We start from the raw sequence: 57,179 nt of genomic DNA, 5'->3' as shown, positions 1-57,179 counted from the left end.
TGGGCCTATGTTGCACCAAACCTGAGTTCCACTAGGTACAGCCAGGGTTCAGCATCAGCTCTAACTTGGGTACTGCTCTCCCAAGTGCTCATCAAGATGTGACGGATGACCAAAGTAGCGTGGGCCTATGTTGCACCAAACCTGCGTAACGTAAAAATAGCCATGTCAGATAAACGTCAGTTATCTGACATGGCTATTTTTACGTTACGCATACATTTGACGTTCCCCTCCCCCGCAAAAATCGGCAGACTGTTTTGTACAGAAAATTACAGACATGGCGTCTCCGTTTGATTATATCCTCCTAGACTAAAAAGTAAAAAATAAAATAAATAAAAAAAGAATTAAAAAATTAAAAATAAACAAAAATAAAACCAAAATAAAATAACTTAATATAATATCTTTTTTAAAAAAAGGGAACCGCCTTCAAAAAACCAACCCACTGAAAAGCACAAAATAATTTTTATATGGCATCCCTATACGTCTCCAGTCCCTGTCCCGTCGTAAAGCAAATTTCTGCCAAAAAGTAATTAATACCTAATAATAAGAAAATTAATAATCATCCGGGTAATTACTTAGTTTTTGCAGTCGGTGCCAAACCAAAATTTTTGAGAACCGATATTTTAGACAACAAAGAACTGCACTTACTTGCATTTAGGGCTTGCAAATATTCGAAACTTTCAGATATTCGAATATTCGACTTTTTCTGACGACGTATTCGAATATTCGAATAATTATTCGAATATTATAAAAAATAAGAAAAGGAACGAGAAATCGGTTTATTATCGTTTTATTCAAAAGCTATTTTCACATATTGCTAGAACTAAGGATATTTGACAGAAATCCACTTAATTGACTAGATTTTATCATCCCACTATTTATAAGATGCCCACATTTATAAAAACAAGTAAAACGCCAAAATTGGACGTATTTAATATTTCTAGATAAAACTTATTATAAATGCGTCGTTGCGTGAAATAATATAACTTTAACCATCCAAACACCTAGGTATGTAAGATATTTTTTTTAGTAGGTACTAATTATTTTCCTATTTAAATTAACTTGTAACCACTCACGAGGCCTGTAAATTTCATTGTATTTTGAATATTTATTGACTTTATTTGTTTTGGCAAGTTATTATTCCTAATGGTCGGCTAATTATATAATATTGGAATATTTAAGGGAAAAAGTTAGTTGAGTACTGGGTGGATTATTCGTCAGCTAAAGGTGCATGGTTAGATTACCAAGTTGGGCAGGTTTGGTATGATAAAATTTGAGAATTGCGATAAGTGGAAAGGTTTAGACTTCAAAAATTCGCTTAACGTACGCTTGTACTGAATAAACAGAATGACCCTTTAAGGTGACGGTAGAGGTGGGTAAATTTTCAGATTCTGTCAATTTACCCCATTTCACACACAAGCGCACTTCACGCACACTACCTCACTTTACTGGGACAGGTCATTGACCCATCAAGTTTTTTTAAGATTGCGTTTTGAGTTTAGTGTTAACCACTGACCTCTTTTGAGGAACAGAAACTGTAAAAACGTTCCATTGAAAGAAGAAAGAGAAACAATACATTAAATCTTGCTCTCCTTGTCTGTTCATGTCACACGTGACGTATTTAAATTCTAATTTAATTCATTTGATTGTTAACTATTTTCTGCATATTATGGCTTTGTCGAGATACGCGTTTTGTAAAGTTAAACCGAATAAACCCAGATGTCATTAAGTCAGATGTAAAATGTTATTTACTACTCTATACGGTTATTCATAAGGCGAAAAATCAATTCAATTAAAAATTTAAATAAATAAAGTTTCGGCAGGGTGGAAATTTAATTAAGGCCGACAAAATAAAATTTAATAATATATGTCGGCTGATGTACCCCTAAGATCTTTACAGATTTACTTGTACGAGTATCCTATATTCGCTATTTATTTTGCTATTAAATTTATAAAATTAAAATAAATAATTAAATATTATACTGGCATTCCACCGCTATTATTTCAGTGCTGAACTGATTATCTTCGATCGTAGCCTTGATGATGTAGTTGTACTTACACTTACGGCGGTAGGAGCGGCAATGAACCCCGCGCAGCGTAGAACGAGAGGTGCGTTGGGATAAGTGCATATACATATAATTCTTCGTGCGTCTGTCTGTCTGTCCGTCCGTCTGTCACAGTCTATTTTCTCCGAAACTACTGGACCAATTCAGTTGAAATTTGGCACACATATGTAAATTTGGCACACAAATGTAAATTTGTGACCCAAAGATGGACGTGTAACGTAAATAAAATGTATTTTAGAGAATTTGAAATACGGTAGCCATTTTTGGGGGGGGGGGGGGGGGGGGGTAAATGAAAAAATTAAAAAATGTTTTTTAAACTATATAGTGTTACATATCAAATAAAAGAGCTCATTGTAAGAATCTCAAACATAACTTTTTTTATAATTTTAGGATTAATAGTTCAGCAGTTATTCATGAAAATAGGCAAAAAATGATCATTCTCCGCCCACTTTCTCCGAAACAACTGGATCTAAAATTTTGAAAAAAATACACAAAGTAGTTCTTTACCTATATATGTCAGGAAAATCTATAAGAAATGTGCAGTCAAGCGTGAGACGGACTTAATATACGGAACCCTTAGAATGCGAGTCCGACTCGCACTTGTTTTTGTTTAGCTCTTATTAGGTTTAAGGAGTTTTATGAGTGAAAAAAGAAGTTTTTTGTTTTATGTGCCCGCGTTATTGCCGATCGATTGTGTTTTAAACGATAATTAGACAAAAAAACTTGTTTTTCACCCAACGAATATAGATCCCCATGACACATCTTCCAAGTCGCCTTTGGATAGGCTTAATTTTAAAAATAATTGAAATAATGTTCTATATCATTCATACTTGCAAAAAAAGACTAAAAATAATTTACGTGACCAATGCTTATTATTAGTAAATATCTTACAATTTAATATCTGATATATCACACGATACAAAAAAATGGCCGCAAAGTTAAAAGTTTATTTATTTACGTTACTAGTCCATCTTTGGATCACCGACTCTTTGTCATATGTGAAAAATGTGTACCAAATTTCAATTGAATTAGTCTATTAGGGGCAGACACACGAGTGATCTTAAAAGGGATTTTTTTCTTGAATGATTTGTATGTACTTACCCCAACGCACCTCACGTTCCACGCGGCGCAGCGTAATCAGTAAGTACCTAATAATTAGTGTCCGACCGAAACACAAATTTCTGTATATATAAATATTGTTGTCCTACTTGCTCGCCAACTTTTGGTCTTTGTCACATAGTTTAGTTTCATAATACGAAGTACTATTTCGTATGTTTCGGCCAGGCCGAAAGATTCGGCCGTTTTTTGGCCGAAACCGAAACTACGGCCGAAACATGATTTTATGGCCGAAACCGAAACCGAAACCGAATCTTCGGTCGGACACTACGAATAATCACAATGGTCTAAGTACCACAGACCCTACTGTCGCTTAAGTCCTTTATGCCAATCTCTGCCTATTAGAACTTATAAAAAAAAAAGAAACCGAGTAATTATATCCAACTACCGAACCTGCTTACAAATTTTCTCGAGATATTTGAGAAATGTGATATGCAAAGGAGAACATTCGAACAAACGAAAGTATTTTTGCCCAAGCTGAAACGGAGACCTTCGCCTACGCTCGGTCAGTGATGGTTTAGGTACAGTCAGCTGCAGGTCACCCCTGCATAGAAGATTGTATGCAGGGGTGGTACCTTTTCTCTGCAGCTGACTGTACACCTATAAAAAATTGTTGTACCTGCTGCAATTTTATACCGGTACCGTACTTTATATTTCAACAGGTATAGTACCTTCAAAACGAAGCGGTATTGATAAATAATAACGGTACCGTACCGCCTATAAATAATAATAATAATTCAGCCTATATACAGGGTGGTCCAAACCTTGACGTCCAAAAATTTTTTTTTAGATTCCTCACGTCGTGGGCTATCAGAATATACCCCATGTATGTTAGCCGATTTTTCGTAGTTATCGAGTTATGATTTTTTTTTACTTTTAACTTTTCATATGAAATTCCGGGGTTCCCATACAGAGTGGCTAAAAAATAACTGCATTTCCGTTGCCAGGGAGGTTGTAAAAGTTGCTCAGTATAATCCCAACACCTCCCTGGCAACGGAATGCAGTTATTTTTCAGCCACTCTGTATGGGAACCCCGGAATTTCATAGGAATAAGAATAAGAATAAGAATTGTTTATTGCCACATACATGAACATAAAATAGAGTTAGAATTACTTACATAATAAAATAAAACAGTTGTTATCATATACAAAACAAAAGTGAGAAGATCTTTGTATTAGGCACAGGGTTCCAGTCTCAGCGTGTGCCGGGCCTAGGTGCCCGGCGCTGGTTTTCAGACCGGTCCCAGACTATGGACGGTCGGAGAATATTACCTACATAGGAAAAGTTAAAAGCTTAAAAAATCATAACTTGAAAACTACGAAAAATCGGCTAACATACATATGGGGTACATTATGATAGCCCACGATTTTTGGACGTCACGGTTTGGACCACCCTGTATAGACAATAATCTCAACGCTAGCCCAATGCGGATTGGGGACTTCACACACAGCTTTGAATTTCTTCGCAAATGTATGCACTACGAGTATGCAGGTTTCCTCACGATGTTTCCTCCTTCACCGAAAAGCTAGTGGTAAATATCAAATGATATTTCGTACATAAGTTCCGAAAAACTCATTGGTACGAGCCAGGATACCAATGAGTTTTTCCTTACCGCTTATACCGTAAAGAAATAATGCAGTCTCTGCTTTGCACGATTATTGTGTGGACATAATTCTTATAATCACCGAAACATACATACCTCTACGCACAGAATGTCATTTAAATAAAACATTGTTTTTTATAGTAAATTAATATAACATTCGATTTATACACATAACAATAAGCAGGCCAGGCCGCAGCGATATTGGCCTGTAAGCTTCATCTCGGTCTCCAAATCCGCAAAACTCGCTGGTACTAAATGCTGGTCTTGCCGTTATTAATTATCTTGATTCTTGAAGATTATCAGAACAGCACGTTACGTAATCGCATACATAGACGGAACGAACGTAGGTGTAGACACTGCAAGTCTTTAGGTATTAAACGAATTACGCTTCGTATTAATAGATGAGTAATATTTAAATGAACATATAATATTCTCTAACATAAATACAAGATTACAATTAATTGACATCAAAAGTCATTGACGTACAGAAGTCATATACATTTTTATAATGACGCAAAATTGATACCAGCATAATGAAAATCAATCCCAATCAGTAAAACGAGTTTTTAAACTTTTTTCATTTTAAGCGGGTTTTGAAGGAACAAGTTACTTAAATTCGATTGTAATCGTATTGTTTTAGGATAATTTACTGCTGTTTTCGACCGTTACGACCCGTAAATAACAACAACTCACATTTAAAATTTGACTGGAGCTCGACGTGATTATATTTATTTACCCTATTTTATGAAATACAATTTATCTACTGGTATACATTTTCGTATGCGTATATGATGAAATGTCTTTATTAATGTCAAAAACGAGCTATGACGATGTACACGTCTGCTTCGATGCAAGGCCAACGGCCATCTGACTCGAAGAAGAGTTTTGAGTGATGTCGTCAATGTATGGAAATTATACGAAAGTTTACATTTGGGATTGAATTTCTGTGTTGTATTTGTGAGTAAAAATATAAGTAGATAATAATCTGGTAGTTTAGTTATCTAGCCTTCAAAATCCCACAACAACTCAATTACTGTCAAAGACAAAACTGTAATGCGTCTTGCTCAAACGGAACTCCATATTTTGATTTTTGGACACTTTTAGTGTCGATTTGTAGAGAATTACAGGAAATAAAAAAAAATATGGCGTGAAGAGCCGGTACACGGCTTCTTCGTGAACAGATTTGCGTATAATTTAATGCAGTTATTAATCATTCATTGAACAAATTGATTGCACAAAGTGAGGTCTAAATCGAAAACGTCATATACCGTCCCCTTAACTTAAAACTTACCTACGCACCGTAAAAATAACATACTTTTTGATTTCGTTTTCTTTTAAATTGAGTTAGGTTTCACTGTATTTACGAAGTCTATCGAGAGGAATACTTACTTACTGCTGTGGCGCAACGACCCGAAGTGGATCTTGGCCTCCGACACCGAGATCGAGAGGAATACAGTAAAAATATTATTTCCTTCGTATTTGGGTACCTACCGTTCCTCATTCACTGTAAATACCCGGAAAACACACAGAAACTGTAACTACAGCGGATGACATAGATTTTTTATAGTAATAAAAAATATTCGAATATTCGAAACCTGAGCGGCCGAATATTCGAATATCAAAACAGGTCGAATATTCGACAAATTCGAATATTCGAATATTCGAATTGCAAGCCCTACTTGCATTATAAAGACATAGGTACTTAGTTTACTCATTATATAATTTATTTAGTTCTTGTAGGTACTAGGTACTTACTCGTATTTTTTTGCTGATTGGTAGTAAAGAATGTTTTTGTTGGTTTGGCACCGCCTTCAAAAACTAAGTAATTACCCGGATGATTATTAATTTTCTTATTATTAGGTATTAATTACTTTTTGGCAGAAATTTGCTTTACGACGGGACAGGGACTGGAGACGTATAGGGATGCCATATAAAAATTATTTTGTGCTTTTCAGTGGGTTGGTTTTTTGAAGGCGGTTCCCTTTTTTAAAAAAGATATTATATTAAGTTATTTTATTTTGGTTTTATATTTGTTTATTTTTAATTTTTTAATTCTTTTTTTATTTATTTTATTTTTTACTTTTTAGTGATAGGTAGGTACTTCATTTATTTTAGGTTTTGGGCTAAAATATACTAGTTTGTTAGGTTCTCTATTTAGTTTTAGTGTAATTTAGTATTAAGTTAATTTGGTTTGGTTTTCTAGATGTGACGGATGACCTATATAGCGTGGGCCTATGTTGCACCAAACCTGAGTTCCACTAGGTACAGCCAGGGTTCAGCATCAGCTCTAACTTGGGTACTGCTCTCCCAAGTGCTCATCAAGATGTGACGGATGACCAAAGTAGCGTGGGCCTATGTTGCACCAAACCTGAGTTCCACTAGGTACAGCCAGGGTTCAGCATCAGCTCTATCTTGGGTACTGCTCTCCCAAGTGCTGATTAAGATGTGACGGATGACCAAAATAGCGTGGGAATATGTTGCACCAAACCTGAGTTCCACTAGGTACAGCCAGGGTTCAGCATCAGCTCTATCTTGGGCACTGCTCTCCCAAGTGCTCATCAAGATGTGACGGATGACCAAAATAGCGTGGGAATATGTTGCACCAAACCTGAGTTCCACTAGGTACAGCCAGGGTTCAGCATCAGCTCTATCTTGGGCACTGCTCTCCCAAGTGCTCATCAAGATGTGACGGATGACCAAAATAGCGTGGGCCTATGTTGCACCAAACCTGAGTTCCACTAGGTGCAGCCAGGGTTCAGCATCAGCTCTATCTTGGGTACTGCTCTCCCAAGTGCTCATCAAGATGTGACGGATGACCAAAATAGCGTGGAGCTATGTTGCACCAAACCTGAGTTCCACTAGGTACAGCCAGGGTTCAGCATCAGCTCTATCTTGGGCACTGCTCTCCCAAGTGCTCATCAAGATGTGAAGGCTGACCAAAATAGCGTGGGCCTATGTTGCACCAAACCTGAGTTCCACTAGGCACATCCTGAGTTCCACTAGGTACGTCCAGGGTACAGCATCAGCTCTATCTTGGGTACTGCTCTCCCAAGTGCTCATCAAGGCGTGTCGGACGACCAAAACAGCGTCTACCTATGTTGCACCAAACCTGAGTTCCACTAGGTACATCCAGGGTTCAGCATCAGCTCAGATCTATGTATACTAAAACCTTCTCCAGAATGTAACAAACACTTTTCTGAAAACCGCATCAAAATCGGTTCAGCCAAACGCGAGATAATCGCGAACAAATATACATACATACATACATACATACATATATACATACATACATACGGGTCAAACTGAGAACCTCCTTTTTTTTTTGAAGGCGGTTAAAAATAGGCGGCCAACGGTCATACACAATGTATGGACTGACGTTTATCTGACATGGCTATTTTTACGTTACGCATACATTTGACGTTCCCCTCCCCCGCAAAAATCGGCAGACTGTTTTGTACAGAAAATTACAGACATGGCGTCTCCATTTGATTATATCCTCCAAGAATGAGCGCACTTGTCCCAATCTCATATATATATTATACTACTCTTTGCCCAATCTGTCCCAATCCCAACCCCACTGACATCCTATTAGAGTCAGACCAAGAAAAGTCTGCAGCGGATTTGATAGCCCACGCAGTGCAAGTGTTATTTTAAACGTCAAACTTCTATGAAATTATGACGTATACATAACACTTGCACTGCGTGGGCTATCAAATCCGCTGTAGACTTTTATTGGTCCGACTCTAGCAACCTAGGGCTCTTATTGCTCTTAATTATAAATTGTGTAACTATGTAGGTATAGGTAATTTATGAAATTGTTTATGAAAAAGTGTGTAGATATCTGAAGAGTAAAATCCTCTTGTCAAGACCCTTACTTTCTTCAAAGGTACCTACTCACGTAGTAAAACCAGAAAAGAGGAATCCCATTAAAATCAGGTAACTCGCATTATTTTTTTATACTTTATTTTATATCATTTTAAATAGGTACAGAAAGCAACATTTTCTTTCAAGGAATAAAGCAGTAGGTCCTGGCATTGTTTGATCGGCCTTTTGTTTCCTCGCATACCTAATGCAATTCTAAAAAGCATATATTATATTATTATGGTATGTGTGTAGGTATACATACTACGAAGTATGCATTTTGTTCAAAAAGCACTCAGTACCATTACAAAACCAGTTCGTAGTTTACAGAGTGGTTAGTTGGACAGTTATCTTCTTCATAACAAAAGCTGGTATCTGTGTCTAAGATTGTAGGGTCAGGGCAATCACAACGAGAAAATCCACATACAGTCCCAACGAGTCTCGGCTCAGGATGATCACATGTCCGTTGTGCTAACCAGTATGTTTGTGAGCAGTTACTTTTGACTTCTACCAGCCAATCGGGACAAGCAGCAACGCCTGTTGGTTAAAAATAGTTATTGCAACTGTAGTCCTAAGAAACGCTGGGGGTCAGTGAACAAAGTTTTTAGGTATGCATTAAAGGTTTTTAGGTATATTTATTATAGGGACTAATTACAAATACAACATGCCTAAATTATAATTTGATGTTATTACATTTCCTCAATAATCGAGCGAAGGACATGCCGTAAAAAAACAACGGGTTGCACTCTGGGATTGCCGGCTGAAGTGAAAACTCAATGACTAGTGCAAAATGCTCTATGTATAATTGAGGTTAACGCCATCTAGCGTTAGCGTTAATTACTTGAAACCCCTAAGCACATCACTGTTAGTACTCGAGTTATATTAATACCAGTTAGAGCGAAACTAACTAGATGGCATTTAAATCAATAAAGAAAAACTCAATGACATTACATGTAACAGTTTTTCATGTAATGTCATTGAGTTTTTCTTTATTGATTTAAATGCCAAAATGAGTGGCCATCTAAATCTTACGGTCACGTGATCGTCTTACGCTGTCTCGAGTTAAATCTTTTTTCCCCACCTCAAAAAGTGCACAGCGCCGCTAAAGAAGTTTTCACTTCAAAAACGCATCATTTTCGCGCCACCTCGCCTCGGTTGGCGCTAATTTTTACACTTTACAATTAAAAAAAACTGTACTGAAAATGTATATGTGAACCCCTTAGTTCTAAAACCTAAAACTATAATACACATTTTATATGTCTTGGAAAATGGTGTTACAAAACGGTTAAGCTTCTTACGCTGTATTTTGAATATTTTGATCTGATTTTGATACACTAGCGTTTTCATCCAAAAGTAACACTTCTTTGCAATAATATTATAGGGGGTTTAGATTGGACAGGAGAATCGAATTCGACAACAACATCAAAGACTCTTACATTCATTATTGTACCACAAGCAACTAAATTCCAAGCCCCATTTATATCCTGACTGCTTTGTGTCGGACTTATAACACATTGTTAGAGCGAAGAAAACTACTAAAAACCACCTCAGCATCTTGTTCAGACTAAAGTTTATTATACAAGAAAATCGGCTTTTATATCTGCAAATAATATGATAAGTAATTGTTTTTTTACGATGTTTAAGAGTTATGCATAAAACAATGGAGCAGTGTGCCTAGGTATTGTTTTTTAAGAACAATGCAAATAAGTCAGACAATCGAACCAGTTAATCACCCTGGAATGGTAATTGTTGAAAGCAAAGTGAATACCTACCAATCGATTGCTTTACTTTTGTTTATTGAAATGCTTCTGCATATTCAACGTACGAGTAGGTAGAGTTAGACCAAGACGAGTCTGGAACGATTTTGATAGCACACGCAGTGCAAGTTTTATTTTAAACGTCAAACTGTTATAAAATTATGATGTATAAATAACACTCGCAATACGTATGCTATCAAAATCGTTGCAGACTTAAGGCTCATTTCGACGGTGCGAGAACTCGCATGCGAGTTTGATTACATCGCGTCGTTTGATCGGTCGGCTGAATTGATGTAACCTCAATGGTCCGCAATGTAACTATAATCGTATACGAGTTCGCGCGCCGTCTAAGTGAGGCCTTATGGTCTAACTCTTTCTAATGAATTTCGAGGCACTTGGGGCTAAGAAAAAAACATGTTCCAAATGTTCCAATGAACAAATATATACCTAGTCGATTTATAAATATGCTTACCAATATCGATATAGAGCTTTAAAAGCAATTCATAAAATCCCTTGAATTGTAAAATTGGGAAGCATTTTTTCTCGTCTAAGGTATCAACTGATGAATACTAATTCTTTGCTAGTTTGAATTTGAATACCTACTGACACTGACAATGACTAGTTCGTCCAACCAGGCTCCAGTTATTTGATTCTTATTTGAGAAGAGATAAAGAGGCGAATCATGGGCCTAAACAAGCACGAGACAAGCGCTTGCGACAAAGCTATCGAGACCAAACACACTATTGACTCAGTTTATCTTCGTGCAAACATCGTCAACGGCCAAGCATGTGACAACACAATACGAGTAAGAGCTAGAGCACATTCACATATCGTGAATATTAAATGGCTTTCAATAGCTTTTGACTATGACGTGAACTTTTATTACGGGGTGTAACCGGGACCCTATGGAAGTAAGGTTCAATATCTTCACGACCCGAAATTTAAATGGAATTCAACATATTCTAATTTACTGTTGGACGAGCATTTACACAAAGTGATTGCTCACATTTCAGCATGATTTTCATACGAAACATACGAAAAAGAGGCAGAACAGACCTCTCGGGGTGTATGTAACGTCCGTGAGTGTTTTACTCGAGGGGCATTTTTACATACTTAATTTATACTCATGTCTATTTTTTGGCACGTTCTTTCGGCTTGAATTAACCAAACCCAAAAGCATTATATAATTAATTTATGCATTTTTAATAATTAATAATTTTATGGATCACTTGCGCTGCTTGCTTTGGTTACTTGCGGCCATTCTTATGCACATAAAATGCTCTAGGCCCATAACCTGCAACGACTTAGTTTAGTGAGTGTCATCAGATATCAAATAATTAGCTTAAGATAATATTTATGTTAACGATTCATAAGTGCTTGTTGCTAGGCCTACATGAATAAAGTATATTTTGAGTTGAGAGTTGAGTTGAAAATGAATTAAAAAATTATGATTTTCGTTTGGTTTACTGACTGTCCTAAGTTGCTAACAGTAATAAAAGTTATAAATATAACAGTAATAAATATATGTTACACAAAAGCTTAATAACGTTTTACAATAAAATTGCTAATATTGGTATGTTAGGCATGTAGAAGAACCCAACTTTCTCTTAATGCTTTTAACCTTTCCGTCAATACAATACATAATATGGTATAACAGAGCTGCTTTTATCAGTGGCCTAATACAATTTGTCTATTTAATGATATGTATTAGAAAATCTTGGTTACTTTGTAGAGAAGCGGTCGTTAAAGTCAATCAAATTACCAAACATTAAATGGTCAAAACTACAACCTTAAAAAAAGTAAAAGGACGCCATCATTCATCCCTAATTATTGGAATTAGAGAAAATGAAAGCTTTATCCCAAAAGCTCATAAGCTTCATAGTGAACTTAATATCGGTCCTTAAAAAAAAGGGACGTGCCAAGTCATGGTGTTAAAAAAATTGCTGGGGTTTTCGGCCGCTACCTAAGAGTTCCGTGATGATTATTGTGATAAGTTCCAGCAAAAACTACGTTATTGCATATTGCCTTAACAGTTTATAATTTTCAATCATGTTTATATAATATCATTGTTTTCAATACCTACTTTTAAAATTGCTCTGCAGTAGTAGAGAGGCAAATAACGTTTCTCGATTTTTCGATGTTGACGGTAAACCCTTTGTATGTCGCGCTGCAACCATAATTAACGCCATGACTACAACTAATTACTAGGTACATAAGACGGGCGATGTTTGCACCCCCATCGCGGATCATTAAAAATACACATTAGCAAGAGAAAAAAATACCTAACATACGACTATCTGTAGTGTAGTAGATACCTCTAATGGCTCTAATGTTATTCGGCGGTCGTTTTGTTTCTTGCTCTCCTTCACAGTTTTGGTATAATATTAGATACCTAAACTAATTTATACTACTAATCTAAAATTTGCTCAAATCTGGTTTCATTATAGGTACTTTTGTGCGCAATATTAAAGATCGGAAGAGATGCAGCGCGAATTTTTTGGCAAATACGACCACGTACTTAACGTGTGTTTAGCATTTGAGTTTTGAGACTTTTGAGTTTGCATGGGAATGATTATTTTCGTGTATTTATAACGTTTTTTGTAAATTGTTACCAAACTTAGAAACCAAAAATAGGTGTGGTCCAAATGTGCTTAGAAATATTAAAATACATTTTGTTTTTGCAGTGGGCCCAGCACCTAAAACCTAAAACCCACGGGGTATGGTCATTATAGTCATATATCATTATATGTGGACGTAGAAACAACAAGCACTGAAAGCTTACTTAATTAGGTACTAAAAGAAATAAAGACTATTGACACTTGGCAGAAAAAAAAATCAGGCCATGTCGATGTCGCTATAATTCGATTAAGCAATCAAGTTATAAAACAACCATTATCTTCATACGCAGTGTACATTCAATGCGGACGAAGGAAGTCAATTTATTTAATTACTTAATACTCGCCGACAAACAAACCGAGCTTGCGCAATCTTATATCACCATTAAAAAACACGTAAAAACACCCTTGCTAAAATAAAGTTATACAAAAGTTTTCCCGCCAATAGTGAATATAGGAGTCCATATGAATATAAACTGTAGCACCTATAAAATAAAGTTTCGAATTGATCATCCTTATTTTTCTATGGCTGGAAGGGGATAGCAATATCGCTATTACATTCTACACCGCTCTAACAATGACCACAAACACAGGTTTTGTAGCTATCTCTTTCGCTCTCAGTACGATAATCATTAATGTCTCTTTCTCACTTCGCTGTTAAGCGCGGGTTACTTTATTTATTTTTTCTTTAGTATGGTAGTATTCGAGCGGGTGTACACTCGTCGAGCCGCTTCGCGCGTAAATCGAGTCTTGTTTATTTAGTGACGGTTTCTTTCGAACTTTTATGAACTATGGAATTAACCTAATGGATTATTTTCAAGTGATGTGACAATTGTTAGGTTAATTTCGAAGAGAGGATTGATTTGTCTCCTCAAGATGGGATTGAGGTCCGTGTTTTGGACAGTTGTCTTGGGCCTGATTTTTGGTGCGGAGGCGGGGATGATGGGTGATCAGTGCGACTGGAATGGCAGGTATGTTGGAAATGATATAACTATGACAATTATTCATAATTAAAGCTAACGTTGTCAACGTTTTATGACTCTTAAAAACTTTTTGTGACTAGGATTAATTAGAAAAACGTTTGCGTTGAATGAGTAGGTATTGTAGTATTATGTAGATAGGTATTGTAGTCTTATGTAGGTAGGTATCTTATATTATAATGTACCTATTCATTGGCTCTTAGAATTGCATGGTCTTTTGTACTAGGTATATGCGCTAGCAACTGGTACATTTGAAGTTGGTGCCAAGCCAAATCTTAAAAGCGTCAACACGCCGTCAGCCAGAAAGCCAACTCTGATGTAGTTCGATGAGAAAGAAAGAATCAGTATTGTAACTATTTGGCTTGGCACCGACTTCAACAGTATCAGTTGCTACGTTGCTAGCGCATATAAAACGGGATGATACTTACTTTTTTATCCTTTTTGAAGTCGGTTTTACTTTTTTTTCCATTTTTACTCCCTTTTTTTGTGTTATAGACTGGATGCATCATTCTGCAAGACTCGTTTCAAACAGTCGTTCATTAAACATTTTTTGCGCTTTGGGTAGTTTTAAGATCTGAATCTGAAGCTATCACATTTGCGGAGTTGAACATCATGGATGGGTTCCATCATCAGAACTAGACCTTAACACAAAAATGTTCCTTCAGAACTTACTTCCTTAACAAACATAACAAGGACAACTCGCCAAAACTAAAATAGGCGTTGTTAACGAGTCCCGTTCTGGTCATCATCAGCAGTTCCACTTCATCAAATGATGGATGGATTTGGATGAAAATGCCTGTCTGTTGATGAAAACAGTAAAATCGTTATATGTACCTACCTATGCCTATAAGATTGAAAGAGATCCCTGGATTCCTCATGGATCCCATCATCAGAAATATTAGGTTTTGACAAAAACGGGACCAACTAGGGATAGGGACTATTATACATTCAAACAAAAAATATTTTTCCAAATCGGTTCAGAAAAGACGGAGTCTACATACAAAAAAATAAAAATACGGTCGAATTGGTAACTTCCTCCCTTTTTGAAGTAGGTTAAAAATGTCATGTTATTATACTTGGTCAACCAGATCTTGACAGGAGAAAAAGGCGGCAATGAAAAATGTAGGCGCGAAGAGATATCGTCCCATAGAAAATTTGAATTTCGCGCCTTTTTACTGACAAGATTTGGTTGACCAGCTATATGTACCTATGTACTTATATATGTAACAAATTCCAGTTTTTCTTTTTACATATGTGACGTTCCACGGCAAAAGGTACCTTATGGCACTTGGCGCTTACGTCGCATAGTGCCGCAATAATAATAGCGCGCGGCGGCGGAGCGGCGTTAATAATAGCGTAAGCGCCAACGGCCATAAGGTACCTTTACCCGTGGGACGTCACATATTGCCCCGTATCTAGATTCCCGTATGTTCAATTCTGTGGCGCAGAGACTGCAGAACGTTAGTTTTACTCTATGTATGCAGAATTCTTGTTTAAATCTAAATAAGTAGGTAAATCTTAGAAAAAGAAAAAAAACTTGCGTTAGCTCCCTCTAATAGGACAATATAATAACATTAAAAAAATTACTAAATATCACTATGTTTTACAAGAACCGTTCTAATTTGTTACAAGAATTCGTACTACCCCACAAATGTGTGTAATAGTAGGCACGCCTGAGGGCAGAATTTAGCAAATGCCAAGCAATTTGCTAAAAATCTTCGCTAGCGCATAAATATTCCTTTAATATCGCGTGTCTGTTTTACATTAACATCAAATTGATGGTGTTTTGTGTTTTTGCCGTCCACGTACGATGATTTGGAGTTAACAATACAATACCTACGATATTATCAACTCAACAAATTATGTATTACAATGAATGCGGGGTCTTTGAATTTAAGTCTATAAAAGTTACAAACGTATAAGGTCTAATTCAGTGGTTGAAATACATATTTTTTCTACTCCAGCACTTAAATGTGTCAATTAAATGACTGACAGTGATATCTAAAGCAATGTCATTTGAATGATTTGTCTATAGGCTCATAAGATGACTGCTAGCAGTCATCTTATGAGTATAATACAACTGCTTTATATTTTTTAAAGATACAAGTTCCGATCATCTTGATTGAAAGAGGTATGTTTTCATTTACAATAATAACTCTTTTTTTTTTAAATAATAACTCTTTTTTTTAATAATAACTTTTTTTTTTTTTTTTTTTTTTTTTTTTGCTGCAGCTGCCATAGAAAAAGTAATGTATGCAACAGCTCATAATTGGTTCTTAAAATTCAAGGGTCGAAGTTACAAAACGAGACGTAGTCGAGTTTTGTAAAAAAAGATATTATCCTTATTATATCACTGTTGCATAAACTACTATAGTTACCTATATAAACGTTTTTTTTTATTGAAACACGCCATTAGCGCTGGAAGTCGCCAGCAACATGCTGAGATGGGGCCATTTCGTGACACTTTATTTTTCATTATGTTATTTCTATGTATCTATGTCTTTTGTCTGTGTGTTTACGAATAAAAAAACTATTCTATTCTATTCCATGTCTACATAATAACATTTGCTTAATTTAATATTCGCGAGCAAAAAATTATCTTCTTTCTGGAAAGTGTATTAAAGAGGAGGGAATTGTATAAGAAAACACCTTCAAGCACCTTTCTGACTTTTTGACTAATGCTTAGATATGCGGAAAATCGCAAGAGGTGACCTTAAGAAATTAAGAATACACGTACATAATGCCTATTTTAAGAAAATTTGTTATGTTTGTTAATAGCCCGTGCTTTAATTTTGCTATAATAAAGCACTTAGACGTACTACCTACATTTTTTAGTTAACAATGCACTCTTAAAATCCATCACGATTTTTAGTTCAAGTCAATATTCAACAAAGATCACGAACGTGACTTCACTTTTCCCATTCAAAAATATCAACAAGTCGTAACAATAAAACAATAAATAGCTGTAATTGTTGTATAGAGTATCCGGAAACGTTCTATAGGGTACGGAACAAAATCAACAAGTGAGGTTTCCATTGGGGTAGCGTGGGAAACGTGGGAGGGTAGTGTTCTCGTCAGCCCTCGCTGTTTGACACGTGACCCTTCCGGCGAGGGACTTATGGAACACCCCTTGCCCATTAACTTTATTGATGCGATAAGCAGAAGGGACACAGCAAAAGTACCACTTTCGCGGCGAACAGGAAATCTTTAAGCTTTTGTCTTTCCAAGCCTTCAGCTCTATGCTAGGTTTTACTAAAAACTTCATAATATTTTCATGTTGGTTAGAGATAGCTACTTAGTTTACTTCAAAAGCGGATGAAGTGATGTTCCATGTTCCTCATAACGACAACAATTTAATGTGATACGAGTATATAAGGTTTTGGTAATGGTATTTAAATTTGAAGTTTAGAGAAATGGCACATAGTAGTGGCCGATAGTTCGTTTTTTTTTAATGTAGGGAAGCACTACCTATCTAGTTAATTTATCTTTTGAATGTAGTATAAAGTTTATCTAATAATATATCTCAACCTTATATGTAATGCTCAATACAGTTACTTAAACCCAGTAATGGCCCTCTTAATCACCTTTAAGATGCTAATCACCGAGCACAAGAACAATGTAAAAAGATGACATCCCCGTAAGCCGCAAAAAGGAAAATTGAGTGTCAATGGACCAGCATGGCCTGGTTCATGATACCCGTTGCTTTCCGAGAGATTGCCTCCGATGGGCGTACGTTGTGAGCTCTCCGAATGCGATTTGTTATTACAGTTCCCGAGGTTACGCTCACAGTGGTTCGCTTACGATTGCAATGCTTGGCACGTGAATGGAATAAAGCATTGAGGCATTCAAGTTCGAGTATTAATATTTATTAGGGAGGGCGGGACAACGAGGGGACCGTCTGTTTATTATAATATCCTCTCCGATTATAACGCGTTCGCACGATGTAGACTGATTGATACAGATTGCCTCGTGCTGAGGGTACGCGCAGTACCCACAGTGCGCTGCTTTTTTCATCAGAAATGTTGGGGAAAAATAAATAAGTCTTAATACACCGTGATTGCGAAGAATCAGACATACATATCTAATATCCATGGTATATCTCAGACTGTACTAAAAGTCTCTAAGAACAAATTAAATTACCTACTTTCAATGAAAATATTTTAATTGTGTTTTCTCAAGTGTACACACTACTATTTTCGACTAAAAAGTCGTATGAAATAATCATTCCCCAGTCCTAAATTTTTGTCTAATCAAATTAATAATTACTACATGAATAAAGCAACGTAAATAAATACACTCGCAGAACTCGTCCTTTTTTAGAATATATTATTTTGTTGCAATCAAGTCCGTTTCAATAAATGTTTAATATCTAAAGTAGAGCCAACTTAAAAAAAATGAAAGGGGCTAATTCGGTCTCACTCACTCATAATTTTTAGAAATGTGTGGTATATTACTGAACCGCAATTAAAAAGGGATTGAGATAGCTGTCAATCCATATTGATTTAGACGTAAGTGTATGGAAATCTGTTATTTCTATTCCCTTTCTGATCGCGGCATGATAATACCTAAATGAACAGCAGATTATTTAGGTAGGTGTACTTATAAAATAATTGTACCTGCCTATGCTATAATGTGACGTTCAGTCGTCATCATTGTGACGCAATTGTATGGGAACCATTTAAACTAGCTCATTAAATGTCCCCCGCGCTGCATGTGCATAGGATGCAATACGACGGATGTTACATTTCATGACGTTGTTCCAACAAAACAATGAATTAAGTACCTACACTAATTAATAAATTACTTTCCTTATCGCATCCGTCTTGTTAAGAATGCAAAGTATTTTTGTGACTACAAGGGTGCACTTACACTTATCTATTAGTTTTAAAGTGGCGCCAATTGTGACAATAGCTTTTAAGGAACAATGGGGCTGCCTTTCAAAAGATAATGCGTGGACAACCCATGACTAACAAAATTTGTATGCAATCTGTGTTATCAATCGCTACTTTGTAACGTTCTAAGCTTATTTTCGTGAGTTTGTACTTAAATATGTAGGTATAAATAGTAAATACAAATATTTTGTGATTTTTATTTACTAACGTAAGTACTGAACATAATACATACTTGTAGCCAGCTGAAATACTTAACGAGATTTATTACTCATGTAGGTAACAAACGTCATTAAATAAACGTCACGTAGACGTGGTATAGTTTTGAAATACATAGTAGTAGGTACATAATTCGACCTCAAACGGCGGAATTATCACTGAACAAAGTGTGTGATACTTTTAATTAATAAAAGACGTCTAAATTTGACCCATCTTGTTATTAAAACCAAACAACGGAAGTAGCCAAGCGTGGTGTCCGATAGCGACCTATTTAATTTGTACGTTTCGTCATAAACAAGGCTTTTAAGTATTCATAAAAGTGTCCATCTGTAATAAAATTATTGCATGCAAGGGCCTAATTACCCAAAAGCAAATTTGCGGTTTTACTTCCTGAATTTGACCCATATATCGTGACCGCGTGCGGATGCCACTATCTCGACGTGAAGTCACTTCACACGCGATAACGCATCAGCTGGATTGCGCCTAGCCCGCTGACCATATGGCGCTCCCAGTACCCTGTAGGTACAAGTAATACTTAGAGCAATGCGAATGTTTACGATTCACGGTTCTCGGAAGAAGTTGCGTGCCTTACGCCACAGCCGCACTTCATTAATAACATTAGTGATTCAGAGTAGGATTCGGCACCGCCTGGGACCCAGTCGGCAGGCAATTTCACATGGCCTGTGGGAACACCACACTCTTCACTAAGGGAAAACAACCGTCACATGTTGCGGGATGAAATCACGGTTATTTTTACACGATTGTTTTTATTCGCTCGGCAATTGAGGGCAATCAGCGACACGTGTTCCATCCGAGACGCCCGCCTTGAGGCCTATCTATTGAGCTCATCATATCAATATGAAATTATGTGTAAGTACGAGTAGGTACTACAAGTATCAATTTTACGGGGTGCGAAACAATGGCTTTTATAATGCTAATCGTTCATGATAATGGGGGTTTTTTATGACGGTCCAACACTCATATTTGATTCCATGGGTGTTCCCAAGACACTTGACTGCGCCCACCATTGCTATCATCTTTCCTGTCGTTGCATGTGTACTTGGAAATATTTTTACGACGCGCACTCGGCTCCAATCACGTCGTAACTGAAGGGTAACCTAATGCTTGTACTGCCGTGCCGTACGGCCATGTGTCCACTTACATTATCTTACTTACAAACTTCGCGTTAAGAGATGTGTCTTACCCGACATTAATTTATACATAGTTTGAATGCCGTGCCGCTAAAGATCATCAACACTCAACAGCTTTTTTGGCGTTGATTGGTGTAATGATTGTGGCCTAGATCCAAGCGATTTAAATTGATAGCCTTATGAAACAAAGCGTCTCTGTGATGTATACCTACCCAGTCCTTGTCAACTACCTATTCTAACGTCAGGCTTTTCATTTATCAATACTGTAACTTCTCGGAGCGCATGAAAGAGGATCATTGTTCTTTGAGTCCCGTATTCGGTGTTCTTTGAATGAAACCAAACTAATTAACAGCGAATTGTAGGTCGGCATTGTGTCGGCGTGCCAGGTCGAATGAAGGCGTTCTTTGTGTCGCTCGCTAGTCGCTAGGTGTTTATTTTTTTAATTTGTTCCCGGAGTCGACTGGACGATAGTTCGGCTTTCGGCCTCTATACGTTAATTACAGTGGCGATAACTGTTCAGTAAATGTAGCTGGACCGAACGGCAAATTATGATTTAGTATAGCTCTAATCAATGGTTCTAACATTTAATATAGGTACACCTACGTATGACATGTGGTTATGTATGTATGTAAGAGATAAAACGAATCTATGAATCCGTATGGAGTCAGTTATTATTTTAATGACCTTTGTATTTATGATTTGAATAGGTAGGTACTTACATTGGGAATTTAACGTTATTACGTGTTTTCTGGTTACATGCTTATGTTTTGGTCACTTATAAATTTATAACTATAAACTAAGTATAGGTACTATCGTAAATGTTTATAATAATTTTATTGAATAGTTAAGTGCTATGTTTTCTAGTTAACATTAGCTAGGCTACCTGTGATTTTATTAGACTAAGTACAGTCAAGACGAGACTTTCCACCATAATTATATATGTATGTACCATATTTTTTCGTAGGCAGGTATGGCAAGTCGGTTTTAAGGTGAAATCTTCGGATACCTGTCCTTAGGTCCGAAATGTTTATTAAGTTTGTTTCTAGATCACCAGGACCCTTTGAATAATGCATGGGCTTGTCCTTTATTATCGGAGCGACCCGCGGCGCACGCGCTGCATCTTAATCGCGCTCAATTTCCTCGCTCGCTGTCAAATTACAATACTTACACAATATTATAACCCCAACATATCTACGAAAGTGATTCAAATAATACATTTGAAAGTCACGACCGTAGCGCATTTTTAAGAATGTTAAATGTTTACACATTTTTGTGGCTTCATATTTCGCAATGGTGTAACACAATATATTATGAATAATAAAATATTGCAGACACATCACATCACGTTTGCTGGCCAAGTTGGTTCGTTAATGAGGCGGCACGGGCCGCCTGTAACTCGACGCCTTGCTATGCAGATGCTTGCGATGTTGCACTTTCGTGCAACCGACATTCAATGTCTCGTCCAACGCACGGTCATCCATCAGAAACCCACTTTACATGAATCAACGTATTCCGGAATTTTATGGCGAATTTAGGTTTGTAAAGTTTGTAATCAATGTCATCGAGGTGAAGTGCATTTTTATTTAAATTGTTTTTTATTTGGTTATGGCAGACCCTTTTGGACACTGCATAATGCGGGAACTGCTTCGAATATTTTTGCATTCAAGTCCATGTAGGACGATCATCGCTTATCTGGATATGGCAAAAAAGTCTGAGCGGGTACGACCGATTATAATGCAAAAAGAGGTTCGCGGTCGTTCCATAACCGATTGCAAATGGCAACCGCCGCAGGCCACGTTGGCCATTTATAGCTCGTTGCAATCTCGACTGCTAAAAAATGACGAAGCAGCGATTTCTTTAGCGGATGGCTCCCTAAGTATCTATCGGTGGTTTGACAGGCAAAGAGGAAGCTCGATGCAACCAGACTCTTGAAATTTATCTCGTAAAAAACGAAGCCCGCCGTAGACCGCCTCAGATGCCTTCGCGTATTATCCGATTGTTCCTGTTTTTGTGTTATCGGATTTGGTGAAATGGTTACCTTCGAATTTGGAAACCGAACGGTTGTTTTCCTATACCTAAATATGCAACTCCCAAGTTTCTCTGTTCGAAACTGAATAGATTCATTCGCATAATATCCTCATGTACGACTTATCAACCTACCTAAGTGTTAACTAATGGTTTAGTTTAACAATTTAACCCATTAACAATTTAATCCTTTTGCTGACTTTCGTCCGGAAATGCCAGTCGTATTGAATCACGCGACTTACGACTCTTTATATAAATACATATTAAGTACCTACCCGATTTCCTTACAGTTTACTTAAATTCTAGACCATATAGCCATAACTCGTTTTTTGTAAATACCTACCTAACGAACGCATAGGTAGCTACTTGTGTTGTGTCGTTCTTGTCGTTGAAGATGTAGGTATACTTAGATGGCATGTAATTCCCATATGTCACATCAGTATCAAATGAACAGGCATCAGGAATGCCATAAAGCTGAGGTTTACCCGCAGTATAACCCGTTTATTTACGCCATGGCGCGCCTCCATAACCGAGGCGACACAACAATAGCCAGACCGTAGTACGCCGAGATTTTGTCCGATAATGGTTAAATTGGCCTCCGCGTTCTTAATAGGGTGTCTTACCTCTACTGGCGACAACTGCCTGTGTTCCACAATTACAGAGGTTTGTCTGGCGATCTGCAGCGTTGTTATCGGTGGGCCTTAAATATTATATAAGAATTATAGCACGGTAGCCTGTGCGTGCCGCGTTCGAGTAACGAGCGATTGAAACGACTTTATGTCCATACAATACAAGAGTAGACGCCGGTATTGAGTTGATTTATCCACGATTGCCTATTTAATTTCCGTTCCTTTTGGTTTTGTGGGAGTCGTTCGTTGCATTTGCGTGGCACTGGTAGGTGGGAATAAAAATATTTCCTAAACAGTTTTCCTCTAAAAAAATATACACTTTATGTTTTGCCTCTTGTGCCTAACGGCATGCTTGCTAGCTTAATTCATCAATAAATCTCTTACGTTAATACACACTCGAAGATCAAGAGCTTAATAATTTGTAATGCAGTCAATCATTAATTAATTCCTTCCTGCGGCCACACGCGACTTCCTCTCATTGACTCGTGTTAAAGATCTTAATTCCGCTCCAGTGCTTGACCAAGTTGGCCCGATGGAAACGCAATCTGAGGCATTGTTCCATTGGCTCATCGATCGCAAGTGAGTTGGTCGCTCTGGCGAACTAGTGTAAGTGAGATTTCCGGCTACGTACTATTGTCATCGAACTTGAGGTCATTATTATGTTGGTTGGCCAAAGCGTACGATTACATGCTTATAACCACTGGATACATGGTCTGACCGATCGAATTCGACACCGGACTGCAACGGACGTCGAGTTTAAAAAAATACCTACACCTTAAGTTCTTAGGTAGTAAGTTCTTAGGTGTTCTTAGGTTCTTAGGTATGGTGGGCATTTCTGCAAGGTTTAGGTTAGGTTTGCGAAAAATAAGTTAAAACATTAATACATAATTCCGAATCTGACTTGAACTGTACATTTTCATGTTCACGTGATCAAGAAAACTACTGGACATTCACTCCATTCCATACCGTAAAATAGGGTTACCTACTGTGCGGTTAATCCGTCCTAGGCACAGTTTCAGGCAAAAATTCACGCGCGACTTTAGGCTAAAATACGTGTATAACTCGATTGCATGTTAAAGTGAGGCATTGATTTGTGTCAGCCGATTTTAAGTTTGGTACTTTTTACATCGGACTTTGATGATGTTAAAGCATCGAAATGCTTAGCTTGCAAGCGAAGCCGCGGCGGCCATTAGGATTTATAGCCAGGACCGGTAAGCGGCTTAGCTCCCGAGCCGAAGGCCTTTTCACACCTCCGTGTTTGGGCCCCACGTTAGCGTTCACGCCTTGCACCCCTAGAGTTCGCGCCTCGGCAGTCGGCACATATCACCATTGCCTTATGTGCATTCCGTGGCCATGTGAGGTAATGACTTGTCAAAATAAGGCTGCGTCACTTATGTGGAATTTAGACGACCACCTCATTCAAAGTCGTTGGGGTTATTTAAATCGGAGTCAATGAAAATATTCAAGATTTAGTTACCTACTTGCACTTATTTTACCCTTAAATAATAGAAAATCATGAGACAAAGTTGGGATAAGGTAGGTGTTAACTATCGTATGCCATGATGATGGACAGGCCCATAAGTATGTTCTTAAATAACAAAACTTTTTGTATCTTATAGGTATAGCTTATTTTATCGCATTTACTAATGCAACTAATCAGCGTCAGTTCCTACGCGCAAAAAGCTCGTTAGTAGAGGGAAGCGCCGCAATTTTATGTGGCACGATTATGTAAAGGCTCATGAGGTGAAACTGACCTTTCTTCGCATCATCAATCAGACCCAGTCGGCTAAATGAGAAGACTGATGCCTCTAAGGTCCACTGCAAATGGTTGGACTTATATTTTCGATTATATTATTTTAGCAGTTTTTTATGATGCGCTACTCGCTCTGACTATTGTTTTAATTAAATAAACGATTAAATTTTAATTAATTAATTGTTCCTATGTCTTATTGTTCGACTGATGTGTTTGTTTCTTTGCAAAATGTTGAACACGCAGATCTTACTAGATTTTTAGTAGTTAGGTAGTACATACATTTTTAATTTGTGACTCAGTCACCACCAGAAAGAGTCTTCTTCAGACATGTAGAGATGCTTGGTCCTCCAATGTGTGCGGCGGGGCTAAGCTGCGTGACTCCAGGTCGTGAGTGCTCAGGCATTGTCCGGGTGAAAGTCAGTTACGAGCGGTTCTGCGTGTTACGAAAACCTTGTTCTCTATTGAGGGCGACAATCATTTGTGAACACGCCGTTCTCAGACCATCAATCTTTTTGTCCACCCTTTTGCGCGTTCTATCAATGGGGAAATGTAATCTTACCATAGGGTAAGATTACATTCCCTACATTACATTTCCTTTTCTTAGTTCAGTGCAGTTCGACCTGTTATCTCGACGAGCCAGTCCATTAATAAATAATCAGTAAATCCTCATTCTGCATACTAAGCCATCTCAGCAAGCATGCATCTAAATATGTAAGTAGATATGTTACTAAGAACATTCATGTGATGTATTAGTTGTTTTATGTAGGTATACCTATCTAGCTAGTCAATGGTCTTAAGTATACTTATACGAGGGTGAATCAAAAAGTCCTTAGAAATAGGGTCAAAAACAAACGAATATCATTTTTATTTTTTTTACTTTTCAACATAATTTCCTTCTTGTTCTATATATTTATTATACCGTTTTTCAAGTTTTTCTAATCCATCATAAAAAAACGATTTTTCTTGAGCCTCAAAAAACTCCTCTACGGCACCCATGACCGCGTTGTTGTCATCAAATTTAGTTCCGCGAATGTGCTCCTTTAGTTTCGGAAACAAGTGGGAATCACGAGGAGCTAAGTCTGGCGAGTAGGGCGGATGATCAAAGATCTCAAAACCAGCTTGGCGGATTGCTGTGAGAGCCATTTGTGATCGACGAGCCGGAGCATTATCATTGTGAAAAAGCACTCCCGCACTCAATTTTCCTCGACGTTTTTCTTTGATTGCTTGACGCACTTTTGGTATCAAATCGGTGTAATAGGCACCTGTAATGGTTTTTCCTTTAGGCAGATAATCAATAAAAAGGATTCCTTCTGCATCCCAGAAAACTGAGGCCATAACTTTACCTGCTATCGGAAATACTCTAGATTTCTTTATTGGAGGGGAGGATGGCCGTTTCCAGGACATGCTTTGCTTTTTTGTTTCAGGGTCAAAATGGTGAACCCATGTTTCGTCCATTGTTACGAAACGACGATAAAAAGTGTCCGGATCATGCAAGATTTTCTTTAGATTCCGCTTCGAAACTTCTAAACGCAAGTCTTTGTTAGCCTGCGTTAACATTCGCGGAACCCATCTTGCTGACACTTTTTTAAAACCCAAAACATCGGTTAGTATTGAATGTACGCTACCAAACGAAATCTTTAGAGTCTCTGCTATGTATTTAATTGTTAGTCGCCGGTCGTCCAAAACCATTTTCTCAATTTTTTCAACGGTTTTTGCGTTAACTGAGGTAGAGGGTCGGCCGGAGCGGGGGTCGTCTTCGCAGCTAGATCTGCCTCTTTTAAACTCGGCAACCCAGAAAGCGACGGTGGAATAGGGTACAGCACTAGTGCCTACGGTTTGCTGAATATCCAAAAAAAATTTCTTGGTAGTAATTTTTTTCATACACAAGTACTTTATCACGGCACGTAACTCATTTTTTTCCATAATGGGACCTTTTAGTCGACTTATTTCGCAAAATATTGATTTACCATGTAACGGCGGGAACAATTCGAATGAAACCAACTGTCAAATATTACGTTATAATGACAGTTAAAAATAAAAAATAAACTTCATTTAAAAACTTTTTATAAACAGCCAGTTCTAAGGACTTTTTGATTCACCCTCGTATATAGTCTTCTTCGTTAACATTCGAAAAATTGCATTTTTCTTGTATGTACAGTCAGCAGCAGAAGTTGCTAAGCGGGCGAGGTGTTCAAAATTGCCTTATTCTCTTAACAATAAAGTCGCGTCAAGATCATTTTGAACACCTCGCCCGCTTAGCAACTTCTGTTGCTGATTGTACTCAGAAATCAGACTTAGATACATTCTTAAAACATAAACTTTCTAAAGTAGTGTCGGCATGTTACGAGGCTGTTTTCAATTTTATTGCTGTTTACGCACTTAATGGTGTAATAGATGTATTTCTGGTTACACATAATATCTACATATGTAGATTTATTGCATTTGCTTGGAATAGTTCTACCTTATAGCGAGAGGAATTCTTCGTTTAGTCAGCCACTAATGAGATTCAAACTCGTATAACGAGTGCTAATTTGAATTAAACATATCTTATAAAAAATATAGTCGGTGATATACTCTTTCGTAGAAATACTTTCAAGGATAACTTGTCCTAAATTTGACTTGTTTTTATGATTACACCAACTACCGTGGTTAATTTGGTTGTATTAATTATCAGTAGACATCAATTCAAGAACTATTTACAAGCGTTACATCTACATGTCTGTGGCTTTTCGTGTTAAGTAAGTATTACTTCTAAAATTATTATCTTCGTAATACTTTCCATGATAATGATATACTATCGACTATTATAGAGGCTAGCAGTCAATCAAAATCACTGTTTATTTATATCCTTACATAAAAGTGATTTTAATTTAATAAATTATGCTCGGAACTCGTTTAAATCGCAATCATAACGCTCTCAATGATAATTAAGTATGGAGGTGTTTGCAAACGTTATCATAAATTATCATTAGTTGTCGGTTGTCGGTGCTTATTCGGCGGACTCGCATAATGTCTACATCGAGCTGATTGCGCGGCGCGCTGTTAATCAAAATTGCATTATTGCATTACGAGTTCGTCATGGGCAGCGGGAAAAAGAACATTCACTGCGCACCGAGATGATGGATGACCAATTTTTATTCATTTATTTATTGAAACGTCCGGGAATCTTATTTTTGACGACAGGAGTGAAATCATATTAACGGCATTAAGGATGGATGGAAGTGGTGATGACGGATATCAGGGCTATAACCGCGAAAATCGTTCGCAAATTGCGGGCATTTTTCTCTGTCACTCTAATTACGCCTTCATTAGAGTAAAAGAGAAAGATCCCCGCAATTTGCGAAAAACGGTTTTCGCGGTAGCCCCTCTGAGTTAATTTAAGTGATTGTTTTTTTTTTACGATAAATTACCCATAAAAATATTGAAGTCCTTTCAGTGAAATATAGCCTGTAACTTATTACTGGTTTATTTTTTAATCTACAATACGAAGATGACACATCATGATCACATAGGATCGTTGGTTTAATGCTATCATTTCTCTTGTCATAACAAACACCCTCAAAACTACATATCACGTCGCGTCGACAGGTATCGCGATGATTTGTAACTCCGGGACAAAATAAAACACTCCTGTGTTATTATAATTCTTGATTGTTGGCACCTGCGTGACGGTACAATGGAACATTATCGAATGTTTACTGTTAATATTTAGCCAGACGTGTCCAATGGAGAGGAGAAGCGTAGGCGGCGGGCGGCGTCTAACTTGTTATGTAAACATGGCCACCGGCCAGTTCCTATATATGCATGACAACCATATACACATTCCAAGTAGCCAGAAAAGTACACTGAACATGGGTTAGGTGTCATGTCTTCGCTTTGAAAACCTGGGCTGTTTAGTGTAACTAAATACCGTACATCAGATGCTAACGCGGCGCGTTCTGTCTAATAATAATTTAACTAGTTTCGATGCTACAACCACTGCGGGTCATAGTTATCAACTCTTTATTGGCCCAACACGAACGCATTGACAGAAACACCTTACTTCACCTGATTAAACAACGTTACGTAAAACTTTCTGTGTATCTTGACACCATCGAATCTACAAAGTTCGGACACGTCTAAGGCATTGGCTGTTTGTATAGGACATGAGGGCGCGAGTCCAAATATTTTATTTGCCCGCGTTGACGGACAAAAGCTCGTTCTGCTCGCCATTGTGTCGGAGTTTGCCGATTTCTAAACAATACCACAAAAAACTAACTCAATAAGAGTAGGTATCCCATTAGCCAACAATAAGTATATTAAAAATAATAGCCAATTAAATGTCATTAAAATGTTTTTTTCTACTCCAGCACTTAAATGTGTCAATTAAATGACTGACAGTGATATCTAAAGCAATGTCATTTGAATGATTTGTCTATAGGCTCATAAGATGACTGCTAGCAGTCATCTTATGAGTATAATACAACTGCTTTATTTTTTTTAAAGATACAAGTTCCGATCATCTTGATTGAAAGAGGTATGTTTTCATTTACAATAATAACTCTTTTTTTTTTTAAATAATAACTCAATTTTTTTTAAATAATAACTCTTTTTTTTTCAATAATAACTCTTTTTTTTGCTGCAGCTGTCATAGAAAAAGTAATGTATGCAACAGCTCATAATTGGTTCTTAAAATTCTCGGGTCTTTTTTTACAAAACTCGACTACGTCTCGTTTTGTAACTTCGACCCTTGAATTTTAAGAACCCTTATTATATCACTGTTGCATAAACTACTATAATAAAGATAGATTAGAAATGATTTGTGAGAGACATATGTATGCCTATAATTTTACTGCTTTTAATTGATTTCGATTCGAAACCAGATATGACAGGCTTGTTTTATAATACCGTTTAAAAATGTGACCAAGGTTGCTTTTTTAATTTTATCTATCATCTAGAACAAATTAAGAACGTGTATTTAAATGGCTTGGTATGAGCAAAATTATGAACTGAGCTCAGGCGCCTATACAACTTGAAATAAGATATTGTTTGCAGAACACTCGAGTCCGCGCAGTCGCCGCCATCGGCATTTAAATTTTAAACCCGTCGTGATTGCTCCCGATCGGATTATGCGGCCTAACGGAGTCCAATAAATAATAAACATAACATTTATATTTAAAGTATTCAAACGCATTTTAATTCATTTCAATACGTACTTACATAATTTGATGTATATTTACATTTAGCTAGGTAACTTGAATATATAGATACATATATTTTTAAATGTAAAATGATAATTCGTGTGTAGGCGTTTCAAACGAATTTATTGTCCGGTATCTGCCTCGTTCAAAATACGGAATAAATCTCTTGGTGACCCATTACGTTGACAACGCGGCCGCAGCACATCTTAATGAGGCATTCTTCGAGGTTGCAGGACTCGGAATGTCGCGGTCAGTTGGTTCCGCGCTGTCATCTCGTCTAATTTACGAAGTTTTGGAACAGCCATAATTGGGTCTCGTGCGGACTCGCTCGTCTCAAAAAGCCTTGCAAATGTGAGGAATGGTTATTAGCATTCGGCTGCGAGTGTTATTGAGCGTTCGCCGATCGAGTCCTCGGGGCATCGTTGGAGCCCGTCGTTATCTTTGTTTAATATTCATACGGGAGTTATGCTATGTTACCTGCGCTGTTTTTAGGACCTCAATAAATATAACTCGTTGTATCTAGATTAACAATTATGTTCCGCATTTAATACCGATTTGTTTTTTGCAGGTACATATCGAGTCATCGTACGCAGTAACTGTATGTACGTATAAGTATCGAGCGCAAATCAGGTCCGCCGTTCCGAGTACTCAGCTTCTATACATATATGCACGAGTAAGTTGTTTAGTTAAATGTAGTAGTGGACACATCCAGACTAGACCAGTCGCTGGTCTAGCCGGGACCGACCGGTCGTTGTGTAACACGCGGGCGCGTGCTCGAGCCCACACTTCTTAGGCAAACTCGCTTGATAAATAAACGTTTCATACGAATATATTGTACGCCCACGCGCTTCTTTGTTGAATATATTTATGCGATTGTTTCTTATTGTGCTGCAGAATGTTCTGCCGTTGTAAAGTTTTATTGACGGAGAGTTGCCCACTCGGGGTAACGGTTCGGCCAATCACAATGCAACTGCTTATTTGTATCTGATCCGATAGCAATCTAGGACGCGAATGCAATATAGCCAGGGGCTATCGGCATAGCTAGCTGAGATAAGGACCTTTCTATACAAAATCTATAAGTAAATATCTATATATTAGTCGTATTAGTGCTACACGACTCATAATCTAAGTTAAAACTGATCTCGTGCCTACTCTACAAGTCTACATGTAAAGTAGAGTCTAAATCTTTCGTTAATGGGAAATTAAGTCAACTGATATGTGCTGGGACACTTTACACGTTATCATTATTGCATTTAAAAACAAAAATAGAATGTTAAAAAGTGACAATGCAATAGAATTATTTATAATGGACATTATTTACGACTGTCAATTAATTCTGAGATAAAGTAGGTCAGTCTGAGTCATTAACGGCGTAATGGCCACTGTCTAACACGGCAAATGTAAATGTCGTATTGAAGGTCTACCACCGACGTTTTTTTAGTTACCCACTTAGCATAGCATAGTCTTGAAATTATTATTTATTATTAGGTACACCTCATGGCAATTTATACAAGTTTTTTGTATCTTTTACAGTGGGTATGGGTATATAGGCAGAGTCGGACCAAATTAACTGTGCATGGCATTTACAATAGCAAAGTGTGACATCATATGCCAAATTTCTATGAAAATATGTCGTTTGTTCTGTTCAAGTCGGTGCAAAGTTAGCTTAGACAAACTCTACCAGCATACTTAAATTATTTTCTCTAAACTATCAGTTTATTCCCGTTTCTCATTTCATCTATTGTCCTAATCACGTAGATTGCCAAGTATTCGTATCACGTAAAAAGTATGTACTTTTACCTAAAGGATCAAACTGAATTGGTGATATGGGAAAACGAAGTGGATAGCAAAAAGTACATACCTACTACTAATTAGGACTAAAGGTATTACGGGTAGATTGCGAAATGTTTCTAGATTTCAAATGTTCAATTGTTTTTAATGAGGTCGGTAAATCATCGTGCGGCGGCGCGTGCCACAAGGCCGAGCGAAGGAGTCAGATATCCTGGGCTGTCGTTCAGAACGCTTACCGAACGCAGCCTCAGACCAACCAGCATAAGTCAGTCCTCCGGTGTGTTACAACAGTTGAGGTCAAGATATACTAGGTACAAACTCACAGTCTACAGACAGATATTGTTTAGTGAATTAGGCAGTTGAACACCGTCTCTCGAGCACGCTCGCGCTACCTATATGGAGTGTCGGGTATTATGCCCTAATGGGGCGACTAGGGCCACCACTGTAAAGACGTAAATGGTTTGACAATCTTAAGTTTTTGCCATGATACTTCCTTGACAATAATTTTGCAAGTTGTTTGGTATTTTAAAGGCTGGAGACAATACGTATTACGGAGTCGTTTTATCTCGTCTCTACTTACTTATATATTTTAATATTTTACAGAAAAACTAACGAATAGGTTGAATTATTTGAAAGATACTACCATATTTAATTAATTAATATTAACTACCATGTATACCTAAATAATAATATAATATGTGTAGCACCCAGGTATTTTGTAAAGAAAATGCATATACGTAGATGATATAAGTACATATAAGATTACGCCATGGAAGCAAATCGAGTCCGAGTTGACTAATTGTAAATTGTAAGACGTCGCCTCTATATCATTTGACTTGCATGCACTCGTTATTCATTCCCGGTCTAGATCAGTGCACGTGCGTGTATACAGATAAGATACTCGTACAAACAAGAATTTCCTATGTATGTGTGTGTGTGCAATATCATGGTCTAGACACTTATGTACAACTTATACATATGTACTTGTGTATAAAGTCATGTCAACTCTTTAATAATAGTGTAATGATGACAATCATACCTTAGGTAAGTAGATCATTTTGCTCTACAATGTTCAGTTCAACGGGTTATAGATTCTATCCAAAGATCAAAAAAGGCATATTTGTAGAATACAATTACGAAAAATATTACTTTTCTTCGTCAGTTGCGTAAAACTAATGAGAGCTGTATATATATATATGTTTCAGAATATACGGCTAAAATAAAATACTATGTTGTCAAAAGGAAAACTTGCGAGTGTACAATATTTTATTCTTCGTCTTTATTGACGCTCGTCCACCTATTCATTTATGTAATTGGCATGTTGCTTTTATATTTTCAAACAAAATTACCAATTTATGTTCCATCTGAGAACGTTTTATGATTCATAACATTTTACTGGAGCAGAAGACTTATTTCCTGAAATAAATTTACATGTCAGCCAAAGACATTTATTTTCCGTTCCATAAAAGGGAAACAAATTAAACATTGCCTATCCTGAATGTTTGCATGGAATTACAAGTAATCTTGTAAACAGTTATATGTTTAGGAGTTTGTAGGAAAGTTCTTAAACGAGAATGGAGCTAGTCTCTTATCCAATGACTTAGGTTTTATAATTATATCTATCTAACTTAAGCACACCATTATAGTTTATTAGAATTTAGAACAATTCTATGAATGGTATATCATTAAGTACTAAGATCAGACAATGCGACCGAGATCGATTTCACAGATGTAACACAGCGCTAGTTTTAATTTGTTCAATTTCAATTCATACGATTCAATTATAAAAAGATAATTTAAAAATGTATGTTGTAAGTAAAAATTAACTTCCTGCCCACATATTATACGAACTGCACTACTACAGGCCTGTTTTCAGCGATGCAATTTAATCAACAAAGGCCGACGTTGGTCAAAGTCAGTAATCAGTATTGGTGCCATAAAGCAATACATGCATCGCCGGGGGCCGAGTCGGACTTTGAGTTAAGAGGACTCATAAACATAATGCTACAATACTACGCAATTAACCGCAAATTTAAGACGAATTTGTATATCGATTGTGCCTGTTAGAAAGTTTTAACCTAACAAATACTTAGGTACTGTGTGTGGAATACACTCGCGGTTTCATCAAATTAATTTTCGGTGTAAAGTTTCCACAACCTATATACATAGGTATATCGTTTTATTCTGATTAAACACGTATGATTTATAGTTGCGGTTCGTAATTATGCACGCCCTAGTCAGTTAAACAACTAATTTTTATTATTGGTGATAAATATAGGTACGTTTGCAAGAAAAATACACTGCAGTCACTTTTATTTACAACCTCATCTTATTCAAATAACAATCTAGACCAATGACAACACTACATCCTCAGACATACGTCGACCTGGCTGCTCGAGTCGAGCTGGAACTTGGTCCCTTAATAATAACAAGAGACGGCGTGTAAGTATAAATCTACAGTGCAACGCCGGGGGCGCGCGCACGCAATCTCAATGCGGAAAATTTTATGGCAGAGCCGGGTATAGCTGGGCTGGAGGCGACGGCCGCGACGAGCGAGCGCGGGATAAGCACAAGAGATAATAAATGCTCCCATTTCTTTATTTGATATGTTTTCGCAATCATTCGAAAAACACATCCTCGTTAAGAACGGAAAGTTTTATGGCCAAGCCAAGTATGGCGACCTGTATTATTGGGACGAAACGAAATGCGAGCGGGTAGTAAGAATAGCATCAGATAAAAACAAACGTTTACTGGACCAGACACATCAAAATTTACATTATTATTTATTACCATCAGCAGTCATCTCGCGACGAACAGTTCCATTGCGCACGTGAATACGATGATATAGATATTATCAGTGATCGTTAATTTTTCAGCAATTTTGGTGCAGCATATAGTAAAAATAAAGGGGTGCGGTTGCGGAGCCTTTTCGACATCTTTCTACACCTACGCCTTATTGCAGGCGTGATTTCAATCAAATAAGTATATATAACTGCGAAACCTAATTCTTAGTGGCCAGTTCCGCTTTCGCTTGTGAATTATATCCGACTCTGCCCAGCCGCCCGCCGGCAGTACAGGGACTATTGTTGGTGTTGCTAGGCCAACCTGGCTAACGTCCACAGTCAGACCAGCCTTTGTAAATGCACTTGTTTATAACTATTCTAGGAATGAGTAGAGGTCGTTATTGTATTGGTACTTAACTACAATGTACCTATGAACGGGGACGCGAAAATGTTTATTATTATTTTCAAGTCGTCCACTCAAGGAAGTGACTTAAGAGGAAAGTCAACGACCGCTTTTCCATACAAACGTAATCCCCATTCTCCTCTCTGGATGTTGTCACCGAAAAATAAATTTGATGTATTTTACTTTCTATAACTATGGCCCTTCATTTGACTTTTTTCGATTTAATAATTATTATAAGTTAAGAGTTAAGAGCAAAAAACATGCGATCATAATTTTGGAAGCTCGTTAACTCTTTTATTGATTAAAAAATCGACCACTTTCCTCTTAAGGTTAATAAACTTACCGTAGGATATTTTCGGGTCTCTATTGTTTCCCAAATAAATTTAAATCATAATGTATTGTTTGCCCGCATTTTCGTTAGTCATGCATAATTCATTTGATTCAGAAACGCGTCATTTTTCAGGATTGCCATAAAACAAACCTAACCTAACCTAACCGATCTAAGTATAGGATAACCTGACGAAAATCCTGAAAAGTTAACGGTTTCAGTTTTATGACTAATGATAATATGACAAACAATACATTATGACTTAAAACTTTATGGGATACAGAGGGACCCCGATATTTTCATAAGGGTAATAAACTTTTCCACTTTTTTATTGGCGGTCAGGCAGGCGGTCGTTTTTCTCGTCCACCACATTCCGCGGTCGCCGTGTCACGCGCCGCTTGTGGCTGTATTGAACCACTAATGCATTGGTCATGGCGTTTTTGGCCCGTGCTTTATGGGGTGTAAGCGCTTTCTTATTGGAATGCTGTTGGAATGATTTCACGAATTAAGGAAAATAATAGTTAATTTAACTTTCGTTTCGATAAATCTGAGTTTACGAATTACATAGGTTCAAGAGCAAAAAACTGGGTTGAGGTACGTATAGTATAAATAAAATAAGGTGTAGGTACTTATACATTTTCATTGCTTTTATGTAGCTGCGTATTTTTACCATAGTAAAGTTACAGATATAAAAATATTATTAAATAATTGGTAACTACGGGGCTGGTTAGATCGTTGGGTACCTTATAAAGCGTATGAAGCGCATGCCAAAGCTAGTAAAAAATATAAGATAATAACGATGATGAAAATGATTAATAAATATTCGGTTCTAATTCTAATTAGATTAATTGAATTTATATCAGATTCTACATGCTTTAAAATCGGTTACCAAGCTAAAAAGTCTAAATACCTTTCATACTTAAACTAACTTACCGTAAATCAAGTAGCTACTAGGCTATTTTAAATGCGTACGAACCTAGTGCACTAGATTTGCATAAAAATGTAAGTAAAAAATGAAAGTTCCGCAAGGCCGTCTCGTTTCATTACAAACTTGAAGGGTCGTTGAAGTCTTTTATATGACGGCACTTGTATTTTACTTAATTTTAATAATTATGGCTAAATATAATTATATTTTTCTTTATACGCACAATTTTAATTACAACATCTTGATATTAGGTATATTCTAACTAGGTACCCTAATTGGTAAATGCCAAAAATCGTATTGTAATAATAATTGTTTGTAAGGCATGTTAATAGAAGCGCTATTGTTTCATCATTTAGTGTAACTAACAAAACGTTAAGCATAACAATTTAAAAAATAACACATTCCATGGGAACTACTAACCACATTCACGACATATATGGGGCAGTGAATTTAAAAGCGAGCATTTGTGTTCAAAGACAGCTACGTTTCACCGCAAAAGAATCGTTCCAGTTAATGTCATATGATGTAACAACTATGATCTCACTTTCCCTGGGAACCAAACGTAATGATGGCAGTCACGAAATATATAGAGCAATGAAATTGTAAGTGCACATTCGTATTCAGGGCGCAACCGCACGTACGCTTCTCACGGGCGCTCCGTGGGGCTCCCCGTACACTACGCCACAATTTTGACCAAACCTTGTAGTAACTACAGAGAAAAAAAATCTTTCAGTTAGTCCTCTAACTATCCTATCCAATTTTGTAAACAGCCCGACAAGATCGCAGTTTCTTACGCACGCACATACCACTATAATTGATTTGGCCAAAATCGTAAACCAAATACGTCCAGTGTAGAAATCCCCTGATTAGTGATAGTAGCTAGAGAGCGTGAGATTGTAGATACATGTACTAGAATATTAATAGTTTATCGTAACTTACTTTCATGTCCATAACACAATTTCATAAGCTCTACGAGTATATACATGTAAATTAGAAGAAGTACAGTCAGCAATAAGAGTGTGTGTAATAATTTTTTACAATAACTTGTTTGCATGTAACAATCAGTGTTAGTAAATAAACATAGGCGACTGTACGTGCGTGGGATTGTGGGACTCATGCCATGCGGGTTGGGACATTTCACTGCCAATAATAAGAAAGGACTGTTTGACGGTGAAATCTGATAAATAAATAAAAGAAAAGGAAAAACAGTCTAACTAAAGACAAAGATGATATTATTCCATTCAAATTCATGACAGCATTATTATTGTATAAAATAGTGTTATATATTTGATATATTAGGCATTTAAACTACTGAAAAATGAAAACAAAAACTCACAATCAGATAAAATGTAAGTTAAAGTAAAAGTAATGTGAGAGTGAAGATCTAGTTAAAACCATACTCTTGAGACTGTCGCTTCTACGTTACATAGTTATTACTGCTCGTAATTTAGATGCCACCTGGGCGCTCTCATTTGCAATATTTTACAAAACAATATAGCTTGAAAATGGTAAAGTGTAGACTTGGGTGGTGAAACCTAACGAATTGGATAAGCAAGCGTAAGCGTTACAAAAGCGGAGCTTATCCGAGCTTGTGGTACAGTTTTACGCAACTCCATTTGCGTCTAATAGCAGCTTTAATTAAGCGGTGCTGTCCTGACGGAGGGTACAGTACATATTGTCACTCCGTTAATACAGAACACCAGTTGGTGAATTTGTTTAGGTACCTACTTACTGTTTCAAATAATGGTAACGTTTATCGATAAACGCGAGTTTATTCAAACAGTTAAATGCAAGATGCTTGACAGTTGACATGCTTGTAGGTACCATCGCCCACACTGTTATCTGTATATCGGTGGACCTTATGCCTTTCGTAAGAAAGCCCACCGATGTACAGGTAAGAGTGTTGCTGTTTGTACATTAGGAGTGGCTAATATAAAATCAGATATAGTTTGAGCTACATTTTTGACAGCAAAAATTGATATAAACGTATATCAGATCAGATCACGTCTCGAGTGATCTCTCATACATATATCATTTTATCACTTTCATCTATACGATGTAAATAACACAATCTGTGTTGTCCGTCCGTCCGACAAGTGCTCGATAGTGGATAGTCACCGTGTGAAGTGGCTTATCGGCGCGGCCGCACGGATTTTGGGGGAACGACCCAATTTGTATGGGAAAAGGTTGTGTTTGCGCATCGAGATTAGGAATCGATTTGTGTTTTATGACTATCGATTGAGATAAGACCAGAATAGAGATCAATATACTGAGATGTAACTAACAGCTTTTAGTTTTATATCTATATATTATTTAAATATTTATGCTTTTATGTAGTTTATAAAAATGTGCGTAGGTAAGTACACATATGTGTAGGTATTACTTATTATATTATTATTTGGCTTCGAGCATGATTATTCAGTAAACGATGGATGTTTTTTTTACTTAGGTGCACTACAATGTTTTTTTATCGAATTCTAGTGTTTACTTTTAAGTGACCTTTTCTTAAAAAAATAAGTTCCATATTATATAGTCATAACATAATTATTATTATTCAAAGGCCACTGTGTCCCACTGCTGGGCAAAGGCCTCCCCCCTCTTCCTCCACTCGTCTCTATTTAGTGTATAACATAAATTAATAAAATAACATATTATTGCGATTGAAATAATACAAGGTCATTTATTTAAGACACACAAATAAACATGGAACATTAAATAAGCCTAAAAGGTAAGTATAGTAATGTTTGCATATTGCATGTAATCTGATAAAATTCCCATCAAATTCGAATACGAATATATCTAATCCACTTTGTGTTTAATGATTAAATATTCAAGGCGTCCAACCCTTATCATTTATAGTGGGCGTGGAAGCCGCGAATTAGTATATGGATGATCCAGGATTCCCACGCGTACGTGAAAGTATGTGATCGCATGACGAAATGCTCCTATCTGGTTATCGACACATTTCCCACAACTCTTCACAATTTTCTCATGCCTGTCTTGTGGTTGCGCAATCAATTGATTACGCAAAAGGCTTAAATTTTTTCCCCGATTGAAGCTGCAGGTATGGTAAAGGACGTAGGTTATAGGCACGTTAAAATACAATATTTACCAAATTATTCCTAAAAACTGGGTACTTAGTAGGACAATTTTTTAATTCGCACATTTCTTATTTCGGTATTGCCGAAAATTTCCTAGTTATTTCCAGAGTTAGCTGAAAACAAAAGAGAATTGTAGTCATTTTGGATATCTCTATTTGGTGTTTGTAGTGAAACTTGTCTTCATCCTATCGGTTTCTGTACATAGAGTCTTTCATTATTGTGTCTGAATTTAGTAAATATGTAATGAATATTCAGTAGATATTATTGGCAATAAGCGATAATCGAACTTGTACTTCTTGCTACAACGAACTAAGGAAATGTAACGGAATAAAGGGAGTGCGGTCCAGCGTTGCATTTAAATGCATAACTGCACTTTCCTCTCACCCCATACTTGAAGGAGCTGGATCGAGCTCGCATTGAAATGTACTACTTAGTTACATACCTAGTACCTACGTTGTATACATGAAACATCGTAAATGTATAAATGATTACACTAAGGTAATAATTTATTTTACTTTCAAACTGAATTATTTGTAAAGGTAATAACTTTGTAAAGGCATTATATTTGGCTGAATTGTTTTGCTGTTGCTTTGAGCATGTTTTTGTTTCCAGTAACAAAGGTCGGGCTCAGATAACTCCTTGTCTATGCACAAGGCATGCAGTAAAGGACGGCAGTGTCCTCATAATTACTGACATGCCTTCAAAATGAGAGGTAATTGGGGCGGCTCTTGCGCCGTCGCCTGCTCTCGTACACATGCGGCTATTATGCCACTACTTCGTTTATCAACATTCACAACAAAATGTCGTTTTACTTATGCAAAAAGAAGAATTTTTAACGTTTAATTTAAACTGTACTAGAGCGAAGCAAAACAAGATGGAAAGCGCAAACGAAAATTCCACCGTTTATCACATTTTTACAGCGTCGACGCGACGCTATTACAAGAGCGATTATCTCGTCTCTATAAAGCACAATCATTTCATAAAATCATTGAAGTAACCTAAGACAAATTAGCATTAAGTATTATCGAGTTTTACTGCAGCTTAGCGTTAATCGGCGCTTGTTTACGTTTACAATGCAAAGGTCAGCGGTGTTTTCGAAACATGTTTATAATATCTGTCAGCTAGTCAGCGTAAAAACTAAACCCATGTGGTGTCGGCGCCGAGGTGACGTCGTTCGGCGCCCGAGTCGCCCGCACAACCGCACATGCGGCCCGAATTCAACACGATCAATTAAAAATGTTTTATTTATATTTCGTTTCCATGATTTATTAGCAACTTCTTAATATACTGTGACATTAACATGTGAAAATAAAAGAATTGTGTAATTTGTTTGGCACAATACATAATATATAAATAGTATAACATATGGAAATGCTTTATACTCCAGTTCCATAACACGTGAGATAAAGTAGGCATTCATTTTTTCATAAACTATAATAGGTACCTATGTACTTATCTTCTACAATTACTCAATGTCCATATTGGTACAGGAACTGATACATATGTACAGGCACGCGGCATAAGTAGTGGTAGTTTAGTCACTGATGTAAGTACGATCATGACGTACGTGTTTGCAAAGTCAGTTAACTTGGAGAAAAAACTGGTTACTTAAGCATTGACATTAACGGCGTTGCCGATGATGGTTACGTCGTGTCGTCTAGAGATAAAGTAATCACTAATCATTATTTTTCGGTAGGTTCGTCCAATTTGTGCCTGTGATTAAAAAATATAAGTTACTACGGCGAGTAGATACACAACGACGACCACAAGTATTAATATTTTGCACACGTCTTCAGTTAAAAAATCTTCAGTTGGGTAAATAATGCGAAGCAGCATCAAATTTGTAGTTTACGTATAGTGCATATGCATAGGCATATCTAATCCGTTTTGTTCCGCCACATTAGACTTTCAATTGTTATTGTCAGCTTCATAAACAAACGCAAAATATTTGCGGAACCGCAAATGGCGTAACGAACGTGGATCATATGGAGTCATGGCGCATAAAACTGGCTAAATCGATTAGGTTCGATCCGTTTAATGGTCCTTGCGTGCGAGGACGAATGAGTTAGATGACGGGATTTATAGTTATACTTACGGTAATCCTTATCACTATGATTTATTTGGATAAGTTTGCTGCGCAAGTATAATTATTCGTCGATACATGACAACAACAAATACAAATGGCAAACCAAATTAGCAAACCAGTGCCTACAGATATATTTGCAAACTCGCCACCAATTGTGATCTCTGAGACAGCAACTAACTTTAATAATGTTTTTATTGTGTCTTCATTTAGATATAGTACGGCCCTTCTGAGGTGAACTTTTCGCTTCAAACCTTAATCTTTCAAACAAAGGCCATTGTCTCTATTATCGCAAAACCGCTAGCTCCAGACTTTGCACGTGCCAGTACAACATTCATTTTGAAAAACAACCGGTATCGTCATAGTATTAAGGTTCAAATTTAATGTCACTGATATTCTAGATATTACGTTTTGGTAGTGTAGGACGATAGACCGCCCCGAAGCGATACGGCACTCATATTATTTTGATACTTAGTGTGGTGTTAAACATGAAACGTGGTTATTTATTATATTGTTTTATTTAAATGATTAGCTTGCGGTGGTAAATGTAATAATTTACAAAGATGCAGCTGCAAGCATTGTTATTTTTTCTTATCTTAAAAATACTGTGAAATTAACACCTCTGATGTGATGCCGACGCATAGTGACAATAAAAACACTGATAAGGATTTGCGACCTGACCACTATTGTTTTCCATACCTAAATACTGAAATACAATAGATTTATGAGAAGAGCGGTGCCGGTGTCCAAGATCCGTGTGCATGAGAAGTGGGGCACATACATTTGCAGGTTTTCTTAAACATTGTTTGAAGCAGTTGAAACGTTTCGCGTCACCCATCCTAGCCCGGCTACTTTTCTATTCGATTAATCCAAGATATGAGGTGCAGAAGTGCAATTACCTCCGAGGCGACGACAGAGGGTCGCCCACGCGCTCGCGCACGAGTTCAACCATTATACAATCAGGACCAATCAGCACACGATACCATTACCCCGCAATCGACACAGATCAAATGTGAAAAATACAGCTCTGCTTCATAAACCGGTCCACTCCCAGTAATGCAACCGACGATGTAAACGCTGCAGTTTAGAATTGTAAAGTACCTATTGGCGAGGACGGATTTGTGGATTACGAGTATATCTGCAAAAAGATTGATACTATAGGTAAACCAGAACTTTGGGAGTATTGTCTAGAGGGCGCTCGTTTTGAATTTTATATAGCAACAATTTGTATAGTGGGGACAATGGAAATTGGCAGATGATTTTTGTTTTATTCCGACCACTTTAATAAGTCCGAAGTTTGATGTTTGGATATTTCTTCGGTTTTTACGCTTAAATGGCTGACTCGATTTAAATAAAATGAATAGCGTAAAGTCAATTTTCTTTTTTTTAGGTTTGGTCGTTTAATTCCGCCCTTACGCCCTTCGCTAGCAAACCGTGATACCGATGCATGCGATACACCTAATACACAAATCAAATGATTACAAGACATCAACCAAATCGTGACGACCTGACTATAGTGACATTTGTCCATAAGTTTGAAACTTACCCGTCAATTCAGATGCTAATTTCGTTATGTTTTCTAATGGAAGAAATTTCTCTCCCGCACGTTTTTTTTCCAATAAATAACTATATACACTATTTACAACTTTTTTCTCTGTAAAATCTAAAACTTTCGGCATGATTATTGCAGTCTAATAATAATTCACACGAAACTAGACAAAGCAATGTTTACATTGTCAATATTGACAACTATCATAGAGGGTAGATGTTGTCTATTATTAAAATTGTTGCCATTGCTAGAAATTAGTACCAACAAATTTCCGTAACATGGCGCACCCTCAATAGATCCTGGTTCACCTATAACTAACAGTGTTTCTGTTACTTCTACTAGAAAGTTTATCTTTAAAATAACTACGATTAAAAAAAAAACAAGCAAGATGCTTACACAATTTGAAAGAAAGTAAAGTTTATCCCAATTCCAAATATAAACCTCGAAATTTAATGATGGCCCGGAACACAAAAAAGGTTAAAGGTATCCAGAGACGTAGGTTTTTTACTTTATTGGTGTAGATGGATATAAATGGACATATGAATACAATAGCCACGTGCGGCGACGTCGCCCGCGGCGCCCGCCTCTCCCATTGTCCGATAGCCCATTGTTTCACGGTCATTCTCCATGCATGCTTTGACAACACACCTGAATGCTTCGGCTTGATACTGCTCTTTTAGATATAAGCCTTTTAGATATCGATTTAAAAATTCGCTTTCTTCACCATTACCTTTTTTACCGACTCCCAAAATGGGGCAAGGTTCTCAATTTGAATGCAGACAATAACAATATAATGCCTTAGATTTCTGCCATATAAGAATGAACTGATTTCTTTTTTTGTATGAGAAAGGATAAGCCCTTATATGTACAATATATACATTCTCTCTATTTTTGTCAAACCTAAAATTTCATTCCATGAGAAATTTACGGAATTTTTCAAATAAGTACGTTTCTGTTTATCAATTTGGAATTATTGTTAAGTGTGTTTAATTATTTTCGGATTGGTAGCAGTTTTTTCCTGATTGGATTAATGGTGGTTGTGGCTAGTTAGTTGTCATTCCTAAATTTAAAATTCCGAAGCATTATAATGGGCAAATTCGAAAGTCTTATAGCGTAATTCAGTCTGTAGGTACCTAAAAAAACCCAACCTATCCTTTCTTAGGGCCTGTACAGACAGACTGCAACCCGACTTCAACTTGTACGGGAACTTGTTAGTGTAGGTACTTATAATGATTTTAGTTGTATTTATAATAGCTCGATTTGTAGAGACAAAATCGCAACCAACCAACCCATAATTTTATAACCGTTTTCCGCGCTACAGTTTCTCTATCGCTAAACCATATTTTAACAAAGAACACGGAACTTTAGTTGTTAGCAATCTCCGACAATGTCTCTAGGCTTTGACCCAGAAACGAAAAAACGTATCACGAAGGCGCCGTAGTGTGCAGTAAAGATTGTAATGTTTTTGTAAGTGTGCGAGTGAGCTTAAAAGCTTATTAATGTCCGTGGTAGTGAAAGGCTTGTCCGTGTGCGTGTACAGGCGACACAATGCTGCCTTTATGAAAAAAAAGGTTGTATACATGGTAATTTTCAGAAGACATACGTCGTTTTAGAAAGTGAAATAGGACATAAGCGCGTGGGCAGGCCGCGGGCGCAGCTTGTCGCTGCCAGGGCTGCTTTGTTTTTCTTATTGCTTAGCATCTTATTAGAAATTGTATTGTCAAGAGAAATACATAAACCAACCTTGATGTTACTATTCGCTATTGTGAGAGGACAATAGTAAACTAAAACATGCGCCTACGCTTTGTGTCTAACGAAGTTTCATTTATGTAAATCTTAACATCGTATACCTACTATTTGATTTAACTTATTCAAATATCTACCTAGTGTTCATTAAAACTTCAATTATATATTAAAGTGTCATTCAATAGAACTTGCTAACTATGTAAACAAAAGTTACTAGTAATTTGACATTTAGTGTCAATTTTAGTATGGCGGTTTGTTTACACAGTTAGCAAGTTCTATTGAATGACACTTTAGGTATAGGTACTCGTAAGCGTAAGTAGAGCTATGAGGCTCAGCCCTATCGTTAGAAATGTTAGAATAGAGGTTGAACGTACTCGTCATTGTTATCTCGGGCCAGCTTTGGGCGAGAATAAATAAAACTCTTCGTAGAAGAGATACACATTTATTTTATTATTCTAGCGGCTTGGAAGCCAAGATAAGGCTTTATGGGATCTGTTATCGCAATGATTAACTTTCCACATTAACTTGCCGTACTTTAGGCTGTAAGTAAAACCCTTAAATAAGATGCCTAACTCGTAAAACTAAAAGATAGTGACGCCATTACATGTGGAATTCGCAACTTCTATTATAAAATTGATAAATTATTTTCTGACCTTTGCCTTCGACCAAACGGTTTTTATAAATCTGGAAACGTTGTACGTCGGATTAACATAACTCGTCGAAAATTGTTTTATTATATTTTTTGTAAGAGATTTAAAAGGTAAGTATTGGAAATTATTAAAAGCGGTTGAGTTGGCATATTAACACGAATGTGTTAAAAGTTATTTTATTGACGCGTTTACAACTCTATCTATATCGGATAGATAGAGATCCGTTTTTTTGTAGGGAACCATAATTATACAACTTAGTAATATAGGTATCTATAAAAGTCTGTCATTTAACAAATCATTATATATTTACTAGGAATAATAATTGACATATGTGACATATGACTTTGGTGGATGTTTAATATGTGTACCTACTACCTACCTATTTTAAAACTAAAACTCGCGCATTTAGACTATTTAGAGGCATCTTATTGATAGGAACAAATCTCGACCGTACGGCCTGACGCTTTCTGACACAGCACACCCCTTTTGTTCTTTCTTTTGAATTCATCATGGTAATGCATTGTCATGTTTTCGGGTAACTTAATACGCCATACGTCTTCTACCTGACGGAGCATGTGTACCCTGCTTAACATATAAATACTACTTAACCTTTAATTAGCTAGTGAACACGATTTAATCCTCTAAGGCCCACTTGCACCATTCCAGTAACCCGGGGTTAACCGGTTAAACCTGGCGGTACCATGGTTACCAGTACAATTTGACGCTAGGTTAACGGTTTAACCGCTTAATCCCGGGTTAGTAGAATGGTGCAAGTGGGCCTAAGTAGTGTTAATACTTTATAGTAAAACCATCGGTAACATTTTGGAACATGACTGTTTGGTCTTTCTCTACGTTACCTATCAGAATGCGCTTCCTGGGTTCCTGGGCAAGTCTCGTCTTTTTAATAGTACTTTATTAAAATAACTAGCGACCCGTCCCGGCTTCGCACGGGTTAGAAATTATACATAAACCTTCCTCTTAAATCACTCTATCTATTAAAATAAACCGCATCAAAATCCGTTGCGTAGTTTTAAAGATCTAAGAATTCATACAGACAGATAGGGGGAAGCGACTTTGTTTTATACTTAACGTAGTGATAGTGATGTAAGCAGGGTCTTATTATATAAAACACTAATTTAGAATCCCACAAAAGTAGCAAAAGCAATTTGAATACCCATGTCCATGCAGCCACGAAATAAATTAAGTACTAATTTGTGCGCGCGTGACTTCATTTCATCTTATCGGTCCTCTTACTGTGAATGAGATGACGATAGCCACCTTAAGGCGAGTGGAACTGAGACATACGACACATTCGATGGTATATTAAGGCATAGTCTCCTATTGAAAAAAACCTATTTAAATTTGTTTAAAAACTTGGCTTCTAAAAAGTTTTTAGGGTCATCTTTATATTTGACCTATACTTTTATATTTCAACGGAAAATATAATTGGAATCCTTACCCACCTTAAGTATTTAATTTACCGTACAAAAAATCTTAAATATATTTTGGCATTTTCTTAATTATATTAATAAAAAAAGTAGGTATATAGGTACCTACTTACATAAAATATAATATTTGGGTGACTATATGCTTTGCCTTAATGCATTAGCGGCTTTTAGGGCTTCGACTGCGTCATTTGCGTGGTAATGGGCCAGATTGCTTCAATTTGAATCTGCCGGTGATCTTCGTTTTGTATCTTAATGGCGCACGGTTACATCGCGTCTTGTTTTTATGTCATTATCGAAAACGATGCTTATCGTTGGACCGTTACCGGAATATTCGTTAATTACGTTATTCTGTAGTAATTTTATGATAACCATTAGGTACGTACCGAATTGATAACCTTTAGGTAGGTATATTTTTTAAATAGGTAAAGAAACCAATAAAATACCTCATGAACAAATAGGTAACTCCGTGAAATGAAGCTAAACGCGGAACAACTTGAAATAGTTAACACTCCTAATGTTTTGGAAACAAAAACGTGCCGTTTTTATGTGTCGTTTTTGTGTATTTGTTTTAGCGCGCGCCGATAACGCAGTCAGGGGTCGAGACGGTGGTAGCAGGGTTAAAGCCATAAATTCAACTAATACGTACTAATATACATATGCAGATCCGGATCAAATATGGTGGTGCGATATGCCATTTAAAAACGTGGTTTCTAATTAAGTCATCTACTACTAAGCTACGCACAAGAAAAAATGTAGTTTCAACGTAGCTTACATTGTTGTTCAAATTGATTTAGGAAAATATATAAATATGATATGATACTGATAATTAAAGAATCTACTTAGGTACGAGGGGCGTTCAAAATATTCTCGGTATTGATATCTTACGACCTCTTCTAAAATTTCTTTCGTTACTGGCCGCTAAGGTTTATTCATTGACATTAAAAAAAAGTATAATTCGAACCGAGATAGTCTTTTGTTTTTCTGCAATTGCTGAACAAACATGAACATCCTGTGCGAATTGACAATGTTAACTAAATTAGAACATCGATGCGTGATAAAATTCTTGACAAAACAGGGTAAAAATCAAAAAACCATAAAAGAGGAAATGGATTGTGTTTACCGTGAGTCTGCTCCTTTTTTATCTACCATTCAAAAGTGGTCAAGCGAGTTTAAACGCGGAAGGGAGAGTATTGAAGATGACCCTAGACCTGGCCGGCCTGTAGTAGCTACTTCACAAGAAAATATTGATAAAGTGGAAAAACTTATATTGGAAGATGGTCGAGTGAAGGTAAAATCTATAGCACAAGTAACCAATCTCTCTATTGGTACCGTACATGATATTATACATGACCATCTTAATATGTCAAAAGTAAGTGCAAGATGGGTTCCGCGAATGCTGACTCGGCTTCAAAAAGACATGCGTGTAGCTTGTTGTTCCGATTTTATTGACCTGTGCGGTGAAAATCCTGATGAGGTGCTGCAAAGAATAGTTACTGGAGATGAAACCTCGGTTCATCATTATGACCCAGAGAGTAAACAAGAGTCCATGCAGTGGCACATTAAGGGTTCAGCTCATCCCAAGAAGTTCAAGGTCATCCCTTCAGCTGGCAAGGTCATGGCCACGATATTTTGGGATTGTGAAGGAGTATTACTAATCGATTATAAAGAAAAAGGTGTAAATATCACAGGACAGTACTACGCTAACATTCTACGTCAATTAAAGGATGTAATTAAAGAAAAGAGGCGAGGAAAGTTAACCAAAGGTATTCTGCTTCTGCATGACAACGCCCCCGTCCATACTGCTCATATTGCCAAGGCAGCTATTGTTGAATGTGGGTTTAAAACTGTTACTCACCCACCGTATAGTCCGGACTTAGCCCCCAGCGACTTCTTTTTGCTCCCCAATCTTAAAAAGGATCTGCGTGGAAATAAATTTTCTGACGATGAAGCATTGAAGGCGGCAGTGGAGGAGCATTTTTACACGAAAGATAAAAAATATTTTTACGAGGGATTAAAAAAAATAATTGATCGATCTTTTAAGTGTATGAACATAGGGGGGGAGTATATTGAAAAATAAAAATATCAAACTTTTCGTACTTGTTTGTTTTCATTCTCATACCGAGGATATTTTGAATACCCCTCGTACTTTCAATTTTTCGTAAGTAAAGAAATATCTGTCGGTAAAACTCGTTCTGTATCGTGTAACCATAGGTTATGCACCCCTGCATTACAAGGGTAGCGTTCACTAATATCCACGTGTGTGTCGCGTCGCCGGCATTCCAGGCCACATGCACCCTGCGACGCACACTTGTTACCATTAGGCTACCCCATAATTTACTACAAACGTATAACTCATCGCGCGCCCATTAGCCAGGATTAAGGAAGTCCCCGATGACGTAAAACTATTCCCTTTTTGGTAAAGAAGCGGTAAACCACTCAGAAACGAGAAATTAGAATGTAGCAATAAATATTTATACACCCAACATCGTAAATGTCAACGACAATAAGCTAACAGGCCATGTTAATCAAACTTGTTTTAGCTGATTGATGTTGTACTGCACGAAACTTTATAACCACCATTTTATTCGAAGGACTTCGACAGACGCGAGATTTATGAAATCAATCAGCGGTAATGGCCATAAATTCTGAGACATTCTTATAATTTTTAAATTGGTCCGACCACAATGCGTTGTCGTAAACCCACGGAGAATACAGTACATACTTACACAAAAGCTTTTATTGTCGCATCAAGACATGTAAAATCTTGACTCGCATCTTTTATATGAGTTTGGTCGTATATCTGTGTTTTATGGCTGGCCGGTTGTGGGCTGGCGTGGGCGCTACTCGCCGGAGGAGAAACGCAGGCAACGTACGAGGCTCGTTTAATGTTAGTGCCTTATTCCTTGCGCCGGCAATACTACGAAGCCCACGTGCCTGGAGATTACAGATACAATTGTCCGCTCCGGGCTTGTTTATGGCAGCAGCTCGAGATACGGGGGAGAAATGACACCTCGATCGCGTGCCGTAATCTTCACCACTCCTTGCCTTGCTCGGACTTTCGATCTACTTTTTATTGCATTAAGTACATCATTCTAGGTTATTACAGGGTGCTACAGGGCAAGTGCTCTGTAGTAACCTAGAATGATGTACTTAATGTAATAAAAAGGTAGTGTCTAAGTATACACTTCAAAAACATACCCGATTAAACACGTTACGACAAAACGTCAAATTTACCTAATGTTCTTGGAAAGCTCGATAAAAAATTATATCGGGGAAAGAGTAATGGATTTGTCTACAGGATGCTTGTCAAAAATCCTTTCCGTCAGACTAAAGATTAATTTACCATTTTCATGTGTTCATGTCAAGAATATTAATATTATGTATTTTGTAACGCGAATGAGAATTTATAACCTTTTTTCTCCCAATACAGGGCGTGAAGCGCTCTTCGGTGAAGCGTACGAAAGCCCAGAGGCAATTCGAAAAGGTTTTAATCTTTTAATATTTTGTATGGAGAGAGATGACCGTGGCACGTCGTGTCGCGCCGCGGTCAGAATACGTAATTAGCTTTCTTTTAAACTCCCAGAAGCCACAATAATTCCAATCAAATTGTCCAAATACGACTAGGGCACCTTTCTTGTTACGTACCTACAAATCCAGCTAAATAAATGAGCCCGCACCAAAACCTTTAATGAGATCGCAATTTTATTGATTACGTTTCAAGAATTGACAGTTTTTACGATAGTTGATATAGCTTTTTACATATCTTATTTCAACGGATGTATAAATGTTGAAACTGGACACTGCTGTTTTTGGTTGCCGCTGTAGTCGTTGCCTTTGTAATTATTATACCTTTTTTGGTGTCACAAAGTTCATTTAGGTATTTATAATGCGCTAGCTTGACTTATTAATTATTACCATTATAGGTATTTACTGTAGGTACCTAATTTACTCTATATAGAAGCAAGACTTCCATGACATTTCCCTTATTGTTAAGATAATTTTATGGTTATAAATAGCTCTACAGCGTAGCGTTTGTAACTTTGTACTTGTAAGCACATACATACTGGTAATATTTCGCAGAACATCCGCAATTTTTACTTAAGCTCCTACCGGACGAAAAATCCTATGTACAGGCTGGCATCCTAATCGCTTTATGCTAGCAAATACTGAACATGGTATTTCTGTTACAGTGGCCTGACCAGCAACGCGGAGCGGGGCGTGACACCGGTCTACCTGCGATGTCGGGAAGGGATAGTGTCCTGGGTGTATCCTCGGGGCGCGCTGAGATTGCTCTTCAAGCCGCCCATGCCTGCTGACGAGCGGGACTTCCATGTGTGTGTGCGAGTTGTACGACGACCAGATCCGCCTGACTTGTTCCACGATGACCGGCTTAACGATACAAGTAAGAATTCCGAGATCTTTGCACATTATAGCCTGTCCGATTTCAAAGATCAAGTTCGCCATAGATTTTCTATGGCGCACTCGCATTATAGTTTGTCCGTTTTTCTAAGGCCCAGTGCGCCATAGTAAATCTATGGCGAACTTGATCTTAGAAATCGGACAGGCTATACACTATTTCATAAATTACCTACCTCCTAATAGAACCATTGATTGTTGGTAGTGTCTAGAGTGCTTCTCCAGATTCTATAAAGCATCTAATATTTCCATTAGATGCATCATAGACAAAGCATTTAATGAAAGCATGTAGACCTGACGTCTTCATTCACCAACAGAAAACAAATTTAATACCGATTCATCATTTCCAGAGGCCGAACGCTTCCCCGCTCGGTTGTTCGTCGAGGGCGCCCACAAGCTGGTGCCCCTGTACGCGCCGGACGACGGGGACCCGCGCGAGCTCCGCTGCTTCCGCAGCCGCCGAGGCCGTGCCGCGCTCTACGTGGAGGCCGAGCCTGAGGAAGGCACCAAGCGCCGCGAGGCCACGCTGAGATACGAGGCCAGGCCGCTGAACAGGCGGCACTATGATCCTGCCACGGCGGATTGCAGGCCGTGCACTGAGGAGGAACTGGAACTCGCATTTTGCACTAGTGATTTAGGTATGTCCAATCAACGTTGAAAATGCTTTTGTTTATTGACAAATGAATAACAAATCCCTAATTTAACACAGTTCTTGTAGTTGATATTTCGATTAAATACAAGTGACACTGATGACGCGTACGTTACGTCCGCCTCAAATTTTTCATTTTTTGAAAAAGGTTTGGAGTTATTTTAAGTTTGATTGGAAGCGGCCTTTAAGTGTCTCATTAAGATTTAGATGGTCGATCGTTTGATGCTATAAACCGCAGTTTTTATTTATTTCATTGAGATAATCATAAATTTAATCACGGAATAATTTGAACATAATTGGTGACCAAATTGCCAAACGCAAAACGAAGTCGTGGGTTTAGCTAATAAAGAAAATAATGTAAAACCTCCGCCTCTGCCGCCATAATGGTTAAGCAGAAACAGTAGCCTGACGCTAATAAACGCCGCCCGCACGGTAATTTGTCGCCATAATCGAGATTCCTCTCGCTTCAAATTAAATTAAACGGTATACGAGAATATAATTTTTCCAACCTAACGACCGCGGAATATTTGCCTGCAACAGTTTATCATACATGTTATTTGGTGAAATTTAAAATGTAGCATTTGAGGGAGACATGTAGGTATGTAGAAAAAAAAAAGAATTCTGCGGCTTTTACTTTACATTCGTTTACCCAGGGTATGTCACCTCAATTAAGTAAGTAGGCAGGTAAATAATGCGACACTCTTAAAATAAACGGTAACGTTAAATGCAGTAGGTACCCAAACTTTTTGGAAACGTTAACTTTACTAGGTAGGTATTTTGACTCGTTAATATGGCATTTACCGGAATAGAAAAAAAAAACTTACAATTGCTATACATACTTGGTCAACCAGATCTTGACAGTAGAAAAAGGCGGCAAATTTGAAAAATGTAAGCGCGAAGGGATATCGCCCCATATAAAATTTGAATTTCGCGCCTTTTTTTACTGACAAGATTTGGTTGACCAGCTATACAAAGTTTCTTGCAAATCTTACAACTTTTTTTAAAAATCTGATATGCGGAGCGGATCGTACAGTAGCGATGGATGGAATTCTTTGATAGACTTTTTAAATTCAATTTGCGTTTACCATAAATTAATATAGGATATAGATGCGATCAACCGCGGGCACGCGACGCCACGGGGAGTTCGAATATTTTTTTAAATCTTGTTTAATAATAATAGACAAGAGTTATGTCATGAGGTTTTTTTAATGATGGCGCGTCCCGCGGCGGGCGCGTTATTAGCCATCTCAGACCACGTCTCACGCACCATCCCAATTTCTGTTTGTCATGCTACATAATTATTGTTATTTTTTACTCAGACGACATTAATACTCATTAAACCTCATTTTTAAAGATTATCTCTAAGCACGACAATTCAAAATAGAAACTGTTATTTTTTTACAATACAAATGGATCTGAATGCCATGAACATTCTGTCGTATTTATAGGTAACCAAGTTAAATCGTTATACATACTTACCTATATGTAATTGATTTATGGGCTTTATGGCCTAACAATTTGCGTAAAGTAATAATTAATTAATTAGTAAGTACGTTCAAAAATATACTTAACATGATATTCAGAAAGTAGGTACTTCGTAGATTGTTTAGCAAAAAACAAAACTATTGTATAAAAATCAGTTCATCAAAATATAGGTAGGTATGGGGAATCTACAACATTCAAATTGTGACGTACCGAACTATTAATTAGAAGCTTTACAAAAAGTAACATTATTACCCTTGGGAGAATATAAGAACGTGATAGCTTGTTAGTTAAGCCTTCGTAATTATCGTCTGGGCGGGGTGGATGACCGCTCTTCCACTATTCACTTATCTTTCTCAAACAAAGGTTCGGTTTCAAACTTACATTTGCGCTTACTCACGTCGCAAAAAACGACACAGACAATAGCAACTTTTTGACAGCCAATGAGTCCAATATACCTAGCCTCGGGCATAGAATAATAGCGACAGTGATAAATATCTAATATGATGCTGTTAAGATTTCGTGGGACTAGAGTGGGGTGACGTCAACCGCCGTTTGCGTTTAATTTACGCATGATTCAGCGTTTGGGCAATCTGGAGCACTTGTTGCTCATTCTCGGTACTTAAAAACTATAAATCATGTCTAGTTAAATTATGTCGTTATAGTAGGCATAGATACCCGCCTTTTACGAGTATCCCGCCTGAAGGCTTGCACGGTTACATTCTAGCCTCATCATAAGCCTCATAATAGGAGGTAAATAATGAATTGCGCTACATCATGCTTCTTGAGAGTCTTGAGCCGCTTCCGTTAAATATACCTAGGTACCTAATAGACCTGACAATGTTGTTATTACTTAACTACATGTGGTTACTAAAAACTACATGGTGTGACGTAATTAATGATCGAATGAAGAGTACTACAGACTATACAGAAACTAAACTCTTGTTTTGTTTACAGTGTCTCGCGGAACATTCGTGGGCGCCGAGCAGCGCTCGGACCTGGACAGCACGCAGTTGACGCTGCGGCTGAGCAAGCTCATCCGCGCCACCGGCAGCGCCGGGCCCGATCCCCGCGCGGACGACGCGGCGGACGATCATTACTATAGGTAAGATCGAACCACTTGCCTTTCAGTTTATGTGTGATGAACTCACTCGTAATTAGTACCAAAACCTGTGTAACTTCAAATTCACCAACCGCGTAATAAGTATATTGCATGTTTATTGAAGTCGAATGTTGTTGAAAAAAAAAAAGAACAATATAGTATTGTTTTCAGCCTACCTATTTGCACTACTTAACTTTTTGAACGCGGAATCATAAACAAACCATTTCAAGCTGTTCATTTCAATTTAATCGACTGCATCTGGTCCGATAATCATTTATCAGCCAATTGAAGCAATAGGTGCGAGGAAAAACAACATAAACTTGCTAACAATACTATTTTAACATTGTCTAACAGTCCAGGCCGCGTAGCCAAAGTACCAATCGCTAACGCTCCGTAGCGATCGAAACGCAACTGTCCTTGTCGCACTAATATGGAAGAGTGATAGAGAGACACAAAGTGATTCGATAGCGATTGTCACCTTGGCTAGGCCGCCAGTATCGCCGCCTCCCAATTTTTTCCAAGCGCTCTTTACACCAACCGACTTAACACTCTAAATGTCTCCCCAGGTACGACGTAGACAACGCGGTCGAGCGCACCACCCACCGCAACCACCGGCGGCGGACGCGGAGCCTGCACGCGCACGTGCACGTGTCGTCCTCGTGCGGCGCCGAGGCGGGCGGCGGCGAGTTCCTCGTCATGGCGCGGAGGAGGCTCGGCCGGTACTCGCTGGTGTGCGCGCCGAGGATAGAGGACTGGCAGGAGCTCGTGCAGAGGCGGAATCGAGATGGCAATGCGCATTGCTCGCTGCAACATTAGATAGCTCTGCGAATGTAGGAATACACGAAGTATCGAGAGCAGGGATGTTGCGGATGCCGATTTTTTGACATCCGCGGATACCGATTTTTAAAGGCTCACATCCGCGGATGCGGATGTCAAGATAGGTACATAATAAAAACCGGCCAAGTGCGAGTCGGACTCGCGCACGGAGGGTTCCGCACCACGCACCATCAACAAAAAATAGAGCAAAACAAGCGAAAAAAACAAGCAAAAAAACGGTCACCCATCCAAGTACTGACCCCGCCCGACGTTGCTTAACTTCGGTCAAAAATCACGTTTGTTGTATGGGAGCCCCACTTAAATCTTTATTTTATTCTATTTTTAGTATTTGTTGTTATAGCGGCAACAAAAATACATCATCTGTGAAAATTTCAACTGTCTAGCTATTACCGTTCGTGAGATACAGCCTGGTGACAGACGGACGGACGGACGGACGGACAGCGGAGTCTTAGCAATAGGGTCCCGTTTTTACCCTTTGGGTACGGAACCCTAAAAACCGTCAAATATTACATTTTAGTAATTTTTATTTCAAAAAACCGGCCAAGTGCGTGTCGGACTCGCGTTCCAAGGGTTCCGTACATTAAGTCCCACTCACGCTTGACTGTTCATTTCTAATAGTTTTTTTTGGCTAATGACTAAATTACCTAGCAGTATAGCATTTACGCCGATGCTAAGACGTTCCTGTACCGACCTGTTCCACATCCGCATTCGCATTAAAATCCGCATTGATTTTATGCGGATGCGGATGTTGAAAATAATGCGGAGGTTCCGCGGTTGCGGATGCGGATATTCGCAACATCCCTGATCGAGAGTGCACATGTCTATGTCCGTTCGATTCATGTTTATATGAATCCATACCATCTGATGCTCTTTCCCAATGTGAACTATTTCAGAACAGTTCCATAGAACAAATGAATTAAAGTACCTAACGACGAAAAGAAATAATTTAATCGCTATTAGATGCAGGCCTCTTCCAAAGACCGCCTCAAACTCAATACGACTAAACTTTAGGTTTGCATTCAGCGATTTTCTCTCCATGTGGAAATTTGTCAAAAAACACAGGTACACTAGAGAAACCAAGCGGAATACGCCAAGTGGATATAAGATGGAATACACTGTAGAATGAATTATATAGGATATGTAATGAACTCTCTTTACTAAAGTAAAGCCATTGTACATGTGTATTTCCCACTAAATTTCGAGAGACAGATAATAAATATAGACGGAATAAGGTGTTGCCGCAGTAAAAACGCACTCTAGTGTATTTTCACAACAGACCAACAAAAATGTCAAAAGGACCGATTGTGACAAACGATTATCGACGGTTTGTTAGATTTGAATATCGCCATAAGAAAATAAATATCCAGTTAAGTACTAACTGGATAACACATGGAAATTGGAAACGTAGTGCCTATAAAATGTAAACATACTTATAATAATTTATAAGTACACCCAGCCGCAAAAGTGCATGGCCACTTGAATGTGTCCATGCAATTTTGCAGCTCACTGTACATTTTAAATTAAAAGAACCTTAAAATCGCTTGCCATATAAAATTGCTATTTGATGCAATATTGTAAAGTACATATATCTAAAAGAAAAGTATCATATTATTTTGTTTCTGTACATATAATTCTATTTTTAAATAATGTGCCGCTATATCTGAAACAGCAATATGCATATTTTTTACGAACCAACAAGATGTACAGTCAAAGAATTTAATTTCCTACCCATTTTGTACTTTGTCACAGTGACAATTACAGATGTGCAAGTTGCGGAAAGTTTCCATAAAACTCTATAAATTCTCGGAAATTTCATGAAACTTTCACTAGGAATTTATGGGAAATTTAAATTTAAAATTGGCAAGTTTCAATTCTCATACAAAATTGTAAGAAATTTTCCGAATTTTTCCTACGTTAAATTTCCGAAACATTTCGCAATTTTGGAAAGTTTCCTTAGGCACATCAGTAGTGACAATAGTATGAGATCTCTAGCGACTTTTATATTGATTGTCAATGTGACACGGTACGAAATGGGTCGGAAATTA

General features: G+C 37.5%; 1 protein-coding gene across 1 annotated transcript; it reads left to right on the top strand.

Moving 5' to 3' along the window:
• The first annotated feature begins 13,482 nt into the window (after window positions 1-13,482).
• Window positions 13,483-55,123, top strand: LOC134651139 (meteorin-like protein). Its single transcript, XM_063506165.1, has 5 exons — window positions 13,483-13,986; window positions 50,839-51,050; window positions 51,415-51,702; window positions 54,153-54,300; window positions 54,864-55,123. The coding sequence occupies exons 1-5, from the start codon at window positions 13,892-13,894 to the stop codon at window positions 55,111-55,113; spliced, it is 993 nt and encodes a 330-aa protein (XP_063362235.1). The 5' UTR covers window positions 13,483-13,891; the 3' UTR covers window positions 55,114-55,123.
• The last annotated feature ends 2,056 nt before the right edge of the window (window positions 55,124-57,179 follow it).

This window comes from Cydia amplana, chromosome 9 (genome assembly GCF_948474715.1).
Source record: "Cydia amplana chromosome 9, ilCydAmpl1.1, whole genome shotgun sequence".
Classification (NCBI taxonomy): Eukaryota; Metazoa; Arthropoda; class Insecta; order Lepidoptera; family Tortricidae; genus Cydia; species Cydia amplana.
This window is presented reverse-complemented; position numbering and strand designations above follow the sequence as displayed.

Excerpts from the sequence above, each read along its gene's own strand:
- LOC134651139 (XM_063506165.1), top strand. The coding sequence starts at position 13,892 with ATGGGATTGAGGTCCGTGTTTTGGACAGTTGTCTTGGGCCTGATTTTT. Across the intron at positions 51,703-54,152 it reads ATTTTGCACTAGTGATTTAG|TGTCTCGCGGAACATTCGTG; the intron begins GTATGTCCAATC and ends TTTTGTTTACAG. Across the intron at positions 54,301-54,863 it reads GCGGACGATCATTACTATAG|GTACGACGTAGACAACGCGG; the intron begins GTAAGATCGAAC and ends ATGTCTCCCCAG.